The 71,863-nt window shown below is 38.8% G+C and overlaps 4 protein-coding genes, 1 non-coding gene and 2 pseudogenes across 7 annotated transcripts; 4 read left to right on the forward strand and 3 right to left on the reverse strand.

Moving 5' to 3' along the window:
- Nucleotides 1–13,497: 13,497 nt before the first annotated feature.
- On the reverse strand, nucleotides 13,498–16,053 carry LOC122000919 (thioredoxin 1-like). The gene is made up of 2 exons (XM_042555422.1): nucleotides 15,668–16,053; nucleotides 13,498–14,150 (listed from the first exon to the last, which is right to left on the reverse strand). The coding sequence occupies exons 1-2, from the start codon at nucleotides 15,912–15,914 to the stop codon at nucleotides 13,831–13,833; spliced, it is 567 nt and encodes a 188-aa protein (XP_042411356.1). The 5' UTR covers nucleotides 15,915–16,053; the 3' UTR covers nucleotides 13,498–13,830.
- A 2,006-nt stretch (nucleotides 16,054–18,059) lies between these two features.
- On the forward strand, nucleotides 18,060–18,169 carry LOC122003338 (annotated as a pseudogene).
- A 799-nt stretch (nucleotides 18,170–18,968) lies between these two features.
- Nucleotides 18,969–24,537, reverse strand: LOC121999181 (annotated as a pseudogene).
- Nucleotides 24,538–38,133: 13,596 nt separating this feature from the next.
- On the forward strand, nucleotides 38,134–40,054 carry LOC122000920 (proline dehydrogenase 1, mitochondrial-like). The gene is made up of 4 exons (XM_042555423.1): nucleotides 38,134–38,634; nucleotides 38,819–39,461; nucleotides 39,528–39,768; nucleotides 39,865–40,054. Exons 1-4 carry the CDS (start codon nucleotides 38,143–38,145, stop codon nucleotides 39,911–39,913), a joined length of 1,425 nt encoding a protein of 474 aa, XP_042411357.1. The 5' UTR covers nucleotides 38,134–38,142; the 3' UTR covers nucleotides 39,914–40,054.
- A 1,603-nt stretch (nucleotides 40,055–41,657) lies between these two features.
- On the forward strand, nucleotides 41,658–43,397 carry LOC122000923 (5-amino-6-(5-phospho-D-ribitylamino)uracil phosphatase, chloroplastic-like). 2 transcript variants are annotated; one of them, XM_042555427.1, is made up of 2 exons: nucleotides 41,658–41,830; nucleotides 41,902–43,397. In XM_042555427.1, exon 2 carries the CDS (start codon nucleotides 41,951–41,953, stop codon nucleotides 43,013–43,015), a length of 1,065 nt encoding a protein of 354 aa, XP_042411361.1. In that variant the 5' UTR covers nucleotides 41,658–41,830; nucleotides 41,902–41,950; the 3' UTR covers nucleotides 43,016–43,397. The 2 variants fall into 2 exon arrangements, with proteins under 2 accessions (XP_042411361.1, XP_042411360.1); XM_042555426.1 differs by having other exon boundaries at nucleotides 41,670–41,799; nucleotides 41,882–43,397.
- Nucleotides 43,398–44,905: 1,508 nt separating this feature from the next.
- LOC122000922 (probable indole-3-pyruvate monooxygenase YUCCA5) lies at nucleotides 44,906–46,613 on the reverse strand. 2 transcript variants are annotated; one of them, XM_042555425.1, is made up of 3 exons: nucleotides 45,793–46,613; nucleotides 45,329–45,700; nucleotides 44,906–45,248 (listed from the first exon to the last, which is right to left on the reverse strand). In XM_042555425.1, the coding sequence occupies exons 1-3, from the start codon at nucleotides 46,459–46,461 to the stop codon at nucleotides 45,018–45,020; spliced, it is 1,272 nt and encodes a 423-aa protein (XP_042411359.1). In that variant the 5' UTR covers nucleotides 46,462–46,613; the 3' UTR covers nucleotides 44,906–45,017. The 2 variants fall into 2 exon arrangements, with proteins under 2 accessions (XP_042411359.1, XP_042411358.1); XM_042555424.1 differs by having other exon boundaries at nucleotides 45,329–45,721.
- An 11,177-nt stretch (nucleotides 46,614–57,790) lies between these two features.
- Nucleotides 57,791–57,908, forward strand: LOC122003210. The gene has a single exon (XR_006117866.1). It is a non-coding gene; the product is annotated as a 5S ribosomal RNA (ribosomal RNA).
- The last annotated feature ends 13,955 nt before the right edge of the window (nucleotides 57,909–71,863 follow it).

The following is a 71,863-nucleotide window of genomic DNA, read 5'->3' on the forward strand; positions in this document are numbered from 1 at the left end:
CCACCACAAGAGGAAGAGATGGAGAGGTTGGCCGGCCACACCAAGGAACAAAAGAGGGAGAGGAATAATAGATGTTGTGTCTTGTGAAGGCACCCTCACCCGTTCTTTTATATTCCTTGGCCCAGGTAAATTAGGAAATTTAATTACAATAAATTTTCCTTAATTTCCTTGACATGATTTAATTGAGAGAAATAAAATAAAATTTCCCCAATTAATTTGTGATGGCCGGCCACATCATTGGAATACAAAAGAGGACAAGTTTTAATCAACAATTAAAACTTCCTAATTTGTTTCCGAAAATTTTAAAAAATAAAATTTCTCTTTAAAATCTCTTCATGGTTAATAAAAGGAAATATCTATAATTTTAATTTTATTAACATGTGAATAATTTTAAAGATAAAATAAAACATCTCTTCCAATTTACAAATAAGGAAAGAGATCTAATCTCTTTCTTTAATCTTTTGTAGATCTTTTACAAGAGAGATATTTTAATTTTAATTCTCTTTAAAATATATCTTCCACATAATAATAAAAATTAAAATTAAATTTCTTTTTTAATTTTATTTGGCCGGCCCTAGCTTGATTCCCAAGCTAGCTTGGCCGGCCCCCTTTGGGTGGGTATAGAAGGTGGGTATAGGTGGGTATAGTACTCTATAAATAAGAGGCTACGATAGGGACCGAGAGGAGGAATTGGTTTTGGTCTCCCGATAAAATTAAGCATCCCGTGTTCGCCCCGAACACACAACTTAATTTTATCAACGATAATTCATTCCACTAGAGAACTATCATTGAACTACCGCACCAATCCCAAATTACATTTTTGGGCTCCTTCTTATTATGAGTGTGTTAGTCTCCTGTTTAAGATATCGAATGTCCACTAATTAAGTGAGTTACTGACAACTCATTTAATTAATGTCTAAGTCCAAGAGTAGTACCACTCAACTTTATCGTCATGTCGGACTAAGTCCACCTGCAGGGTTTAACATGACAATCCTTATGAGCTCCTCTTGGGGACATTATCAACCTAGTATCTCTAGGACACAGTTTCCTTCTATAATCAACAACACACACTATAAGTGATAGCATTTCCCAACTTATCGGGTTTATTGATTCATCGAACTAAATCTCACCCATTGATAAATTAAAGAAATAAATATCAAATATATGTGCTTGTTATTATATTAGGATTAAGAGCACACACTTCCATAATAATCGAGGTCTTTGTTCCTTTATAAAGTCAGTATAAAAGGAACGACCTCGAATGGTCCTACTCAATACACTCGAGTGTACTAGTGTAATTATATAGTCAAGATAAACTAATACCTAATTACACTACGACCTTCTAATGGTTTGTTCCTTTCCATTTTGGTCGTGAGCTATCGTTTATAATTTATAAGGTTGATAACATCATCTTCTGGATGTGACACCACATACTATGTTATCTACAATATAAATTAAATGAACAACTACAAACAAATGTAGATAATTAGATCAAATGTGATTCTTTATTCATAATGAATGTTTACAAAGCTTAGGCTTTCAAGATACACCCAACAATCTCCCACTTATACTAATGACTAAGTCGCCATATCTTCTACCATACATCCGATTCCCATTCCTCCACATGCCGATCGAAACGGAAGGACCTTAGTGAAAGGATCGCCAGGTTATCCGCCGATGCAATCTTGGCGATGACAACTTCTCCTCGCTTCACAATATCTCGTAGGTGGTACTTTGCGCTATATGTTTACTCGCCTTATGAGCTCGTGGTTCCTTCGAGTTTGCAATTAAGATCGCTATTATCACAATAAATTGTGATGATCTTGGGCAAACCAGAATCACATCTAAGTCCATTAGAAAGTTTCGAGCCATACCGCTTCTTTAGCCGCCTCAGAGGCTACATACTCCGCTTCCATGGTTGAGTCCGACATTCCGCTTAACACTCCTCCATGAAATGGCTCCACCTCCTAAAGTAAACACATAGCCCGATGTAGACTTACTGTTATCCCTATCTGATTGGAATCCGTGTAACCCACAGGGAGCAAATCATCCGCTTGGTATACTAGCATATAATCCCTAGTCCTTCTCGTGTACTTTAATATATGCTTTACCGCAGTCCAATGTCCTTGTCCGGGTTACTCGATATCTGCTGACCATGCCTACGGCAAAACAAATATCAGGTCTCGTACATAGCATTGCATACATTAGGCTTCCTACAGCCGAAGCATAAGGAACTGCTTTCATGTCCTCTATCTCTTTTGATGTCTTTGGAGACATCTCTTTAGATGAAGCTACTCCATGTCTAAAAGGTAAGAAACCTTTCTTGGAATCCTGCATGCTAAAACGAGCAAGGATTGTATCTATATATGAAGCTTGGGATAGATACAACATTCTTTTCTTACGATCCCTTATAACTTTGATCCCAAGAATGTGTGCACATTCTCCTAAGTCCTTCATATCAAATTGTTTGGACAACCATACCCTTACGTCTGATAATACTTTGACATTGTTGCCAATTAACAAAATATCATCTACGTATAGTACAAGAAATACCACCACGTTTCCGTTACACTTCTTATATACACAAGACTCATCCGGACTTTGAATAAATCCATATGACTGGATTACTTCATTAAACCGGATGTTCCAAGACCTTGAAGCTTGCTTCAGTCCATAAATGGACCGATTGAGCTTGCACACTAGATGCTCTTTGCCTTTTTCAATGAACCCTTCTGGTTGCTTCATATGGATGTTCTCTTCAAGACTTCCATTAAGGAAAGCTGTCTTGACATCCATTTGCCAAATCTCATAATCCATATGAGCAGCAATAGATAAGAGTATCCGGATAGACTTAAGCATGGCTACCGGTGAAAAGGTCTCCTCATAATCGATTCCCTCTTTCTGAGTGTACCCTTTCGCAACAAGCCTAGCTTTGAAGGTTTCTACCTTCCCGTCTGTCCCTCTTTTCCTTTTGTAGATCCACTTGCATCCAACGGCTTTTACACCATCAGGTGGTTCTACAAGCTCCCAGACTTTATTAGAGTACATAGACTCTATTTCAGAATTCATTGCCTTTTGCCAAGATGCTGCATCTATATCTTGGAGTGCTTCGTCGTATGTTCGTGGATCAGGTTCATGTTTACCCGGGACCAAGTCTGAAGACTCTCCCAAAAACATGAATCTTTCAGGCTGCCTTACAACCCTCCCACTACGACGAGGCACTGTCTGTGGTTGTGTATCATGTGTGACACGTGTTGCAGTCTCTTGTGGTACTTCATCTTGTACTGTTGGTACTGAAGTAGACATGTCCTCTCTAAGTTCTTCTAAAACAACTTTACTACTGGGTTTGTGATCCATTATATAGTCTTCTTCTAAAAACTGGGCATTGGTGCTAACAATGACCTTCTGGTCTTTAGGACTATAAAATAAACCACCTTTCGTTCCTTTGGGATATCCTACAAACACGTGAACTTCTGTACGAGATTCTAACTTATCAGCATCTGGTTTCAGCACATGTGCTGGACTATCCCATATCCGAATATGTCTTAGACTGGGTTTTCGCTCATTCCACAATTCTATGGGAGTAGAAGAAACTGATTTAGAAGGTACTAAGTTCGGAATGTCTGTTTCCAGAGCATATCCCCAAAACGAATTTGGTAATTCAATAACTCATCATTGATCTAACCATCTCCATAAGAGTCCTATTCCTTCGCTCGCTACACCATTCTTGGGGTGTTCCAGTGCGACAATTGGGATTGAATCAACCTCCGATAAGTAATTCCTAAACTCTCCTAAGAGGTATTCGCCACCACGATCGATCGTAGTGTCTTGATACTTTTACCTAATCGCTTCTCCACATCACCTTGTATTCTTTGAACTTATCAAAGCACTCGGACTTGCGGCGCATTAGGTAAATATATCCGTATCTTGAATAATCGTCTATGAAAGAGACAAAATATTCAAAACCTCCTCTTGCCTGGACAGACATAGGACCACACAAATCAGAGTGAACCAACTCTAACACTTCTTTGGCTCTATACCCCTTGGCCTTGAACGGCCTCTTGGTCATTTTACCTTCTAAGCAAGATTCATAAGTTGGAAAATTTTCCAACTCTAATGAACTCAAAAGTCCATCGGCTATAAGCCTCTGAATCCTACTTAAATTAATATGACCAAGTCTTAGATGCCAAAGATATGCTTGGTTCATTTTTGAAGGTTCTTTTCTCTTATTAGAATTAGAAGATGAGTTAGTTATAAATTTCCATGTTTTGCTTTGTGGAAGAAATTGGATTTAAAGTATACAAATTGCCAACTAATGCACCAGAACAGATAATCACTTTATTTCTTTTAATAACTACATCGTTACTGAAAGAAACTGAATATCCATCTAAAAATAATTTAGAAACTGAAATTAAATTCTTTCTAAAACTGGGTACATAAAGACAATTTCTTAAAACCAAATTTCTATTTCTACTAAAAGACAAGTAGACGTCTCCCACTGCAACAGCTGCCACCTTAGTAGCATTGCCCATGTAGACGGTAATCTCCCTTCAGATAGTCGTTTCCTGGAACCCCTGCAAGGAATTGCAGACATGATCATGGCTCCCGTATCTACACACCAGGTAGATAACACCGCTAAACATGTTTCAACAACTAGAGCATGAGATATACCTTTGTTTTGGTTCCTACGAGGACAGTCCGCCTTCCAATGTCCTGCCTGCTTGCAGATGAAGCATTTGCCCTTCTGCTTCCAGCTTTAAATCCTCTGAGATTTATTCACTTTCTTTCATCCACCTTGTTTCTTCTTCTTCTTTCCTTTCGGTTTAGAAGTAGAACCATTTTCAAGATAGTGAATTTGAGCATTGTGACGAAATAATCCTTCGCTGCTTGTCTGTCAGTAGTTCCGCTAATGAATAAACCTCTTATTCATATTATAGTTCAGCGAAACTGCTCAAAACTTCTAGGTAGCGTTTGGAGGATCATATCGATCCGGGTTTCCCATCAATTTCTCCTCCAAGGATCAGATCTCGCTCGGATAAGCCATCATCTTTAGGATATGATCCTCAGGAGTACCCTCTTGCATGGTGGTCGCCATTATCTTTCTCATGGCTTCTTGCCTAGAAGCCCTATCCCGATGACCAAAGAGTTCCTTGAGATTGTTCATAATATCATAGTCGTTGGTAAATCTTGATGTCGATGTTGCAATACATTTGACATTGAAGCCAAATGTAACACCGCGCCATCTCATCCGCTTACCCATTTCCTATGATATTCAATCTCCTCTTGGGTAGATTCACCAAGAGGGTGCATCGGGACACCGATCAAGACATATTTATAGCTTTCAAGAAGAACAATGTCCGTGTTTCTTTTCCAATCTATGTAGTTTGGTCCAGTAAGTCTATTGAAGTATGATGGACAATGGGTTGAAAGACATCCTAAGAATCACAAATAACTTTTGGTCGAACTCTAAATTTAGAATAATATTGATTCCTCAAACAATACTATTTTAAATTAACCAACACCTCATAACACCGTGAATTTTGTATGCCACGTTAGTGTGGACGTATACAAATTCAACATTTGTAAAAGGAGGGTTTTAACCCATTAATTTTATTATCTTGTCAACCTAACTTTTTGACAAATAAAAATAATAGTTGGTATCATTTGGTCACACATATAATAGACTCCGTTGGGAGGATACTATTAGATGTGTCTAAGTGTATACCATTACTTGACACTAAGTCCATTAATAAGATTATGCTCCTTCCGTTGGGGAAGATCACACGCTCTTAATTAATTTCCTATAGTCATCCAAAAATGGAAGTTTGTTCTAGTGATCCACAAACAAGCTCATCCGTTATGGAGGAAGGCACTCAGAGCCAACGCGCAAGCTTGTTTGCATCACTTACAAACCAGTAATGGAGACCATGAGATTTATTTAAAAATCCCTCTCCCACTTAGTTATTTATAAATGAGGAATTTTAACTATGCTAGCCTACTAAACTTGTAAACTAACATGCACACACAGCACAATATAAAAGCAATAAATAGAAAATTTAATTTTCAACTATTATGGCTTTTATCTCTAATTGTCCTCCGTGTGTTGTCATCCCAAGCTGCTGCCATATTTGGCCACCGGGTCTAGCTGTCGCATCCATCTTGCTCCTAGTTCCGCTGCGCCTCTGGTCCTTAGAAGGTTCCACACTTTGCAAGATTCGATCCGCGACATTAATAGAATTTTACATTTTTGATCCTATATTCCATAAAAGGAATGTACATGTATCTAGATCAAAAAAATAAAATCCTAATAAAAACTAAATACAGCTCCTGCTGTATTTTAATACAATCATGCACACACATTAAATGCCCTTGACATGTCCAAGGGTCTAATCACACACATAATAACTAAAAGCCATAATAGTTGGATCCTGCATCCACAAAGTTAGCACATCCTACTATTATCCTGCCTAAATTATGTATGACATGTGCATAATTAAACTAAATACCAAATACACAGAGGCAAAACCCTAGCTCTGATACCAATTGTTGGTTGCTACTCGGAAAGCCTATAGGTTCCACTGTACAAAAATTTTGTACAAAGGTCTGAACCTTTTCCTAGCTACCATGTGTTCTTTTAAATTAAATTTTGGATCTCCTGCGGAACTTAACACGTTTGATCCAAAACTTAATCTATTTGTTCTTTTAGGTTTTGACTTGGATCTCCTTAAGTTATTAATTCCATTAAATATTAATTTCCATAAAAGGTTCCCAGTACTGACGTGGCGAGGCACATGGCCTTCTTGGATATGGGAGCAACCACCACCGACTAGACAAAACCTTTAATAGAAAGCTAATATTTAATTTCCTAAAATAACTTTAGGTTAACCAAAGAGAACAATCAAATCACAAGGAAAAGAAAGAAACAAAAGAACACAACTTCGAAAAACATATTCGAAATACTAGAACGTAAGCCTCTTGTATTTGGTATTATTTCCATAAATAACTAGCATGATGCGGAAATAGAAATTACTAGTTATACCTTGTAGAAAAACCTCTTGATCTTCTACCGTATTCCTCTTCTAACCTCGGACGTTGTGTGGGCAACGATCTTCCAAGATGAGAAACCACCAACCACCTTCTTCTCCTCCAAGCAAGGTTCGGCCACAAAAGAAAAGCTTCACCAAGGAGAAAAACCAAAATACTAACCAAGCTCCAAGAGATGCTAGCTTTCTCTCCTTCTTCTTCTTCTTCTCCGAGTAGTATCCGGCCACCACAAGAGCTCCAATAGAAGGGTAGGGTTCAGCCACCACAAGAGGAAGAGATGGAGAGGTTGGCCGGCCACACCAAGGAACAAAAGAGGGAGAGGAATAATAGATGTTGTGTCTTGTGAAGGCACCCTCACCCCTTCTTTTATATTCCTTGGCCCAGGTAAATTAGGAAATTTAATTACAATAAATTTTCCTTAATTTCCTTGACATGATTTAATTGAGAGAAATAAAATAAAATTTCCCCAATTAATTTGTGATGGCCGGCCACATCATTGGAATACAAAAGAGGACAAGTTTTAATCAACAATTAAAACTTCCTAATTTGTTTCCGGAAATTTTAAAAAATAAAATTTCTCTTTAAAATCTCTTCATGGTTAATAAAAGGAAATATCTATAATTTTAATTTTATTAACATGTGAATAATTTTAAAGATAAAATAAAACATCTCTTCCAATTTACAAATAAGGAAAGAGATCTAATCTCTTTCTTTAATATTTTGTAGATCTTTTACAAGAGAGATATTTTAATTTTAATTCTCTTTAAAATATATCTTCCACATAATAATAAAAATTAAAATTAAATTTCTTTTTTAATTTTATTTGGCCGGCCCTACTAGCTTGGGTTCAAGCTAATATACCTAGGCCGGCCCTAGCTTGATTCCCAAGCTAGCTTGGCCGGCCCCTTGAGTGGGTATAGAAGGTGGGTATAGGTGGGTATAGTACTCTATAAATAAGAGGCTACGATAGGGACCGAGAGGAGGAATTGGTTTTGGTCTCCCGATAAAATTAAGCATCCCGTGTTCGCCCCGAACACACAACTTAATCTTATCAACGATAATTCATTCCACTAGAGAACTATCATTGAACTACCGCACCAATCCCAAATTACATTTTTTGGGCTCCTTCTTATTATGAGTGTGTTAGTCTCCCTGTGTTTAAGATATCGAATGTCCACTAATTAAGTGAGTTACTGACAACTCATTTAATTAATATCTTAGTCCAAGAGTAGTACCACTCAACCTTATCGTCATGTCGGACTAAGTCCACCTGCAGGGTTTAACATGACAATCCTTATGAGCTCCTCTTGGGGACATTATCAACCTAGTATCTCTAGGACACAGTTTCCTTCTATAATCAACAACACACACTATAAGTGATATCATTTCCCAACTTATCGGGTTTATTGATTCATCGAACTAAATCTCACCCATTGATAAATTAAAGAAATAAATATCAAATATATGTGCTTGTTATTATATTAGGATTAAGAGCACACACTTCCATAATAACTGAGGTCTTTGTTCCTTTATAAAGTCAGTATAAAAGGAACGACCTCGAATGGTCCTACTCAATACACTCTGAGTATACTAGTGTAATTATATAGTCAAGATAAACTAATACCTAATTACACTACGACCTTCTAATGGTTTGTTCCTTTCCATTCTGGTCGTGAGCTACTGTTTATAATTTATAAGGTACTGATAACATCATCTTCTGTATGTGACACCACATACTATGTTATCTACAATATAAATTAAATGAACAACTACAAACAAATGTAGATAATTAGATCAAATGTGATTCTTTATTCATAATGAATGTTTACAAAGCTTAGGCTTTCAGTATACACTCCAACACGAGGCGCCTCCATGGAGCTTGGAGGCGCCTCGGGTACAAAGCTAGAGCTAGCTGCGAAGCAGTGCTGGAGGCGCCTTGGATGAAGATGGAGGCGCCTTGGACCTGAGGTTGGAGGCGCCTTCAACCAGATAAGTTGTGACCAGTTCTGTGCAGATCCACGCGGGCGACTCGAGAGGCCTGGAGACGCCTTGGACAGGCTTGGAGGCGCCTCCAGCAGTGTATAAAAGAAGCTCTCGACTCTCGAGGCACCACTCAAGACATTCAATTCCAAGCGACCTTTCTACATCCTGCTGCATAAGAGACGCCCTGAAGTGCTGTTGCAAGTCCCCGGCGACCCGAAGCTCCGAGATTCTGATTATTGTCGTCGGTATAAATTTTTATTATTGCACTTATTGTAATACATATTTGTAAACATTTTGCGCCATATAGTTGTTGCCCACGGTAAGCGATCAACGATCGCGAGCCTTGGAGTAGGAGTTGCCCTAGGCTCCGAACCAAGTAACTCCTAGTGTCTTCTGTGTTTGTGCTTATTTCTTTTAATCTTTCCTCTACTTTATTCTGAACGAGTTCTACGAATCCGAAACGAGTGAAAGCCACAAGCGCTATTCACCCCCCCTCTAGCGCTTCTCGATCCAACAATTGGTATCAGAGCGGGGTTGCTCTGAATTGGTAATGTTGGAGTGTATACTAAAAGCCTAGCTTTTGTAAACATTTATTTTTGAAATAAAAGAATCACATTGGTCAATATCTACATTTATTTGTTAAATGTAACTGCTCAATTAATTTATATAGTAGACAACATGGTGTGTGGTGTCACACACAGAAAATCATGTTGTCGGTTCTTTATAAATTATAAACAGTTGCTCACAACTAAGATGGAAAGGAACAAACCATCGAAATAGTCGTAGTGTAATTAAATATTAGTTTATCTTGATTAATAAATTACACTGGTACACTCTAAGTGTATTGAGTAGGACATAGGTAAGTTTTTTTTGTACTGACTTAGTAAAAGAACTAGACCTTAGTTATTATGGAAGTGTGTGCTCTTAATTCTAATATAATAACAAGCACATATATTTAATATTTATTTCTTTGACTTATCAAAGGGTGAGGTTTAGCTCGATAAATCAATATGCCCGATAAGTTGGGAAATGATATTACTTATAGTGTGTGTTGCTAGTTATAGAAGGAATTTATGTCCTAGTTATCTAGGTTGAGAATGCCCCCAAGAGGAGCTCATAAGGATTGCCATGTTAAACCCTGCAGGTGGACTTAGTCCGACATGACAATGAAGTTGAGTGGTATTACTCTTGGAGCTAGATATTAATTAAGTGAGTTGTCAGTAACTTACTTAATTAGTGAACATTCGTTATCTTAAACACAGGGAGACTAACACACTCATGATAAGAAGGAGCCCATAATATAATTTGGGATTGGTGCGGTAGTGCGATAATAACTCTCTAGTGGAATGAGTTATTATCGATGAACTTGAGTTGTGTGTTCAGGGCGAACACGGGATACTCAAGCTCATCGGAAGGCTAAAACAAATTTCTCCTCTAGGTCCCTATCGTAGCCTCATTAAAGCCTCAAGTCCATCCAAATATAAGCTCATCTTGGTGTCCAAGAAGGGGGTCGGTTCATTGCTTGGTGACCAAGCAATGGCCGACCACATCCTCTTCTATAGGGGTCGACCCTATTGCTTGGTGACTAAGCTAGTAGGGGCCGACCACAATAATTCAAACAAGGAGGGGTGTTTTGAATTTTTAAAATCTTCTCTTTGTAGAAAACTACGAGTTTTAAAAGAGAGATTTTAAATTTTAAAAGTTAAAATTTTCCTTATTTGAATTAGGCAACATGTTTTAAAAGAAAGTTTAAAAGATTTTAAAACTTTCCTTTTTTAACCATTCTCATGGTTTAAGAAAAAAAAAGAAGATAAATTTTAAAATTTTTTGTAAAAATTCTTCCCTTATTTGCCTTGGGCAACTAATATAAAAGAAGGGGTGAGGAGGCTTCATGAGACACAACTCTTATTCTCTTGCTTGGAGGATCTCTTGGTGGCCGACCCTCTCTCTTCTCCCTCCCTTTGCTCTCTTTTCCTTGGTGGTAGTGGTGGTCGAATTTTAGAGGAAGAGGAAGGAAGCTTTTGGGTGGTGTTCATCTTGAAGGATCGTCGCTCACACGACGTCCAAGGCAAGGCGAGGAATACGGTAGAAGATCTCGAGATCATTAATTTACAAAGAGAAGGTATAATTAGTAATTATTTTCCGCATCATGCTAGTTATTTCTTTTTGTAAGAATTCCAAACACAAGAGGCATTAGATCTAGTATTTCGAATTAGTTTTTCGAGTTTGTGTTTTCTTTGTTTTCGAATTTGTGATTCGATTGTTCTTTTTGGTTAACCTAGAGTTATTTAAGGAAATTAAATATTAGCTTTCCTTAAAAGACTTTGTCTAGGCGGTGGTGGTTGCTCTCATATCCAAGAAGACCATGTGCCTCGCCATGCAGTCCTGAAAGCCAATTTAGGAAATTAATATTTAATGGAATTAATAACATAGGTGGATTTGAATCAATAGTGTTAAGTTTTGCTTGCGATTCAAATCTAAATAAACCATTAAGAACAGATAAGTTAAATTTGGAATCAATGATGTTAAGTTCCGTCTGCGATTCCTAATTTAACTTCTAAAGAACACAATAGGTTATTTAAGGAAAGGTTCGATACTTGTACACAAATTTTTTATACAGTGGAACCGGTACGTTTTCCTAGGACTAACCAATAGGTACAACTACCGTTCGAGCATTTTTTCTTTGTCGCTTTCTCGAGCTTCTTTTATACACTGCCTTGAATACCCATTGGTTTGTGGACTTGCAACCTCCTTAGTGCTCTTCATTTGAATGTTGAATGTCGCTGTTGGTTGGTGTAGAAGGTGTCATGTTGACTGTACATGAAGGAAATGGAGACCACAATGCTGTTGTTGCTATTTTTTGGAGCTCACTGTGCTCGCTGTCCGAAATTTGGAGCTCACTGTTTTTGATGTCCGTGTTTTTGAAGAAGCCTCATCTACTGTACGTGGTTTTGAAGCTTCATGGCTTGTGTGCATGCAAGTTATGATATGGATGGAGCAAAGTTTAAATCGGTGGCACAAGGGAGGATTGACCAGATTTCACATAGGTGGCACATGAAGATTGGTTTGCTATATTTTTGTTGTATATCTTTGTATTTATCTTTTGATTTTGCATATGAGGCATGGGAGAGGATGAAGGTGAATAGATCCATCATAATTGATCTATTTAGTCTGCAACAAACGGCTCGCGGTAAAGACAGTGTCAAATCCGTTGATGGCTGGAGCTTTGTCAAAAAGCCCAAGAGGGTGAATAGATCCACCACAATGATCTATCTAGTTCGCAGCAAACGGCTCGCGGTAAGGACAACGTCAAATCCGTTAATGGCTGGGGCTTTGCCAAAAAGCCCAAAGGATTCATAGATCTACCATAAGGATCTATCTAGTCCGCAGCAAACGGCTCACGGTAAAGACATGACAAATCCGTTGATAACTGACCACTTGCTAAAAGTGGGACGACGATCTATGACGGGATGCTTTGCTATTGCTATTTGGTTATGATAAGTATTGTCCGTGCTTTCCAAGATGTAATGTTGACTGAACATAAAAGAAACGGAGCCTCCAATGCTGTCCGAATTTCGGAGTCCACTGTGATTGCTATCCGATAGATCGAGATGCTTTGCTATTGCTATTTGGTTTTGATAAGTATTGTCCGTACTTTTCAAGGTGTAATGTTGACTGAACATAAAAGAAACGGAGACTCCGATGCTGTCCGAATTTTGGAGTTCACTGTGATTGCTATCCGAGGCTCACCATGCTTGCTGTTTGATGATTGCAATTGGAGTGGTTGCTTGTGGCTTTGGCTCGCATCCATGCAAGGCTCGGTATCCACACACGTATCGATTTTGTAGCTTTTCTTGATGTCATGTGTGGGTCGTGTTTGACGGCTTGCAAGTATGAATGCAAAGTCGAATTGTGGGGTTAAGAACGTGTAATGTCATGTGTGGGTTGTGTTTATTCACATGCAAGTGTGAATGCACCACACTTTTAAATAATTTAAAGTATCTTTTTTTAAAATATCAAATAAAAACCAAACGTCTCCTCTACAAAATAATTAAATTTTATTCTTCAATTGCGTCAAATTTTACTGAGAATTATTATTTTTTAATTTTAAATTTCATTTTCCCAAAAATGCTAATTTGAAAATAGAGAATTTTCCTGAACCTAAATCTAATTTCTTAGATATTTGAATGGTGAGATTTTACCATAATTTACTAAGAGCTCGCTGTTGAATTAAGCTCCTAAATCAACCCGAATGTTTAACACATGATAAACAGGATTACGATAGACTCAGGGGCGGATCCAGGGGTGAGGTGGGTGGCATCGGCCCCCCACCGACGATGAAACCTTTAGTATTATAGAATTCCACCGATGGAGAAAGAGAATACCATCCCTTATTTAAATGGCTGTTGGGGAATTTAAGTGGATGAACTGACCGCCCAGATTACATAAAAAAAAAAAAGAAAAAAAGAATGGGAGCAACTGCAAATCAATCCGGCTCATCAACTAAAAATGAATACGGATTGATTTGTGCTTCATAAATTGGACCATCCATAATCAACAAAGGACCAATTGTGGTAGCTCAAACATCAGATGAAGGGATGAAACAGAAGAAAACAATCAACATCGCATCATCCTACTGCATGAAAGATGCAAACTAGAAATCCAGAGTGAACATATACACACGAAGATAAATGCACAATACACTAGCACATCAGATCCAAACAACTTTTTACTTCCTCGACTACCAAAGGTTAAGGAACTACCCTCCAACGAACTCCAATTCCTTGAGACAAAACGTCTACCTTAACTATTTATAAACTTTTCCGTCAGTGAAACAAGTGTAGTTTCTGGTACAGCTCCAATTACAGCATTTTTCTTCTCACCATCTTTGAAGAGTAGCATGGTGGGAATGCTTCGAATACCATATTGTGTTGTTATGTCGGGGTTTTCATCAGTGTTCATCTTATAGCACTTGAGTTTTCCTTCATATTCCTTAGCCAATTTGACAATGAGTGGCTCAATCGTCTGACAAGGTTCGTACCATGGGGCCCAAAAATCTACAAGCACTGGGATATCTGACTCCAGGACAAGAGAGTGCCATGTTGAGTTGGTAACTACTGGAACTGCAGAACAATATACGAAAATTGTTAAGCATCAAAACAGTAAACCCTGAAATTACTAAAATTGTTGCTGAATTTAATTCTAATGATAATGGATAGTGTTAACTTCATAACCATTTGAGAACCAAACCGAATAAGAAACATACTAAACTAAAGCTATGTCAAAAATAAGATTGTAAAAAGCATGGTGACGCAACTTCAACTGGGGAACGTGCAGTGGCGATTGGTTAAATTTTGAAGATCCTGATGACATTTTTCTAAACTAAGTGGCTGCTCAAAGGGTCCCTTTCCTTCTGGTTTGTGTTTAAGCTTACATTTCATTTATGCTAATCTTGGTACATTTATGAAAAGGGGCAAAAGATAGTCAGGCTAGGAGAATATAGGGTTTATATGGTTGATGAACTCTTCTTAACAATAACTTGAACCATGAAACTCCTTCCATATTCTTTTTCTATCATTCTCTTTTGGAATTTCCTGATGCCTATTCCAGTCATGCTATATTATGCTCAACTTTATGAGTTAGTTTTGTGCGTGAGATGTTTTTCATTCTAAAATTTGCACATTCATAATTAGTTTTGATGACTTGGAATTTCCTCATGATACGTGCACCAGTTTCTAAGTGAAATTTTCTACTCCCAAGCAACAGATTTGAGGCCTAAAATAATGATGACTTGGACTCAAGTCACCAAGAAAGTTATACATACTAATTCATCCAAGTAAAGATACTAATCATACATACACCACAAGGACTTGTTAATTTGTCCATATGTTGTTTCAGGGAATTGTGCAAAGGAGAGGAGCAATTGTAAACAAAATGAAACAAGGCAACTAATAGATTCCTAATCAAGGAATTCAAAGTTTCATGATACACTGAATTTGACTCCTTACAAAGATGATAAGTAAACTTAAGATTAAATTCAAGGGTGAAAATTGTTGCTTATTGAATTCCACTTTGTACCTTGGTATTAGGTTAGCTGGATGAAGAATCTTCAGACGGATCAGAAGCAAACATCTGAGTACCCCGTTATTCAAATTTTGCAATTTACAAAATCCAATTTCATGAAATAAGATATTCAAGATTTGTAAATATCTGAAGAAACTCTATTACACCGAGCAAACAGCTTAAAATTTTGGAACACAGATGCTGCTACGTCTTACATACTGAATATCACTCCATCAGACCATGAAATAGGTTATCGTAGGAACTCAATAAAATTGATTCTCATTGACGCAGAAAAAAAAAGCATCGCATCTCCTACAACAGAATCAGAGGTTCTTTTGATCTTGGTCAATACTCAATAGTCTCACGGTTTCTAGACATTCACACGAACAATACGGTGAAGAATAATTCCATCTTTAAAAATAATCGCCAAGATCAATTGACCAACAAATTAAACACCAAACAATAAGAAAGTAAACGATCTACACATTTCGAGTAATCTAACGCAAACAAATAGCACAAACACAGCACAAAAAGGGATCTAACAAAAGTCAAATGAATCAAGAATATGAATCATTACGCTCGGCTGTCGCCTCCGAGGCCTCGCAAACCACTATTACGAGGCGAGAATCCCTCGATCTCTCCTTCCGAAACTTCGGGGGCAAGACCATTGCAAGTGGAGCCGACATCCTCAGGCCGCTGAAATGGGAAAGGGGCCTCGTCGATCGGGGCCCCATGAAAGAACTAGTCGGAGATATTACCACGGCCCTAGCCGTCGGAACCGGAAGGCGTGGCACCGCCGTGGAATCGACCACGGTGGAGAGCATATTGGACGAGCGATCGCGAGATCGATTGAGGCCGGCGAGTGGATGTGGCCAGTGGGGTGAGAGGGACAGATGCAGTGGACTGAAACGGGCGAAAATAATGTGAAAGGTACACCGCACGCAGGCCAATTGAGCACCGTAATGTTTCTATTTCTGTTGGTTTGGGAGCCATAGAAGACCAATTTAAATAAAGAAAAATGATATGTTCAAAAAAAAAAAAAATTAAGAAAAAATTTAAGCATAGACCCATAAAATGATGGGACCTAAAAAAAATGAAATGGTAGACCCTGACTTTATGTATCTATCCTTGAGCTTTTTCTTGAATTTTTTTCCTTGAACATATCATTGCTCTTAAATAAAATTGCCCAAAACGAACGAGTGAGATTTAAAGCATTTTGAAAATAAAGAAAATATATTTATACGTAAAAGAAGGGAAGCCAAAATCAAATACACACTTACCCTGTATATTTATTCCTGTACGCCCCTTGCAAGTTCGGTCCGAGCACCCGGAAGTACTCCCAGGCACCCGAACTTGTGAGAGGCGTCGAGGATTGTGCAGGGTAAAGATGTGCAGACTAATATTTTCATATATATAGAGAGAGAGAGACATGATACACTTGTAAGTACTCTCGTGCATTCCAATTCACTTTTTGAGAATCAAGGTGCCCCAATGGACTTCCGGGCACTCGGACCTGTGAGAGTTGCCTAGGAGTGTACATGGTAAAGATGTGTAGACTAACATTCACACACTCACATATTAATTAGTGTAAGTTAACTGCTATAACGTGTAGTAGCTAATGTAAGGTAGCTGCTATAACGTTGAGCAACTATATAGGGTAGCTGCTACATTATGTAGTAGTTACTGTCGGATAGCTGCTACAAGTTGTAACTGTTACAATGTGTATTAGCTATAATAGGGTAACTATTACATTGCCAATGTTTTTAAAAAATTATATAACAAAAAAAAAGTAAGAAAAGGTTGTTTGGAGTGTCGAACTAGTTGTTATAATGTTGTAGCAGCTACCCTCGAAGTAGCTGCTATAACGTTGTAGCAACTAACATTTCAAGTAGTTGGTACAACATTGTAGCAGCTATATTAATTAACATTTTAATACCTAGGACATCCAAAAAAAATAACATATTTTTTTCCTTATATTAATTAAATAGATCATTTAGAATCACGTATAAATAGTATATATTATGAATAGAGAAAATTACAATTTAAAATGAAACAACTTACCAAGTAGCTGCTACACGTTGTAGCAGCTACTTGGTGGACATTTAGCTGCTACAATGTGTAGTAGCTAACTGTACAAGTAGCTGCTACAACGTGTAACAGCTAACTGTCCAAGTGACTGCAGGCGTTGGTTTTGTAAGTTGTAACATAAATCCTTCTAATATATATTAGGATCATGGTTGGGAATTACAACTTAAAATGAAATAAATTATCATTGGTTATGAAATGTGAGAATTGATGTTTGACAAATTCCTTATAAATTATACAAGCAAAAACCGGTAAGAAAGCAGCTATGGCTTGTGTGTTGTAGGATATATCAGAGCTAAAAAATATTTTACAGAGTTGAAAAATAGACAATGCAGTGGAAAGACTTATGATAGAGAATGGAGAGAGGTGCTAAGCAAACCAACGTCGACTATGTGTTCAGTGGTAGTTTAGGGAGCTTCCAGTCAGCTCAAGAACAAGTATGCGAATATAAGTTGTGCTTAACTTGCAGCGTCTTTGCTTTGGTTGCCCGGTAGGAGCGAGCTGCGACGGAAGATGACGACGAAGGAAGAGGCAAGAGTGAGGGAAATTTACATTTGAGAAAATTCCTTCGCCGGTGTTTTGAATAGCAGGCGGAAGGGGAGAGAGAGTAGAAGGAATAAGTTTTTGCAAAGAAATCGAGCTGTCAATGCCACGTATGTGTGTTGCTCACGGTCGCTCATGAAGCGACAGACAACATATCATTTCTGTATATGAGGCACTTCCTATGATCGGAGGCACCCATGCTGGTCGCTTAGCGTGGGTGTGTAGGGTATCAAATCTATATATTCATTGTCACGGTTTTCTTTAGTCCAACATCTTAAGATAAACAATAACGTGAACGAAGAAGCGTCTATAAATACTTTAGATCGACGACGTTAAAAAGCATACCTTTCTCGACCATTTGATTAAGATCAAGTGTAGTATATGTTTTTATCAGTTTAATATCTATATAATATGAGGGAGAATTTGTTATAGTAACTTACGTCGTCCTTTTGTTGTACTATTACATGAACCTTGTGCACCTTTACCAAGTCCAATTTATGGACCTAGTGTACTAATTTACACATATTTATATATTATATTATATATACTAAGCGTACGTGCAATGACTAGTGTGTATATATATAATTCACAGATTCTATAGTAATTAATTTGTCATTATTAGAAGCTTTTTTTCCCATTTAATGTTGAGCTAAAATTAGAGGTGTAATCGAGCCGAGCCGAACTCTTAAATATTTGAGTTTAACTTATTTATAATCGAATCGAGCTCGAGCTTTATTTAACGAATATATTCATGGCTCAGAGCTTATTCGATCTTTTATCGAGACTAAATAAATTTAATAAATATAAATTATAAATTTAAATATTCAATAAAAACTAAAATATATATTTAGAGAAAATTATAATATTTTTATTAAAATTTATAATTTTATTCTAATAAATAAATTTAATATACTTGTCTATATCTTTCTAAATATAGTGCTAAATCTATAAATTCAATATCAAAAATATTATTTTTATTATTTAAAAATTAATTTATAAACTTAACGAACATGTTCACAAACTAACGAACCGAATATTGTGAAGCTTGAGCTTGATTTGTTTATCTTAACGAGTGTCATTAAATGAACTCAAATAAACTTTTATCGAATCGAGTTTCGAATAGTTCATAAGCGGCTTGGTTCATTTACATCCCTAGCTAAAATCATTGCACAGTAAATTCATTTTCCTACGGCGTCAAAGATTTATTTCAAGCGAGTCCTAAGTCAGAGAGACGAACAAATGCCAATAGCTACCAGAATTGAACCATTCATGATCCATTTGCTTCCCAAGTCGAGAATGAAGTCATCGGGGATATTAATTTAAGAAAGTTGCAAACAGTGATGAGGAGAACAAAAGACTACATTCATTTCAGAAGAGTTTTGACGATCGACATCACGTCGAGCTTCTTCAGGTCTGTGTAAGACTGGCCACAGCCAACGAACATCACTGGAGCTCCAGAAACATAAACCATGGAAAGAGCTGCTCCGACCTGCAGGTGAAATATTCACGTTACAAAAGCCAGGTAAACATAGGCGATAATATCTATGTAAACTTTTGCAGTTAACTTACCTTATCATCGATAGTATCAAACTTGGTGAGCAGGATACCATCAATCAGCCTGGCATTAGGAACTGTCGAGAGATCAGCTAATTTCTGCAAATATGAGGACCCAAGTGTTTAAAGATGGAATTTCTACATTTCCTTCGCTAAGCTTTTGCAACGGTCAGAAATTTATGAATAATATACAAAAAAAAACACCTGGTTGAATTTTGTTAATTGGTCAACAGCATCATTTCCAACCAGAGCCTCCCCAACAAAAAGAACTAGGTCAGGGCTGTTGAGATTGATGAGTTTGGAGAGGGCTCTCATCAGTGGTTCGTTATCCTGGTATATCAGAGAGTAAGGATAGATATCTCTCCAAATGTTTGGCCGACAGAAAAGTCTTTAAACGGTCAGGCCTAACCTGCACGCGACCAGCTGTATGGACATAGAACTGTTGCGTTTAGCCTCCTGTATAGCTTCCTTTGCTACGAGTGCAGGATCTTTCTCATAGCCTTTCTCAAATATAGGTATCTGTGATTAATGTTGGTTTACTTGAGTAAAGTGTTATTCAGTTAAGCTTTATTATCAAGTCAAATAAATGCCAGATTCTAACTAGCACTCATCGAAGTCTATAGAATCAATTCTAGTTTCAGCATTTGACCAATGTTAAGCAGAAATCAGGGCTTCTAGTGAATATAAATTTAAGGCTCAACAAACAATCAGAATAACAAAGGTCAAATACTGAAATAACATTAATGGAAACATAATAGGTCTATGATCTCAAGTATTATTGAGAGTGCCTGAGTAAATATTTGTAGCATTACATAATCTACTTCTACCAACTAATAAAATAAGTGAATTTGGAAATTGATACATAAAAAAATGGACAACATTATGAAAAATCAGCATAACTCTTGAGAGTTGCACACCTGGAGTCTGCGTGCATGTGTGCGAAGTTGTTCAACAGCACCTGACCAAAATGTATCACAGGCTGCTAGCATGACATTACTGTTATGTTGCAAAAGCCAGTACGCAACCTGTGAAGAAAAATATCCTCAGAAAAGAATCCCAATGCCAGTTAAATTAAGCAAACTAGGAGAAGATCACTTTAGCTAGATTGGTAGATTTCCCAACTCCATTGACACCAACAAAAACCACAACATAAGGCCTCCCTTGCTCCTTAGCGACATGGACATCTCGCAGTATATCAATGGATCTTTTTGGTGTTAGATGCGAAGCAGAGCTTCTTCCATAGATGCCTGTGATTCCATCATGCAATATTTTATTAGGTTGCAAAAGATGCCTCTGCAGTAAACTTAAACCTGCGGCAGAGGATATGGACAAGTTATAGCCCTAAACGTGGACTGTGGTTGAAACTCTTGTAAAGGAGCCCAGTTTTTTTCCTTCAAGACTAGCTGCTACTGATTCACATAGCTTTTCAGCAATTTCCTCAGCCAAGGATGGCATAAGAAAGGCAACAGTAAGCAGTTAGTGGACTGTAAACCAGTTGATTATGCTAGGTCATGCCATTTTTATGGAAAACCAAACATATAAGACAAGACACATACCACATTTTTAGCCATCAGCCTATCTTTGAGGGCTTTCAATGCTGTTTGCAAATCATATTTTTCTAAAACAGCATTGCCAGAAATGCTGAAAATAAAATAAATAAATAAATAAATGAAACAATTGACAGTTGCAATGGTGCCCTGATATTATCCAGTTTTGTAGTTAAGGTTATTTGGTTTCAAGGAACTGGTCAACCAGGACCTCTAAAACTTTCTTTTATCACCAAATATCAGTCTATATTGCAAAACATGATTGAGTTATTGTTTTTGAGTTCCATGGGGAATTACCAACTAATATTTTCACCATTAACAATATGCTACCTTTGAGACATTATCCAATTGATGAGGAGTTCAGTATAATTATAGACCACAAATACATCAATTGATGATGTGCAGCAGCAGAAATAGAAATATAAAATAAGAACCAGAAAAAACTAAATTGCCAGTGAATGACGTACTACTAATCTTTAGTCAATAATCAGACTGGAATCTTCAACTATAAGCTAACACAATATAGGATCTCATTTAAGTTAGCAACCCTGCATCCGGAAGGAATTCTTCTGTGAAGATTCAAAAACCATCAAAAGCATTATGAAATCTGTTTATAAGGTCTCAGAAAATAAAGGTTGTCATCCTGAGAAAAGCTAATTTATTGGATTCACTAAAAATGATATTTCAAGAAGCTAGGGAAGACTTCTCTGTAACAAGATATGCAGATCAAAATGGTTCATACGCCCAAACAGTTTGGTATGGAGAATTAAAATGTTGGTAGAAGAACAAGTTAAATAGTATAGAATTCAACTCAGAAATTTTATCATGCCCCAAGGAATCACATAAAAATTACTAGTAGTAGATCTTGGACAAGCCCAATAATTTTTTGAAAACGCTAAATACTTCTAAGTCAATGTTTAATCAAGGAAAGAGGTGAAGCTCATCAGAGAACTGACTACAGATAAGGTGAAATAGCCTAGCTCAAGATAAGGAAATCCACAACTTGAGAGAAAATGGTAATTAAGTAAACCCAAGAATCCCCCAGCTAAAATACAAAGAGATTGAGATCAAAGAATTTTACCTCTGAATCATGGATGAAAACCAGCCCTTTTTAAAGTGCCAGTTTTCTCATTCTCCACTTCCTCCTCATCCTCATCACTGCTTACAGTTTCCTCCTTATCCATCATGCTCTTTCCCTGATCTGCTGCTGCAGCATCAATATGTGAGCTAGGCTATTTGTGGGATCTGTGAAATCCAGCTTTGACTCGGAAGGTGAATCATCCCAAACCCTATTCTCCTTCACAGTCTTCTTTGGCTCAGCCTTTATGGCCGTACCACCACCGCTAGTGTCTGTCTTCTTTCCACCTTTGGCTCGTAATTTCTTTAACTTATTTACATCAAAAGCCCCAACTTCAGGGGGGCTCCTTTCTCTTCTCCCTTTACAAAAATGTTTAGGGCATGAGAATTCTCCGTGTTTTCATTCTCTTGCCCTTTCAAACTACCGTTAGCTAAAGAACGCCCCTTCCTGAATCGCCATGAGACTCGTCCTTCCCAGAACCACCACTGCTGGTATTCCGTTGTTTCCCAGATCCTCTGGCAGCACCGCTAAGGGTTTGCTTCTTTCCGGGGGCCCCACCAACCTGCTTGGACCTGCGCATGTCCTCGGCACGGGCCTCGGCCTCCTTCTGAAGCTGGCGGAAGGTATCGTCGAAATCATCATAAGTTGTTCGCTTGGGGTCGTAGATCTGAGAAAACTCGCGACGGACGTCAGCGAGAAGATATCGACATAAAGTAGGTGGAGAATGCGCTGATAGACGGTGACGAAAGCAAGACCAAGGTCGTTATCAAAGGCCCACTTGAGGGTATGGATGCGCCACCGGCAGGAGCATCGAAGTGGAAGGCAGCGTGCGCCGACGGCTCCTCGAGGAGGCAAGATCAGGTGAGATCGAATTATAGAAATTAAGTTATTGAATCTAAAATTAATTAATTGAAAAATAAAAAATATAAGGATTTTATATAATTAATTATTAAAAAAAAATTAAACCATAAATTAAAAAATAGGACCGTCACAAGATTCTCCGAGATCTTAGGTAAAAATAAATTAAAAAAATCTTTTAATATATTTTAATTTTTTTTTCTCAATTCTTTTTCATTTGAATTTGGGATCGAGAATGATCGGTTTTAAAAAAATTGATTTAGTTTTAAAAAAATAAAATATTATTTTTATATAAAATTTAATTTTCTCGTTAATATTTAGATTTTTTTTAACACGATTAAATTATTTAATCTTTTTGAGACATTGAACATAAATAAGACTTTATTAATTTTAATTTTAATTTTTTCGATAAAGCATTTTACTTTACGTTGTATGGATAAAAAAAATCTCCGATTCATGTTATTATTGAGAAAGAAAAAGAAAGAGTGAGAAAGAAATATTATCAGCTAAGGAGAAGAAGGGTGTTCTCTGAGAGTATCAACGAGAGAACATAAACGTATGAGAAAAGAAAAAAGACACCGGCGAGAGAATATAAACATACAAAATTAATGAGGAGAAAAGAAATAGGCATGCAGCAATTGGTGAAAGAATAATTAGGATTTTTTTTTAGAGATATTAAGAAAGAAAGGGTTTATTAGTTTTATAAGATATATAATTAAATAGAATAAAATCTTGGCTAAATACGAGGAAATAAGATTAAATAAAATAAAATCTTGGCTAATTGTAATTATGAGGAATTAAGGACACGTGTAATGTGTAAATGAGAATAATGAATTAATTAATAAGATGTCATTAATGGATTGACATGATGTTTATTAGTGTATGCTATCATTAATTAATATTAATGACTCAATTTAATTTTTGTAATATCTTTACTTAATTATTTAATCAATGGGCCCCAATAATATTGGGGTCTTAGCCATAGATTTTAATGACCTATGCCTTGAGTCGGGCTTGCTGAAAAGGTAAAAGACTAAATCTAAATCCTAAACTGAAAAGATAAAAGATTAAATTGTTCTCAAGGCTATAAACAAATAATTCTAATAGATTATATAATATAAATTATATAATTTAACATCCCATTCAAACTCATGATGTTACAGCCAGAAGCATTGAGAGTTTGTAAGATAAAAATTGAAAGCGCGAAGCGAAATGAGTTTTAGTAAACATATCAACAATCTGTAGTTTTGAAGAAACAAAAGACAATGTGATGGTGTTAATTTGAAGATAGTGACGAGTAATGTAACAATCAATTTCAATATGTTTCGTCCGTTCATGAAAAACTGAATTGCGCATAATTTGAATAGCACTTTGATTATCACAATATAACGGAGTAGGTTGATGAAGAGAGATACCCATATCTGCAAGCAACCAACGCAACCAAACTATCTCACAAGTAGTTGAGGTCATGACACGATACTAAGCTTCCGTGGAAGATGTAGAAATAACATTTTATTTTTTACTCTTCCAAGAAATGAGGGAATCACCAAGAAAAATGCAGAAGCCAGTGGTAGATTTGCGATCCATAGGATCATCAGCCCAATCCGCATCAGAGTATACACACAGCTCAAGAGATGAAGTAGAAGGAAATAAAAGGCTTTGAAATTGAGTGCCCCGAAGATACCTGAGAATACAAAGAACAACAGCCCAATGAACTGTAGTTGGTGTAGCGACAAATTGACTAACCACGTGAACAACATACGCAATATCTAGACGAGTCATGGTGAGATAAACTAAACTTTCAACAATAGTTCTGTACAAATTAGGATCCTGCAAAGGTGAGTCATTAGATGGAAAATATCAAGTATTAGTCTCAATAGAAGTATCAACAACCCTATTATCAGTAAGACGAGCACGCTCAAACAGATCAGATATATACTTTAACTGAGATAAAAGATAATCTTTCGAGGAATAAGCTGTTGGTGCGGGTAGCACTAACGGTCTAACCCAGGTTTTGATGAATGACAAATAGGTTAAGTTAGTTGTGTTGTTGTCTGACACTTTGATCAAGTGTGCAGGAAAAGTCCAGCTAGGTCGACGGGCTGACCGGATAGCTAGCGAGAAGTCCAAGCGGGTCGACGGGCTGACCGGACGCTTGGCGAGAAGTCCAGCTAGGTCGACGGGCTGACCGGATAACTGGCGAGAAGTCCAAGCGGGTCGACGGGCTGACCGGACGCTTGGCGAGAAGTCCAGACGGGTCGACGGGCTGACCGGACGTCTGGCAGGTAAGTGAGGTAAGTCACTGGAGGGGAGTGACTGTGAGGACGCGTTCCCGGGAAGGGGACATTAGGCGTCGATCCGGCTTAGATCCATTTCGGATATCTAAGTCGAGATCGTGACTAGATTCCGGTCTCGGAAAGACGGAATCTAAGTCATACTCTTGATGCTAATTTTTATTACTTAGCGTATCTGTAAAAATGTGCTAACAAACTGTGCTGCAGGGTTTATTTGCCTCGGACTAACACTGTTTTGCAGGTAGGGAACAGTGAGGGTCCGGGCGCCCGGAAGTCCGGGCGCCTGGAAGGGATCCAGGCGCCCGGAGGCAAATTTTATCCCCAGGACGACGTTGACACTTGGAGCATGCTGGTTGGGAGTGTTACGTCACACTCCAGGCGCCCGGAAGGGATCCAGGCGCCCGGAGCAGCATATAAAAGAAGCCCCAGCAGGAGCTTCAACATATCAGTCTTCTGAGATATCTGAGTCCAATCACTCTGCTGCTCTGCGCTCCAACAACGTTCACAAAGCTCCGACGACTCACTCCGGCTCTCTTTTTAATTCATTGTTTGTCGGTTAGCTTTGTTTTCTTTCTTTTCATTAGCAATATTTGTACGTAAATTGTAATTATCTGAATTGCTAGTGAATTGCCCAACGAAAGTACTCAAGGAGTACGGGCCTTCGAGTAGGAGTCGTCACAGGCTCCGAACGAAGTAAAAATCAACAGTGTTCATCTCTTTACTTCTTTACTTTTCCGCTGCGTCTTAACTCGAGATTTTCGAATCGATATTCACCCCCCCTCTATCGAATCTAACGGTCTTACAAGTGGTATCAGAGCCGGTACCGCTCTGATTTGGTGCAACCACCAATCAGACAGGGGGTGAAATCATTTTTTTTAACAATTCAAAACTGATATTATTATCTTTTTGGAAGATTTTTTTTCGTTGCATTTAAAATCTAAATTGGTACAACACCAACTTAGAGTTTCTATTTCTCCCGCACTGCTAATCCAAGACGAAGTCTTGGGATTTTTTTCCAGTTAATTTAGTGTGTGCAGGATAAGATGTCTCAACAAGAAGGCTTCAGCACAGTACGTCCTCCCCTATTCAACGGGGATGACTTTTCGTACTGGAAGAGGAGAATGGAGGTCTACATGAAGACAGACTACGACCAATGGATGAGCGTCACAAGGGCTTACAAAATTCCAGTAGACAACTCCGGGAACATAGTAGACCCTGAAGACTGGACAAATGATATAAAGAAAAAGGCATCAATTGAAAACAAAGCCATCAATACTCTACACTGCGGACTAACACGAGAAGAACTGAACCGGGTCGGACCGCATCAAAACGCTAAGGAGCTTTGGGATAAACTAATCGAGCTGCACGAAGGAACAAGCGACGCGAAGGTAACAAAAAGAGATTTGCTGTTAAATAAAATTTTTAATATAAAAATGCAGGAAGGAGAAACGGCAAGTCAGCTCCACGCGAGGGTCAAAGATATCCTCAACGGTCTCCACGCGATAGGCCACCAAATGGAGAACCGAGACTTAATCAGGTACGCGTTAAATGCCTTTCCGCGAAACAATTTGTGGGCATCAATCGTAGATGCCTACAAAATTTCAAAAAATTTATCTAAATTAAAATTGGATGAACTCTTTTGTGAATTAGAACTTCATGAGCAAACTAACGCCGGGGTCGAGAAAGGTGTAGCTTTATTTGCAGGTTCCTCTAAAGAAAAGAAGAACAAGCCCGAATCTGAAGAAGATTCCGATCAAGACTCTGAAGACGAAGAACACCTGTATGGAAAATGTTCACCAGGAAAAAGAGAAGCTTCAGCAAACAGGATCTTCAGAAGATCAGTTCGCCAGCCGACTCAAGAAATGTCACATGTTTCGGATGTAACAAAAAGGGGCACTACAAGAACGAATGCCCAAGATTGAAACTTGACAAACCAAAGTCAACAAAGAAGAAAGCCCTCAAAGCAACATGGGACGATTCCTCCTCGGACGAATCGGAAGGAGAAAGGCAAAAGCACCAAAGTCACCTCGCGCTGATGGCTCGCGAAGCTGAAACGGAAGACGAATCAGAGGAATCGGAAGATGGGTCCGAACCCGAATCGAGCCACGAGTCCGCACTCGTTTCCGAAGGTTCCGAAGAGGTATACCTAAACTTAAATCGTAAATTCTTTAGAATTATCTCGTGTTTAAATAAAAAAGTAGTTAAATTAGAAAATGAAAATAAATCGCTTCTTGAGGAAAATCAAAACCTCAAGGAACAATTAAAAAATTCGAATCCAACTCAAGATCGAACACTTGAGGAGGAGAATTTATCATTAAAAAATGAAATTAATAAGTTAAAAGAATTGTTGGAAAAATTCACAACAAGATCTAAAAATTTAGATTTAATTCTAAATAACCAAAAGGCATGCTATAATAAAACCGGACTTGGATATAAGTCAAACTCAAACAAAACCTTTAAATCATTATTAACCCAACACAAAGCAACTAAACAAGCTTGGGTCCCGAAAGCGTGTTTAACCACGCAAGTAGGACTTAATCAATTCTATATACCTAAAGATAAAATACATTATATAAACTTGAATAAATCAGATCAAAAACTAAAATATAAATCTAAATTAAAATCAAAATTCAAAACTCAACAAAATTTAGATTATCACCAAGTTGATTATAACTACAAAAAGAATCGACACAAACCCAAAATCTAAATTAATGGCCAATAATTCAGGGGGAGACTCCAGAATAGCTGGCACCTCCAAAACTAACCTACCCGACAGGGTAACCCAAAACAAACTAACCCGGCAGGGTAATTAGGATTAGTTAAAGAGAGACCAAGTTTAACTTAACTCATGGTACTGGTGAAGTTTTTGGATGATAGTACGTTAGGGAAGCTTGGGCATCGCATGTCTAGAAAGATATGGCTTCGATCTGGTGCATTTGGCCAAGTGGAACTGACCGAAGCTACCCTTAAACGAATCCTAACCAGTTAGACAAAGATTTAGTACTAAGTTCCGTGGATAGGACTATTCGGAAAACCTCGAAAGGTTGGTTACTTCTAATGATGTCCTTGTGACTCACCAAGCTTAGAAGTTTATCCGAAGAATGCCTATTTATGGAAACCAAAGCTAAGTCTGAATCTAACACAAGTTAAAACAAAACTCTGTAATCAAACTAATTTCATCTCACAAAATCATAGGATTCCTTGATTGATAATATAGATCGGGTGAGATGAATAAAACTTAAAAATTAATTTCAAAATGTTAATTTTAAAACTTAAATTAATTTCAAAATTTCAATTTTAAAACTTAAATTAATTTCAAAATTTCAATTTTAAAACTTAAATTAATTTCAAAATTTTAATTTTAAAACTTAAATTAATTTCAAAATTTCAATTTTAAAACTTAAATTAATTTCAAAATTTTAATTTTAAAACTTAAATTAATTTCAAAATTTTTAATTTTAAAACTTAAATTAATTTCAAATTTTTAATTTTAAAACTTAAATTAATTTCAAAATTTTAATTTTAAAACTTAAATTAATTTCAAAATTTTTAATTTTAAAACTTAAATTAATTTCAAAATTTTAATTTTAAAACTTAAATTAATTTCAAAATTTCAATTTTAAACTTAAATTAATTTCAAAATTTTAATTTTAAAACTTAAATTAATTTTAAAACTTAAATTAATTTTAAAACTTAAATTAATTTCAAATTTTCAATTTTAAAACTTAAATTAATTTCAAAATTTTAATTTTAAAACTTAAATTAATTTCAAAATTTCAATTTTAAACTTAAATTAATTTCAAAATTTTAATTTTAAAACTTAAATTAATTTCAAAATGTTAATTTTAAAACTTAAATTAATTTCAAAATTTTAATTTTAAAACTTAAATTAATTTCAAAATTTTAATTTTAAAACTTAAATTAATTTCAAAATTTCAATTTTAAAACTTAAATTAATTTCAAAATGTTAATTTTAAAACTTAAATTAATTTCAAAATTTCAATTTTAAACTTAAAAATTAATTTCAAAATTTCAATTTTAAACTTAAATTAATTTCAAAATTTTAATTTTAAAACTTAAATTAATTTCAAAATTTTAAAACTTAAATTAATTTCAAAATTTCAATTTTAAAACTTAAATTAATTTCAAAATTTTAAAAACTTAAATTAATTTCAATATTTTAATTTTAAAACTTAAATTAATTTCAAAATTTTAATTTTAAAACTCCAAAACCTAAAACCCAAAAAAAAAAAAAATGTCAGTCCAAAACCAGGGGCGGGCGCCCTTGGTATTCCCCTCCGGGGCGCCCGGAGGGGATCCGGGCGCCCCGCCCTAAATCAACCCCGGGCGCCCGGAAGGAATCCGGGCGCCCGGAGTCCCCTATAAATAAGGGGCAGCAGGTGCCCCCAATTCTTGCACCACTTACTCTCAATTTTGCCAAGGTTCACTTCGAACCTCAGCGCGAAAGTATTTTTAACTAAAATTTTCTTACGGTGAAGACGCTGTCGCGATTCAACCGAGGTCGTCAGATCTACATTTATCGATGGCTCCTCGGTAAAACTTCTTCCCCTATCTGAAATTTTATTTGAAATTATCTTTGCAAACTCTCTTAGAATATTTTTTTTAAAACAGTAAGAAACGAACAAATACTGGTGCTGGACCCTCCAATGCTAGTACAGACCCTAGGTTTCCCACAGACGAACTTAGGATTAAGTTTGAGTCCACCATTTATAAGGCCATAAGGACTACCTGCATAGATAGATCGTTCTTTCTAAGGTCATGTCCCTCTGCTTTAGAAGTTATAGGCTACTATAACTTAACGAACCTTGTCGAATGTATCAGTCCAATAAACATAAGCCTGTGTGCCGAATTTTGCAATAACCTAGTAAAAGTAGACGATTTCACCTATACCACTAGGGCAGCAGGCACTGATATCGTATTTTCCCCTACGACTATCCGAGAGTTTTTAGAGTTGCGTCCATCTACTTGCTCCTTTTTGTGCTATCCTCCGAGGGATCTACCGTTCGAAGATCCCTACTCACATATTACTCTCGATACGATCTATTCGTATTTTTTCGGGGGAGAGAGAGATCCCACGGTGACACAGTTTAGGTCAGTAGAACTTCGAGTCCAGGACTACGCTCTTTATAGGGTTGTAGTCCTTTGCATTTTACCACTGACTACTCGGGACATCGCTGTGATGCGCCCATTCCATTCGTTCTTACTTTATGCCCTGATTCATAGGTTAGACATTGACATTAGCCTACACATCTTCTCCACCATTATCTATTCAGCTGGATTTGTGACTGACAGTCGAGTCCATATACCATTTGGTCACGTTCTGACAGCCTATATGTCCTCGCTGCACATTGATGTCACTAGGGGAGACGTTTCTCATATGACCGAGTTCGATGTTATAGCCGCTCGAAACTTTTCTCTAGCCGGCATCCACATAGATAGAGATGACGGGACTATGTCTTGGCGGAGGGGGGCACAGCACCAGCCCGATCCAGACGCACAGGTGGACGAGTTCATGCTCGCACTATTTCCAGAGGAAGCCGCACCGGCTCCACCACCACCCCCAGCTCGAGCACCACGACACGCTCCCCGCACTCTAGCCGACCGTATGACCGGACTAGAGAGAGCTATGGCGAGTCTCCAGCAGGAGAACTCTGACTTTCATCGGGACATGCGGCGAGAGGTTGCCGAGTTACGAGCTGCCGGAGTCACCCGACACACTGAGCTGATGACACTTCTTCGATCCTTGGGATCTGGACCACCCCCTTCATCATCTCAGTAGCCTTAGTGATGACCTACGTCTGTAGCTACACTACTTGTAAAATATTTTGGATTTATCTAGTAGCGTTTCAAACTTACATTGAATATGTTCTATCTTAATAGGCTAGAATCTTTCAAAAATACTTTCAAAAATGATTTTACCAACTTATAGGCTAAAATTGTTTGTTTTTCAAAACTTTCCATTCTTAGACTTTCAAAAATAGTTTTGGCCTTAGACTAGTTTTGAATCCTTAGAAAGCATGTGCCCATAGGTCTAGTTCTTGAGCATCTCACCAACACCTTAGGTTTACCTTGCTTGTGTTTGATAAACATAGAAAGGGGTGAGATGCATAGGCCAACTGTCTGGACTTAAGATGCTAATTTCAGTGCATCAACATAAGTCTGGACGTTAAATACAATTCAGATATTAATCAGATTAAAGTCCATCAGTCAAGTCAAACACTGACTGGTTGTAATTAACTTAATCTGACTAACCAAGTGAAAGCTACTATCTTCTGATAGTTAGTTAGTACCTAATTGGTTAGACAGCTGGTTAAAGTTATGTCAGGTTCAGGAGGAGGAATTAATTAAAAATTTTCCTTTATATAAAATATTTTAAATTTTGTTTGAAAAATGTTCTCTTAAAAATTTCTTAAACCTACTTCTGAAAACTAACTCTTATAAAACTAAGTTGTTTTTAAGAATTGGGTTTTACTTTTTATTGAAAATTGATTTTGAAAATTAGATTTAACTTAGTTTTGAAAATTGTGGAAATTAGATTTTTCAAAACTTAAGTTTACAAACTAAGCTTCTCAAAATCATTTCCCTTAATTTTGATTATCAAAGTTTAAAAATCAATTTTCAAAATCAACTTGCTTAAAATTGTGAAAAATTTTTAAATCAACTCAAAATTGTTTCTTTTAAATCACAAACTTTTTATCCATTTTTCCTAGTTTTTGAAAACTCAACTTTTCAAGTATTTTAAACAATGGTTTTGAAACTAGTACTTTTGAACTTTAAAATTTTGATTTTTGAAAATTAGATTTAATTATTTTACTTTATCAAAATTAGTTCTACCAAACTCATTTGAAAACTAAAAGTAAAGTTCAAAATCAATATTTACAAACTGAAATTTGATTTGCAAAAACTCAAGTGTTAAAAATTATGAAAGTTAGATTTTTTCAAACTTAAATCACTGTCAAAACTTAAGTTTTAAATTAAATCGTTTACAAACTTAGTGTTGAAAAATAAATTTTTCAAACTTAGTTTTGGAATTCTGGTTTTTGAAAACTTGTGTTTGAAAATGAAAACTTAGCTAGCTTTCTAAAAGCTAAAAGCTAATGCTTTAAACAAATTTTCAAAAGCTTAAACTCCCCCAAGTCAACTTGACTATTTTTTTAACTTGATGTTAAAAATTGTACTTTTATCAGTATCTTTGAATTTTTGAACTAAACCTTTTATTACTCTACACTATGCTTGTTTACCCCTGCTTACTTTTTGATGAATGCCAAAGGGGGAGAAGGGTTAGGTGGTTAAGTTAGCTAAACCAATTTGAAAACACAAACTGACTTTAAAACCACACAAATGCATGTTGTTTCGTACATATGCTTTCACTAACTTAACCAGGTTGTCATTCCATCAAAAAGGGGGAGATTGTTGGTGCGGGTAGCACTAACGGTTTAACCCAGGTTTTGATGAATGACAAATAGGTTAAGTTAGTTGTGTTGTTGTCTGACACTTTGATCAAGTGTGCAGGAAAAGTCCAGCTAGGTCGACGGGCTGACCGGATAGCTGGCGAGAAGTCCAAGCGGGTCGACGGGCTGACCGGACGCTTGGCGAGAAGTCCAGCTAGGTCGACGGGCTGACCGGATAGCTGGCGAGAAGTCCAAGCGGGTTGACGGGTTGACGGGCTGACCGGACGCTTGGCAAGAAGTCCAGACGGGTCGACGGGCTGACCGGACGTTTGGCAGGTAAGTAAGGTAAGTCACAGGAGGGGAGTGACTGCGAGGACGCGTTCCCGGGAAGGGAACATTAGGCGTCGATCCGGCTTAGATCCATTTCGGATATCTAAGTCGAGATCGTGACTAGATTCCGGTCTCGGAAAGACGGAATCTAAGTCATACTCTTGATGCTAATTTTTATTACTTAGCGTATCTGTAAAAATGTGCTAACAAACTGTGCTGCAGGGTTTATTTGCCTCGGACTAACACTGTTTTGCAGGTAGGGAACAGTGAGGGTCCGGGCGCCCGGAAGTCCGGGCGCCTGGAAGGGATCCAGGCGCCCGGAGGCAAATTTTATCCCCAGGACGACGTTGACACTTGGAGCATGCTGGTTGGGAGTGTTACGTCACATTCCAGGCGCCCGGAGCAGCATATAAAAGAAGCCCCAGGCAGGAGCTTCAACATATCAGTCTTCTGAGAACTCTGAGTCCAATCACTCTGCTGCTCTGCGCTCCAACGACGTTCACAAAGCTCCGACGACTCACTCCGGCTCTCTTTTTAATTCATTGTTTGTCGGTTAGCTTTGTTTTCTTTCTTTTCATTAGCAATATTTGTACGTAAATTGTAATTATCCGAATTGCTAGTGAATTGTCCAACGAAAGTACTCAAGGAGTACGGGCCTTCGAGTAGGAGTCGTCACAGGCTCCGAACGAAGTAAAAATCAACAGTGTTCATCTCTTTACTTCTTTACTTTTTCGCTGCGTCTTAACTCGAGATTTTCGAATCGATATTCACCCCCCCCCTCTATCGAATCTAACGGTCTTACATAAGCAACCTTAATGCCTAAAAAGTAACGTACTATACCCAAGTCTTTCATAGCAAAACAATGAGCCAACTCAGACTTCAAGGCAATTCCATCAGAATCATTACCAGAAATAATCATGTCATCAACATGTAATGATAAAAGAGCACGACCTGCACTTGTACATCTGACAAACAATGCTGAATCATAATTACTAGGATGAAAAACAAACGAAGTAATCACTGTAGAGAATTTCTCAAACCAAGCATGAGGTGCTTATTTAAGACCATAAAGTGCTTTACGAAGCCTGCAAACTTCACTAAGTTGGCTTGAAATACCAGGAGAAGGTGTCATATAAATTTCTTCATGAAGATCACCATTAGAAATGCATTCTTGACATTCATATAAGATACTCTACATCGACAAACAGAAGCAACAACAATCAGAGTACGAACAGTCGTCATTTTTACAACAGGAGTAAATGTTTCCTCATAATTCATGTCATACTCCTAAGAATAATAACCTTTAGCAACAAGACGAGCTTTGTATCGTTCGATAGATCCATCAGATTTAGTTTTGATCTTATATACCCAACAAGAATCAATGGTATATTTTCCTGGTGGCAATGGGACCAAATCTCATGTATGACTCTGATACAAAGCAGTTAGTTCTTCAGCCATAACACTCTGCCAAAGTGGGTTACAAACAGCTTCTCTATAGGATACAAACTCAGAAAGACAATGAATAGATGCAACAAATTAAGCAAAAGAATGAGAATAATAAGAGTAAACAAAATATGGTAGTTTAGTAGACTTACGAACACGAGTGGATTAACGATAGTGGAGAGAAGGATCATCCGCAATCTCAAGATATGATTGGGTGGTGGCAGAAGGAGGAGCATGTGGAGCGGATATCTCGGGAACCAAAGTCCAGATTCAGTTGACCTACCAGTAGGAGCTGTGGGTGAAGGTTCCTCAGTGTCGGTATTGAAAGGATCAATGTAAAGTAGATCTGACTTTGTCATATTATGTGAACTAGCGAGAATAGAAAAAAATGAAATATGTTCAAGAAACACAACATGACGAGAGATATACAATTTTTGACTAATAGGATCAAAGCAACGATATTCTTTTTGACTAACACCATAATTCAAAAAGACACAAAGAGCAGACCGAGAGACTAACTTATTCGTACTCTGCATGTGGACGAAAGACAAAGCAAGTACAACAAAAAACACACAAAGAGGAATAGACAGGAGCATACCCATACAAATTTTCAAAAGGTGACAAACCTGAATTGTGTGAGGTTGGAATTCTATTAATGACATGAGCAGCAATAAGGTTTGCTTCCCCCCAAAAGGCACTAGGAACACTAGCAGACAATAAAAATAAATGGTTGTTTCAACAAGATATCTATATTTCCGTTCAGCCATGTCATTTTGTTCAGGAGTATCTGTACACGAGGTTTGATGAATAGTATCATCAGAAGCAAGTAAATATAAAAATTGATTCGAAGTATATTCACCCCCCAAATCACAACGAAAACACTTTATGACACTAGAATGTTGAGTTTTCACAAGAGCTCTAAAGTTATTGAAAATTGTAAGATAATCAGACCTGTATTTCATAAGATAGAACCAAGAGTAATGAGTGCAATCATCAATAAAAGAAATATAATACCTTGAACCTCCTTTTATAGGAATAGGAGAGGGTCCCCACACATCAAAATGGATAAGATCAAATGAAACAGAAGAAAAAGAAATACTTTAGAAAATGGTAAGGTAAAAAATTTGGCCAGTTTACAACCACTACAATCAGAAATATTAGAACTTTTTAAAGGTCCTAATACTCCTGTAGAAGCTAAAAACTGCAAACGAGATGCTGAAACATGATCTAAACGGGAGTGCTACAAATAAAAATCAAAAGATGAACAACTCAAATGAAAAGATGATAAATCCACACTTAAAGCTACAACTTCTGGTACTTTGAGTTGATCTAAAACTTACATTCCTCCTTGCCTATCACCGGTCCCAATCAGCCTCTGAGATCGCGGGGTCCTAAACACAATTGGATGAAGAAAAAGAGACTAGGTATCCAGACTCACATAACTAACTAACAAAAATAAGATTTATAGTAAGACTTGGAATATAATAAACATTAGTTAGAGATAAATAAGATGTAATAATTGAACCAACACCTGCTAATGACATAGGAGTACCATCAGCAATCACAATAGATAGAGATGAACTGGAAGAAAAAGAAATAAAAGATGACAAATTGGATGACATATGATGGGAGACACTAGAGTCCAAAATCCGTAAGGATAAAGATATATCTGAAATACCAGATGATGACAAATCTATATGAGAGGAAGCTGACATGGCAAAAGACTGTGAAACAAGGAACTGTTGAAACTGATCAAACATATATGAATTAGATTTCCATGAAACATCTGCACGACCAGACATGATAACAGAATGAATAATTCTCAAAATAACCAAACTGTAAGGATACATATTTGTATGATTAGCAAAAAAACTGACGTCAATGTCGAAATTAGTAAAAAAGACGTCAGTGTCGAAATTGGCAACATAGGGTGTCGACACCGAAATCGACAGAAAATAACGTCGGCACCGAAATTGGCAGCACAGGACGTCGGTGCTGAAATCGACAGAACAAGGTGTTTGCGCCGAAATCGACAAAAGCAGGACAGAAAAGAGATGACGACATCGAAATCAACAACAGTAGTAGGAGATGGTAGCAGCAATAGGAAATAATAACAGTGGACGGTAGAAAAAATTAGGTTAGAGAAGAAGAACCTTGCTCTGATACCATATAGAAATTAAGAGAAGGAAAAACTAACCATATTATTGAATTCAAAATTGATTGAGAAATAAAGAGTACAAGACCTTTATATAGTTAATTATAAGAAAAAAAATCTAAACCCTAAACATGAAAAAGGTAAAAGACTAAATCTAAACCGTAAACTAAAAAGGTAAAAGACTAAATTGCCCTCAAAGCTATAAATAAATAATTCTAATAGATTATATAATATAAATTATATAATCTAACACAAATGAGGGTGTCGATGGGGGCGCCCCTCAGCGCCTTGTCGAGCTCCCATAAGATCAACCCGCCTCGCGTAAAGACCAGTAGCTATTCCAACATCTTCAAATATGTTCTAAACAATTCCCTAAAAGTAAGACAAAGAAAAAAAATTCAACATGATCAAAACAAAACACAAAGGGAAAAGATCACAATTTGACTGAGAGTATGATTGGTTCGCAACCATGATTTTCGTGGACTAAGTAATTAGAGCATCGACATCAGCTACACTATCTAAAGATTTTATCCTAAATTTTGGATAGGGTAGCTAAAAACCCTTTGCATCAGTTACCCTATCAATTCTTTAAATTTAGATTTGATGAATAGTGATTCTCTAAATTTAGGGAATAAAAATTTTACCGTAAAAATAAAATAATATTTTTTTTATCTCTCTCCTTCCACTCAATCTTTTCAATCTCTCTCATTTTACTCATTTCATAAATATAATAATAAAAAATAAAAGAAAGAGAAGAAAATAATAAAAAAATTAAGGATGATAAATTTTTTTAAAGTGTTTGATGTAGTATATAGTGAAAAGTGATTATCTAAATTTAATAAAGTGAATTATTTATCCTAAATTTTAGATATAGTAATAAAAAAATTAATATGAATGCTCTAAGAATCTAAATTTGAGATAAGCCGATATATTTGAAATCTTTACTGATGTGATTATAAGAATAATTACAAGAAAACAAATGGGAAAAAAAACCTCAACCAAATTCCGAAAGATAAAGAAAATAAAAAAAACAAAAAGCGAAGAAAAATAACAGGAGATGGATTTGAATCCCTAATTTGCATGAAATTGACAATCCTCAGAACAGATGCCTATCCTACAAGAATCACCAAAAGATTCAAATGAAGTCCAAACACTTAATTTGCGTGTTGGTCTGGAAAGCCGACGAGATCTGGATTAAAAATGAGGATGAATGAGAAAAGGATGAGAAGTGGAGAACGCGTACTCAAATGGAAAAACAAGCCAAAAATGGAACAATTTTTTTTTTTTAATGCTGTCTCATAATTGATTTATTTAATTTTACTTCTCATAATTTAAAATATTATATTTTATTCTTAATAATTTGTAAAATAAAAATACAACATCTCACACCTATTAAGCACGTGTGTAACGCGCATGACAAAGTTAAGCAAAAGTTTAAAAAGGTAAAAGTATAATTTAAAATAAGGATAGTTTTAAAAAGTTAACGTTAAAACATTAATAAATATAAATAAATAATGTGTTAATCACAACTATAAGTGAGCTGTTGAGTACGATCGGCAGCCGTTGGCCTTATCTCAACTTAAGCCACGATTGGCATGAGTCAGCACATTTTGGTCAAAGTTCTCTATCTATTTTGACCAAATTGGAATTGCCCCGCAAACAACGCCTCGCCCGCATTTTAAGTCACGAAAGATTCCCTCTCTATATATAACGAAAGGGGGGATTCCCCCGATTCCCAAATTACACGCCTTGAATGGCAAGCGCCACTAAATTCTCCGCAATTGCCTCCCGCGCGCTCTCCTCCCGACGCCTCTCTTCCTCCGCCTCCTCCCTCTCCGCCGAGGTCCCGTCCGCTCCGCTCGACCTCGCCGACACCCGCCGGCTCTTCGCCTCGGTCCCCACCTCCGCCCTCGTCCGCTCCCTCGCTACCCTCTCCGCCTTGGCCGCCGCCCCGCTCGTTGACCTCGGCACCGCGGCGCTCCGGGCCTCGACGGCGGCGAAGGAGCGGAACCTCCTCCGGGCCGCCGTATTCGCCACAGCCCGCGCGACGGTGCACCGCCACTTCTGCGCCGGCGAGGGGGTCGAGGAGGCGGCCCGCACGGTGCGGGAGATGTGGGCGGGGGCGAGGCTGCGGTCGATCCTGGACTATGGGATGGAAGACGCCGACGACGGCACAGCCTGCGACCGAAACCTCGCCGGGTTCCTCCGCGCCGTCGAAATGGCGGCGTCTCTTCCGATCGCTTCCGTAAGCGTTTTTTGTTTTCCTTCCCGGGCAAGTAATTCATTTCAGCGCACGTCGCTAGCGAAGAGGCGTGCCGTCTTGCTTTTGTATTGTGTCTCATGGAATCCTCGTTTTGAATAAGTTGTTACTTTACATCCCTATTCCTAAACCATCACGTAATCTAAAAGTTCGTCTTTCTTCTCATCAGGCAAGTGTATGTGTAAAGATCACAGCTATTTGCCCCATTTCATTGCTAGAAAGAGTTAGTGATCAATTGAGATGGGAGCAAAGAGATCCATCGTTTCCACTTCCATGGAGGACTAATTCATTCCCGGTTCTTTGCCGTTCCAGTCCCCTCTATCTCACACCTCGTGAGCCAGAGCCCCTCTCAGAGGTCGAAGAGGACGGCCTCCAACTCGCCCTCCAAAGATTATCAACGATTTGCCAAAGATGCGTAGAAGCCAATACCCCTCTCCTAATTGATGCAGAGTACACGTCAGTCCAACCTGCAATCGATTACTTCACATATAAGGCAATGCAAGAGTTCAACCGCAGCGAGCAACCTATAGTGTACGGCACAATCCAGACTTACTTGAGGGATGCCAAGGAGAGGATGGTGAGCGTCGTTGAAGCTGCAGAGGAAGAGGGGTTCTCTCTAGGGGTTAAGCTTGTGAGAGGTGCCTATTTGACCAGAGAGACCAAATCGTCGTCCTCCATGGGCGCGCCATCTCCTCTACATGCGAGCATTCAAGAAACACACGAGTGCTTTGATAGTTGCGCTTCCTTCATGATGGAAAGAGTCAGCAGAAGACCCGGTGCAGTTGTTCTCGCCACCCACAATGTTCAATCTGGTAAATATACAGATTGGTTAGTTTGTTGACAATTGAACTCGCAGTGATCTGGATGAGCATTTACAGGGCAAGCGGCTGCGACGAAGGCAGAGGAGCTGAGGATCGGAAAAGATGATCAGAAACTGCAATTCGCACAGCTGATGGGGATGGCAGATGGGCTTTCGTTGGGACTCAAGAATGCAGGTTTCCAAGTGAGCAAGTACGTGCCCTTTGGGCCGGTGGAGCAGGTCATACCTTATCTCCTTAGGAGAGCGGAGGAGAACAGAGGATTCCTTTCCACCTCTTCAGCAGACAGAAAATTCATAAGGTTTGTGATGTTTGTTAGTCTCTTAAATGTATTTAGTTCATCTTTTGACAAAAAATGTTTACGTATTTGATATCGGATTGCCAATTTGTTCTACAGGAAGGAGCTGCTGAGAAGGCTTGTGGCAGCAGTGGCTCGAAGAACTTGAATTACATATCTAAAGAATGTATTTTATATACGCAAGCAATCGATGCTCTAGGCAAAGTAGCTTGTACATTTGTACATAGTTTAGTGCCAAAGATAATGAGCAGATTTATTGAAGATATTTTAATTATATGTTTCCTACCATTTTTGTCATTTGGACATCTTTTTAATGACACAACAATTGTAGCAGTGGACGCAAATCGATTGATCCCCTTTGGAAAGGAGGGTGAAAATCCTTTTGATACGAGTGATGAAGAGGAGCCCATGGAAGATGAGGTAAATTAGGGAAGAATGACTGACGTTAAAGTCAAGATAGTCAAAATCTAGGTCTACTGACTAGGTGTAGTAGGTTGAACAGGCCATAGAGCATGTCGGATGTCGCTATTCGCACAGTCGTCCGTGGAGGACTTGCGATTGCGGTTGAGAAAGCAATCGTAAATCCTAGACTATCATTCCATCCGACCGGGTTATATGGTCGGTCGGATGAAATGTAACCCTCTGACAACAGAAAAACTGAGTGAAGGAAGCTAGGTCTATTCAGCATAACGGAGCGGGGATGTCCCTATCGAACGACCACCGGTCGTCCTACAATAGGACTCACCTACGTATTTCATCGTATCCTTTTGGAGATTTGTGCCACTGACAACAGAGCATGTTTAGCAAGCAAATCATACTTTAGAAGCTTCTAACTTGTCACATTGGGGATTTGCTTCTCGCTTAAGGAAAAGTGTCAGTGACACTTTTCGACTTTTCTTTTCTAAGGACATTTTGAAAAATGAGATATGTGCACAAACGCTACAGTTGCAAAAGATGAAATCGTTCACCCCTACGCTCTTGCCTTATCAAACTCAAAACTATCACGAGAGAGGTAAATTATGATTGCCGAGAGGGTAAGTGGTGGGTGGGATGAGGTACATAAGGTCTGAAGATTTACGTCCCGATATCCTTATGATTCGATCCCGCATTCTCAACTATAAGCATAACCACTACTTATCATCTCGATAATCCCGTAAGATTTATCATTTATATAAATGCTACATGAATATTATAAAAGAGGATTTCTCTTCATTAAAAATTGACTTTAAAAGAACAACACCGAAACTCTTTTAAGCCCAGTATTAACACCTCCTGGATTACAGGACTGTACAGAACCTTAAAGCGACGTCTCGGGTCTACCCTCTGCTCCACTTTCCAACATGATCAGAGTCCAGGAAAATATTTTGTTATTCTGATGAGATCCGAGTCAAACAAAATAATTCCACGCGGCGTCCATGGCTGATTGATTGGATAATAACAACATCACACCTAGGGGTGCAAACAAACCGAATCGAACCAAATATACAGAAAAATTTAAGGCTCGAATTCGGCTCGAAATAAGTATATTCGAGTTCGAGCTCGATTCGAAGCTCAAAAAATTCAAAATGTTTGACTCGAGTTCGGTTCGAATTAGGGCTCGGGTTCGAGTTCGGCTCGAAATATTCGAACATGTTCGCGAATTATTCGAATTATTGCTCGAAAATATGTTCGAAAGGCTCGAAATTTATTTATTTAATATATATTTAACTTATATTAATAAATATTAAGGCTCGCGAGCGGCTCGAACAATATCATTTGGGCTCGAGTTCGGTTCGAAAAAAAATTCGAACATGTTCGAGTTCGGCTCGAATTCGATAAATTCGAATACGAATCGAATATTTTTCAAACCGGCTCGAAAAGCTCGCGAGCCGGCTCGATTCGTTTGCAGTCCTATTCACACCACAGTTTTGTAAGCCTGGCACCCGCAATCATTGATGGAGTTGAGGATCTGTGAATCACTGCTCCTGGCGCTTTCGCCGTAACCAGCATCGTCAGGAGATTCAAACTCCTTCTCCAGGATTTGCCCTCTTTTAGGTTATTCTTCCTGCTGTTTGCCATATGATCGGTAAACCTTCATCGGACAGCAACTAATTTGTGTTGTGACTTCTGATTGAAGCTTGGCTATAATTATTTTAGCAACGATTTTGAAGAATTTCGCGTGATTTCGTCTTCCTGTTCGTCAACAATGGCTGGTTGTACAGCTGCGACGAGCAACTTCAATCTCGCCCACAACCTGCTCGATGAAATTCGTAGCCATAAAAACTGCAAGAAGATGGGGAAGAAGAAGAAGAATGGGATGTATGGCTTTGGGTTGAGGCCATGCCTGCTGACGTCGTTGCTCGTTATGGACTCAAGAAGAAACCTTGCGAGCAGCCCGAGAGATGTTCGAGCAAATGCTTCAGAGTTTGATGTCGAGGTGGATGATAATTTTTCGGGAGTGGATGATGATCTAGCATTAGAGTTGGGGCCTGCACTCCCAGCTAGCCTCAATTGGCTGTGGTCGCTCTCGAGCTCGATCGATGATCCATCACCTAGAGGCTGTAGGAGTATGGGATTTGGAGTGATATTTGAACTGAATGGAGTTCTTGTGGAGGGCGATGATCCTGAATTGGAACGATGCGCTTGGTGTTTGATGTGCAAGGAAGAAGGCAAACAATTTCCGTCAGATAATGAATTAAGGTCGATGGAGGGAATGTTGACTGAAGAGGCCATCTCAGAGGTCCTCGGCTGGTCTGAAGATCCATTGGAGCTTCAAAGCTTAGCTGCACGGAAGGAAGAAATATACTGTTGTTTGCGTGGTTGTGATTATCAGTTACGACAAGGCACAATGGTGTTCTTGAGCAGACTTTTGGATTACGGGATACCTATGGCAGTGGTATCTGCACGCCCTAGAAATGGCCTTGAACAAGCCATTAAAACTGTTGGGTTGGAAGAATTCTTTACTTGTGTGGTGGCGGCAGAAGATTTAGATAGGGGGAAGCCAGATCCTGAGATGTTCAAACGTGCAGCAGATCTACTTGAGCTTGCCCCGGAACAGTGCATTGTAATTGGCAACTCAGATTTGTCGGTGGCAGCTGCCACCAGTGCCGGGATGAGTTCTGTGGTGGTGGCAAGCAATAAACCTGTCTATGAGTTCCGAGCTGCCTCGCGGGTGGTAAGGTGGCTTAATGAGCTCTCTGTTGCAGACTTGGAGAGAAGTACCAATCCAATTCAGCGAAGAGCCAGGGAAACACATATGGAGATGGATTAGTTAAGCAACCTTCAAGTACATCTTTCATTGACATGAATTATATAATTAACATATCCATGTAAGAACCTTGTTGACCTTATTGTGTATGGGCTCAACAAGTGATTGTTGAGCAGTGGATTTGATTGGTAACCAGTGATTGTTGTCACAAGTTGAAGATCGCAACACGGAGAGGCTGCAAGAAGTAACTGAAATTTAGCTGATGTTCAGTAGGGCTTCTGAGCATGTTGATTTTGGAGGGAGCAAAGTCATCATCCCTGGATAAGACCCAGTGGAGCTCAGTAGTTTGTGTTGTCCATGTTACATGCTTTCTTTTAGTTCACTAAAGGTTCTCTTCTTTTGTGATCTCTTTGTCGGAATATCCCAAATGCTTAAACTTCTGTGAGTGTCGGAAAACCATCTATCGTTCTGTGTTAATTGATTGAACCAGCTCATCCGCCCCTCTATCCTCCGGAATGTCACTCCGGCCATCACTTTCTTTCCTCCCCCACCATAAATATAAAGGCAAATAAAAGGACACTGATGGACACACACACACCTTCTACTCCGAAATTTGCTGGCCCCAAACCCTCTACCACTCCAAATTCTTATCCCCTTCCGATCAATGCTCCTTCCATAAATCGGTCTGTCTCAAACTCTTCTTACGAGTGAATTCGTGCAACTGTTGTTGTGATTCAGCGACTGGCTAGTCTATCCAGTACCTTGTCATTGACCATCATTTTATGCATGGATAATGTGGAGATGAACCATACGCAGCAGGAGCAACAATTACATGGCCTGTTCTCGTGTTGGGGCAAGCTTAGACTGCCCTCTCTTTGGCAGAGCCTGCGGCGCCGCTGCCGTATCCGCTGCCGCTGCGACCGGTTGGGCGTCCGACGAGGTAGCTTCGAGTATGATCCACTGAGTTATGCCCGGAACTTTGATGAAGGCTGCCGGGAGGACGATGAGGAGGAGAATGACCGCTGCGCTGTCTCATCGAGGTTTGCTGCCCTTCACCCGCCGCAGGCGCTGCCTATGAGCGGAACTTCAGCTCGAAGTTAATCGTAGATACAACAACTTGTGCTTGATGCTTTTATATCGACTGACTATCATCAATGGAGCATCATCCTGCTATTTCTCATTCCCGATGACCGTCAACGGAACAATTTCCAGCGTTTGATTGCAACATGGAGATGAATGCTATCAATCTCAAAATGCTTATTGTCATATGTTGAAACTGTGCTATCATAAATCAAACTAGAACATATTTATACCTTTTGTTCTTGTTGTAATTGTCCTCCTCAAGTATTCTCTAAGAATAATTATGTTCATTTCCACTAATTTATAGTAACTAAGAGATAAAACTTGCAAGACGCTTAATTAAAATGATGATTAATATTTATGGATTTGAGATGTATTTGTCAAGTAATGGATTAAGACAAGACGTGGAACGATTAACTCGCTTAAGCTATGCAATGGTTTCAGAGAGTCTAAGCAATTGTTCCTATGCAATTGATCAAAGTAAAGCAAGCTAGACAGGTAAATGTTTGCAGAAAATCTGACTGAAACCTACAAGATGAGGGATCTCTGGACAGGCCAGAACATGATGGAGCAGATGATGATTTGTGACCTGTTGAGATGAGTAGTTCATGAATCATGATCCCCACTATCAGTTCGTATAGAACTGGCCTTTCAGATCGATGATCTAAAACTTCACTGAATTCCTACATCCTTCTAGTGATCAAAAAAAAAAAAAAAGTGGCAGAAATGTATAGTTTTTTGATGCCCAAGACAGAGTAAGTAACAAGGGGAATATGCTGCTATTTTCACTATAGTAAATGCTGTAAATGGTGCACAAGTTGTGGAGAAAAACCACATCGTCTCCAATGTACAATAAGCCCATTCCTGTTCAAAACTCGGACTCCATCTGAGAGAGGGTTTCATGCACTTCTGCTACTCTTACTTTATCCCACACTATCCTACTACAACCACATTAGCAAACAAGAACTGAGAAAATGGTTTCATTTCAAAACTGGGAGATGCATCTGCGATGGCAAGCGGCGGCCGGCCGCGAGCGGCACGGCTTCATCTCTTCCTTCCACAACCTCGCAATGTCCGACGCCGCACGGACCGCGTCTGAGGACGCTCCGGCGAGGCCTCTCCTTGTGAAGCCCACCGCGTAGAGCCCGTTCTCCCCTTTCCACCCGTCCGGAAACGAAGTCTTTGGAAACCCATCCTTGGAGAAGAAATCACATCCCTGCAACCATCCATTAATCACTGTTTAGTTATATTAATCACCAATAGAGAAAAAGAGTTCGAGCCGTTCGTTTTCTGTACCTGAAGCCATTGGGGGACATTGCTGCGGTATCCTGTGGCCAAGACGACGGAGTCGATGTCGAGTACATTGCCGTCAACGAGCTCCACTCGTCCCAGCGAGAACCGCTTGATGCCGGGTACAACCTTGACGTTACCGGATTTTATCTTGCCGAGGGCGCCAGTGTCCAGAACAGGGGTCTGCCCCTCCCTGTTTTTGAGCTCCATGGGACCCGTCAATGGCCGCCTCAGGCCATATTTTCCGATGCCGCCCAGCACCAGCCACGCCAACAGCAGCAGGATCTTGTCCACCAGCCACAGAGGAAGCCACTTCATCAGCAGCACCGCCAGCTCGAACGTTGATTTCCCCATCACCTCCCTCGGCAGCACATGAACCTTGAACCAATCGAGAGCAATCTTTCATCAGAGACATGCTATAAAATTGGTAAAGACGTCGTTTTTTAGTGATAAAGATAAAGGTTACTCACAGAGTCGCGCACCACCATGGCCGGGAACGCGTTGTGGTCGCAGAGGTCGAGGGCGAGTTCCATGCCGGAGTTACCGCATCCGACGACGAGCACGCGCTTCCCGCGGTAGGACTCGCCGGACTTGTAGTTGCAGGCGTGCGTCACTTCGCCGCCAAACTCCCCCAGCCCCTCCAGCTCGGGTACCACCATCTCAGCGTTCTCGCCGGTGGCCACCACCAGCCAGCGGCAAATGTACTCGACCTCGAGGTTCCGATTGCCAGCCTCGGCGCCAGCGCCAGTCGTCCTCACCCGCCACAGGCCGCTGGTCTCGTCGAACCGGGCCGACTGAACGGCCTGGTTGAACCGGGGGTTGATCTCGAAGTTCCTTGCGTATTCTTCCAGGTATTCGACGAATTGTCTCTTCGAAGGGTACTCTGGGTAGTCCTCCGGGAACGGCATCCTCGGAAGCTGGCAGAATTTCTTGGGAAGATGGAGCTTCAGTCGGTCGTACGTGCGTCTCTGCCACAGCGAGGCGATGCAGTCGGCACGCTCGAGGACCGCGTACGGCACGCCGTGCTCCTTGAGGCACGCCGCCAGCGCCAACCCGGACGGCCCGGCTCCGACGATCACCGGCCCGGTCACCAACACGCACCTCCGAGAGAAGTCAATTCGATCCATCATACTCGCCATTAGTTGCTAGCTTGCACTCTGAGATTGCAATGGGGATTGCAAGAACAGAAATGCAGCAGTGGATATTTATAGTGCAGTGGGGAAGACTGAGAGGAGTGGAGGTGTTTAAGTAGGTGGTGGGCAGGGCGTCTGGGAGCTGCATGTGAGTTGAACTGCGGCCGCCTCGATTTGTTTAAATCTTCGGGAGCAGTTAATGTTTCTAAAATATTGATCAGGCAAGGATAAAATTTCAAACACCATCATGCTGGAAGATAACAACCTCCCGCAGTAACTGTTGAGTCCCCTGTTTTTTGTTCTTAAAACACTTCTGTTGGGGCATTTTACGATGCCACAATAAACAAAGCTAAAGCTATATTTTAGCTGTGGTTGGATAGTGTCAAAGAGCAGTGAACAGAAGAAAATTGACGAAATATCGAGTGCTAATCAGTCAGATTCCTAACATGTAAAACTGTTGATTGAATCTCAACAGAGGACTTGATTCTCTGTGCATGCAAATTGTTAGATCACAGATCGCTGGAAAATTGGACCGAGTTTGTTTTAGGACTGGTTATAATCTTGATACGGACCCAGATGTTTGCTCCACATTCTCAAATTTTTATCTAGAAGCAATTACAAAAAAGAAACGTTGTGGCACGGATGAATGGAGGAACATGGATGAATGATTAGTCAGCTCTTCTCTAGCAAGCAAGTGATATGCTAAAATTAGCGATCAAGGATCACTAGCAAGCAAGTGAGAGCTTCTTGCTGATTTCCAAGAAGTGCAATGCCTACTTTTGTTGGTGTATATGCTGTATTTTTAATCAGATCAAAGAAAGACAGATCAAAAGGGGGAAGGAGAGTCAAAGATTAATCAAAAGAGTGCTTTCATACCTACTGACTTATATTCCGAAATACTCTATTCTAGTTGATGATTAGAGATATATATGCTCCATGAGATTTCTCTGAGATGGTAGTTCACATTTAATATTTGCATTTTCGTCAATAATTAAAGGCACCGAGCTGGCACAGTTTCTTTAGGTGCGATTCAACAACCGAATCGCCGAATCCTAATAGAAGGGACTAGTTTAACGAAAGAAGATGTGAAAGGAAAGAATGAATAAAGGCAATGAACAAAGTGCCAAATCTGAATCTGAACTTAATAAATTCGGCATTTTACTGAACTGCTTTGGCAGATTTCAAAATTTCTCATTTTGATTACTTAATTTTAATAATATCAAAATCACCTCGCACATTTCTGTTATACCCCCTCCTCTTTGTTCTCAAAAGTTTCTCTCTTTTTTTAATTTTTGTTCTACTTATTCAAAAAAAATTTACTAATGTTAATTTATTTTGTCAAATTCAGATATGAGGGCATAAATACATTAAGAAGATTTTCAAGAATATATTAATTTTGATTTGAATTGATTCAGAATTATCCATCATTCAATTTTAGATAAAATTAAATGACGAACCTATATTATTCCAAAATTTAAAAATTTGATATATTTTGAGCTAAGAGAGTCTTAGGAATCCAATGGTAGTGTTAGTTAATAAGTATCATTGTCCTAGGTCTTATAATGAACATGTGATAAATTTTATCAAATTTTTATAAATTTAAAAATTCAATGCTCTTAATTTACTATATTGAATTTAGATCTGAAGACATAAATATACTAAGGAGGTTTTTAGGAGCCCAATGATTTTGATTTAAAATAATTTAGAGTTTTCTAGGTCTATCAATTATTTTCACATAAAATTGGATGATGAATCTACACTATTCAAAAATTCAAAAATTCAAATTTTGTTTTTTTTTAATAAGAGGAGTCCTATGAATCCATTGATGATGTTGGTTAGTGATTATCATTATCTTAGGCCTTATAATGATTTTACAATAAATTTTATCAAACTTTTATAATTTTAAAAATTTATTGTTCTTCATTTATGTTTCAGTCAGATATGAGAGCATGAATATATTAAGGAGGATTTTAAGAGTATATTGATTTTGAAGTGATTCGGGGTTCTTAAAGTCTATCTGTTAGTTTTGTCCATTATATTTATAAATCGAGAGTTATGTATTTTTAAATAAATAGAGTAAAAATTTAAAGAAAAAAAATAGACTTTTGAGAGCAATGAAAGGGGTATAACAGAATGCATTGTGTGATTTTAGGGCATATTTGGTTCAATTTATCATGTATAATCTTAGTTATGTGATTACCAGGTAATCACATAACTAAGGTTATGGGGAATAAAACATAACCAAATGTTGTTTGGTTCAATATAGATAATGTAACAAAAATTTATTTGTTTGAAGATTTTAATGAATAACCTAGTTTAATATTTTACTATATTACCTTCAGTTACAAAACCAACTATATATATATATTATTTAAATTCTACTATATTTTCATGTTTTCTTTATTTTTATATATTTTTTATTTTGTTTGTTTTTTTTATGTTTTTTTTATTTTTTTCATTTTTTTCCCATTTTTTATTTTTTTAGGTTTTTTTTAAAATTTTTTATTTTTTTTACATTTTTTATATATTTTTTATTTTTTAAACATTTTTTATTATATTTTACTTTTTTTAAAAAAAAATACGTTTTTTCTATTTTTTCTCATTTTTTAAATTTTTTCTATTTTTTTATGTTTTTTTATTTTTTTTAAAGTTTTTTTACAATTTTTTTATTATTTTTTATTATTTTTTATTATTTTTTATATTTTTTAATTTTTTTCTTTACATTTTTTTTCACATTTTTCTCTTATCGAAGGTATTTTAGGTAAAGAAATTCGTTAATCTCGGAATAAAAAAAACTTCAATTTTCCGAGGTTTTCCGATTCTTAGTTGTAAGCCCTTTTTGTTGATATATCAGACATGAAACATTACTTGAGAATCATCGATTACCTAAATCAAACAAGATTTTAATTAATAACCTTGAATGGATAATCAAAATTATCAAATATAATATATCTCTAACTAAACGTACCCTTAATATTATGAAAATTGAATAGATAAATCCCGAAATTTGTATGCACAGTTCAGCAAAATGCCGTAATAAATTAATTAGCGGCTCGGAACCAATTCTTTGTAAATAACGAGAGCCAACTGATCCATATTATTGTATTAATCTAACCCTTTATTCGTTCATGGCATTGACCAAGTTCAAATATGCTTTTGTGCTTGCATGTGGATCGGCATATGCATGAAAACTTGTAATATAATTAGTTATCTCACCTTCAAAATCATGTTATTTGTCACATGGCATGAGCCCATTGGAGAATCAAGATGCCTTAATAATTAGCATAGATTCATTGGCTCATCCTAAATTACAAATTTTCAACTACTAACGGTCAGGTTCCTCTTCTGTGTGGTAGGTATTCAACTGTCTAATTTAATTACATGTGGAACAATCATTATTGTTACTATTAGCCTCACTGATTCTGATTTATTAACTGAGAAATCTGACTTTATCTGACTTTGAGATCATGTGAAATGATCAGACAAGAACACTTTGATCGTTTCAGTAACAGAACATGAGTTAGACTGATCAATTAGGACTGATTAATCACTTAATTAATGAACAAGAGGTGCCCTTCCAAGATGAACCACATGGTGAGTGGACATATAAATAATTGACATTGGGCAGAGGAGAGCACATTGCAACAATTTTGATGTGTTTCCTTTACTTTGCACGCTTGTTTGCATCGTGTTCCATACAGATACAAAGATGGCATGGACAAATGAATATTTAGGGCAGAGTTCCTTTTATATTATGTAGGGCTTGTAGTTCTTCAAGAAATAGGTTCATGCTCCTCTTGCCACAAGTGATATGAAGATATTATACTACTTTTGATCTTCTAGTGAATGCGAACTTTAGCTAAGGGTTGAGTTTCATTCATTGAACACAACTAAGTGCTAGTTATTTGTGGTGTCATTTTTTTTTTCTATTTTATTAATATTTTTCTTAACATTGTCTCTTGAAGTATATTGGGCTCCTAAGTGGCCCGAATCAAGTTTTAGAGGTTTCAAATAGGGGTGTAAATGAACCAAGCCGTTCGCGAGCTATTCGAAGCTCGATTTGATAAAAGCTGTTTGAGCTCGTTTAATGAGGCTCGTTAAGATAAACAAACCAAACTCAAGCTTCGTAATATTCGGCTCGTTAGCTCGTGAACACGTTCGTTAAGCTCATAAACAACTTTTAAATAAAAAAATAATAGTTTTGATATTGAATTTATAGATTTTACACTCTACTTATGAAAAATATAGACAAATATATTAAATTTATTTATTAGAATAAAATTATAAATTTTAATAATAATATTATATTTTTTTAAAATATATAATTTAGTTTTTAATGAATATTTAAATTTATAATTTATATTTATTAAGCTCGTTTAGGCTCGATAAAAGTTCAAATAAGCTCGTGAGCCATGAATATATTCGTTAAATAAAGCTCGAGCTCGGCTCGATTATAAACGAGACAAGCTCAAACATTCAAGAGTTCGGCTCGGCTCGACTCGATTACACCCCTAATTTCAAACACACTTCTAATCATCCAAAATCTCATGCACTCAAACTAAATTTAAATGCTAAGGCAAATTTATATCAATTAAGTCATAATATATTATATAATTTTTAAAATTATAGATTATTTGAAAAAATAGAAATAATTTTCAATCCTTTATTTCACAAAACAACATATTGCACAAAGAGGATTTTATTCAAGGAAATATAATGGATTATTACACTTGTTTTGTTTAACACTAAATACTTTCCACGCATGAAAGAAAAAGAAAAGAAAATGTAGGATATAAAATTTTATTTAACTTTTCCAATATGATTTTGGAGAAAAAATTATGAATCCACAGTTTAAAAAAAAAAAATAATTAATGAATATTCCTTTTGGAATATTCATCTTCTGAAATTTGGTCATCAAAACTTAGTAAATGCATTGAAATTGGTTTCATTTCTCATCATTAACATATACCAATGGTGATTATTGATGAATATGACAATGCTTCTCTCAAGATAAGTAGCCAAAGAGGACGTAATAAACATAAGTTGAGTGAGTAATCATAACATCTATTTCTTCTTTTGGAATTTGGTCATCAAAACTTAGTAAATGAATGAAACTCACCCCAATATCATCTTTTGATACCCAATACCATCTTTTGGAATTTAGTCATTAAAACTTAGTAAAATTGGTTCCGTTTCTCATTATTAACATGGGCCAATGGTGGTTATTGATGTTACTTGAAATGCATATTCACAAAATTATAAACATTTATGGTGGGTGTTCGTAAATCCTTTCCAATTTGATCTTCTTCCTTGTTGCGAAAGGACAATCAAGATACAAAATCGAAAATCTCTCTTTGGTTTACATACCAAATTCCACTTTCACCTTGAATGTTCTTCACCACCGATTCTTATAGATCCGGTCTCATCTTCATTTATAGCTTGGACGTTGATCCTATTCGGAATCTAAGTCAGACGGACCGCCGGGTGAGGTGGATGGAATGTTGATGGAGTCGCGATGTCCCGGAGGGAGGGTATGATGAGATAACTTCTGTGTGGACCAAGTCGTCAAAAATCCTTTGGTCAACGCTACCTGCAGCCAGCGACCGGGTCACCCTGGTCTCTGGTACCATGAGGCTTGGGGCAGATCCGACGAATATATGAATAACAGGCTAATAACATAATAATGAGATAAATGAGGGGCGAGTACGAAAAACGTACCCTGGTCCAGGAGAGCGCCCTCGGATGGGATGCTGCTCGAGTTGTCGTGTCCCGGAAGGGTAGATGAATGTGCCAAACGAGGAGCTGGATCTGAGGACACAGAGCCGAACGCGGTGGAATGAAACTGGATACGACCTCGGCACGCAGACCGAGATAAGACATCGACACGCAGGCCAGGATACAAAGATCGGCACGCAGGACGGGATACGAATATCGGCACGCACGTCGGGACATAAAACATCACATAAGTTTGGTCAAAACATAATGACAACGAGGGCTCGGGGGCCTGATCGACATCCTAGGCATACGACACTACGGATCGAGCGTCGGAGAACCGGATCAACGGATTTGACGTGCCGGCAGCAGCTCCAACAACTACGATGGCAACATGAAGAGAGGAAGAGGAGGGCGATGGACTACTGGCACATGGCAACGTGAGTGAGGGAGAAAATGAGGGCTCTGGTGGCGTGCGTCTAAGCCAGTGATGGCGGGAGGCGGCTGTGCCAGCGAGAGAGAAGAGGAAGGGCAGAGGTGGCGCAAGAAGGACCCGACAACGGCGAGACCCTCTGGCAAGGCAGTGCCGAATGGGGGCGGCGGCGGTGTCCCTCACTGCTGTGGTGGCAGCGAGGAAGGAAAACGCGAGCTCCTCCCTTGGTTCCTCTTAGCTGCGGAAGAAGAAGGCCTCGCTAGTGTTAGCGTCGGTCTAACCAGCGACGGTAGAGGCATGGAGAGGAAGAAGGAAAAGGAGATGTTGTGGTCGACGTCGTGAGGAGAAGGAAATGGAAGGAGGAGGTTGTTGCCGGCGGCCGTCGCTCGAGGGTGGCAGTGAAAGAGGGAGTAGAGGGGAGCGGCCGGCGTCAGCTAGGAGCGTGAGAGGGTTGGCGGTGGAACAAAAACGAAGGAGCAGACACGAAGCCCCCTTAAACCCTAAACAGTGGAGGACAAAACTACTCCTCCCTCCTCTCTTAATTACCCTTCTACCCCTAAACCATATCCACATCAAACGTAATAACGGTAGTGCGTGCAGTAACGACACATAACAGTAATTACTTTACATTACTAGACATAACAGTAACTTCAAGTTTCATGCACATAGTAATGTTAACATCTCCCACTCACCCAAATTAAACCACAAAGGTAAATGATAACAAAGATCATGAAGAATAAAGATCGATAGTCATAAAGATCAAATTAGAACATTCAATTCATACTTAAAGAAAAATAGTTCGTGTAACAATAAACACACTGAGCAATTACTGCTAAGAAAGTTGTTATACTTAACTTAGTTACTCTATCAAATGAATTAGAGACATTAATAACTTGCCTTTATCCTACATTAAATCATTTATATTGATATGAACATCTCTAATCCTTCATAATGACTATTATGTCGAGAGTATGTTTAACATTTCAATCAATACAATTATTCACAATTATATTTTAAGTACTCAACAAAAAATATAATTGGTCAACCAATGAATAAATGTCAAAAATGTAAATTAATTTTAATATTTATTTTTAGCTAGAATCTATTCATTCTAATCAATTGATTTCCTAATTATGCTCCATAGACCAAATCATCTATAGTCAATAAGATACATACTAAAGTAGCAGACACTGAGTAGAACTTCATTTAAATAGTTAAATAGTCACTTAGGGTAAAACTAAGATTAACTTATAATCTCAAGGGTCTCATATAATAGAAAAGTAGAGATCCATTCTCCTACTACCCTTATTGTCGCCATAGTACATGTGGTGTGACTTACATGCTATAATATTTTCCTACTACCAAAAAGAGTGCATGTTTCTTTTCTCAAAAATTTAACATTGCATAGATTTATCCTATATTCAACTTATGAATTCCAATATGACCTTTAGCAGATTTAGTAAATGATGGTTTCATTTACTCCGATCATTATTAATACATAAATAATCTAATCTTGACACAATTATTAAGACGATCAGAACTTATAGGTATGTCTCTATTCACAACTACATAAATTGTCCCATAAGTAATAATCTTATCTCTATTTATACTTAACAAATAGAGATGATTGTCTATGTGAGTGGACCAATCTCAACTTGCCAATATGTTTACCAAGACTTTTATTCAAAATGTAATAACCGTTGGACTGCATTGGCCGGCTAGAAGGGGGGTTGAATAGCCCTGTAAAAATAAAAAAGCAACCCTTCTCGATCTTTCAAATAAACACTTGCATAAATAAAGTAAACAAATAAAACAGGAAAGAAGAGGCAAAGGGGTTTTACTTGGTTACAACCGGGGAGGTTATTAATCCAAGGAAGTTGAAGCACACTAATTGTCTCCTTCAAGCGGAGAAGCCTCTTACAACATTTAAGCGCAGAAAATAAAGAAGCTAAACTACAAATGAAGCGCACAAGTGTTAGAAATACTAATTGCTTGTCTGTTCTCTAGCTTCTGGACCAAGGCTGTATTTATAGCATTGGTCGGGGCACCTGAAAGAGTTCCAGGCATCTAGGAGGGGATAAAACTTTATCCCCGATGCAACGGTCAGCGCCCACGTCATTCTGGATAGAATAAGCATTCCAGGCACCCGGAATGGTTCCGGGCGCCCCGAACTATTTCGGGAGCCCTGTACTATTCCGGGAGCCCCAGGCTGTTCCAGGTACCCCGGGTGGGGAAAGTAAAAGTCAACCTCGTTGACTTTTTCAGCCCGGGTCTTCTGCTTCGGCTCCGTTCGCCTCGGTCCGGGTCTTCCGCTCTCTTGGGTAATCTCGGCCATCCGGAATAGGGCTCACTCTATAACGACCCGACCCTTTGGCCTATTGGGTGGCCCTTGCGGCGACCCACTGTCGTCGGCCCATTTGGCGACCTCTATGTCGTCGACCGACGACCCTTGGCCGTGTCGTTACTCACTAGGACTTTCCACCCCTGGCCAGTGGATTTTTGCCTCCCCCGGGATTCGAACTCTAAACCTCCAGGCTTAAGTATTAGAGTTTATGAATCCTGGTAACCAAGTGAGATGATCTCACTTGGTTACCAGGATTCATAAACTCTAATACTTAAGCCTGGAGGTTTAGAGTTCGAATCCTCGGGGATGGGCCGACGACATAAGGGCCGCCAGTTGGGCCGCCACAAGGGCCGCCCAAGAGGCCAAAGGGTCGGGTCGTTACAATAAAAAGGCGCCTTTTTATTGTAACGACCCGGCCCTTTTGGCCTCTTGGGCGGCCCTTGTGGCGGCCCAACTGGCGGCCCTTATGTCGTCGGCCCATTTGGCGACCTCTCATGTCGTCGACCGACGACCCTTTGGCCGTGTCGTTACTCTCTAGGACTTTCCACCCCTGGCAGTGGATTTTTGCCTCCCCCAGGATTCGAACTCTAAACCTCCAGGCTTAAGTATTAGAGTTTATGAATCTTGGTAACCAAGTGAGATGATAGCACGTTATAATAGGTGCTCTGATACCACTCTGTAACGACCCGCCTTCTACTACTAGGCTGTAAGGCGAATCGTTACGATTTTTGCTAAACTATATTGTGCGGAAAGCTGATCTAATTAAATTTTGCTACTAAACCGATCAAAACTTAATGCTCTGGGTGTACCTAGGAGTTGTACACTTGCTAGGGGAGACAACCTATGCCTCCCGGATGACCTGCTAGCTGTAATCAGGCATTTCAATCGATCCATAGATCGATTGGGCTGTCGGATCGATCACGGGATCGATCCAGCTTGATACTGGCACGATAGAAGTCTCTGGATCGGTCGGCGGACCGATCCAAGAGCTTTCTCTTCTTATTTCGCTTCTGTACGCACCTGGATTGGTCTGCCGACCGATCCAGGACCTTACTGATCGGTCGGACTGACCGATCAGCGAGCCTCCGTGCGTCTGCTGCGTTGGGCGCAGCTGGATCGGTTTACCGACCGATCCAGGAGCACCCTGATCGGTCGGTAGACCGATCAGTTCACCTCCCATGTCTCTGTTCGCCTCTGGATCGGTCGGCTGACCGATCCATGAGGATACAGTAGCATACTGTATCTGTCTGGATCGGTCGGCTGACCGATCCAGTGACACAGCCAGGCCCTGATCGGTCTGGAGACCGATCAGAGTTCTGATTTCGAATCTGAACTCTGATTTCAGCCCCTGGGTTGTGCCAAGACTCCACCTATCAACTATCCCATGCATGATAACTATTCTAACAACATGTAATAACAATTTTAGACTTAAGCTAGAGTAAGGTTCACTGGTTCATGGCATTTTAAGTCACTAAACACATTTAACAATTGAAAGTGTATGAAAGTAAAAATTGCTAGAGTTCTAATTGGTTAAACTTGCTAAGTCCCCTAAGGACCTTTGATTCTGGTTTCTGCCACACACACCCTCTTTGCATTGCCCTCCAGCTTCCTCTGTTAGTCCATCTTTCCTTTACCTTTATCTGCAGTATAAGGAAAAGTAGAATCTGTAAGCTTAAAGCTTAGTAAGAAACCATCTACCTCACAAAATCATGCATTCGATGCAGTATGCTTTTAAATCATGCTATTTGAAAATATGCACTGAACTTACTAAGACATGGTATACTGAAATCGTAAGGCATAACATATAAGCATGGCATAAGCACTGAATCATGGCAAAGCAACCAAATAAACACTGAACTGAATATAAGCTAAACTAACTGAAACTAAATCTGTAACTGGAAACAAACTCAACTAGCATCACTGATTTTGAGTTTTGAAATCTAATACATAAGTGAAAATATTAAACATGCTTGTTGGGCCCTAAGAATCAGATTTCTTGTGCGCATCCCTACTAGACTCGGGTTTGCAAGTTCCGAATTTAGCGAGGTTGTCTAGGCTATCTGAACCTAGGGACGATCGGAGTCCAACCCAATGGATATCTAATCCAAGATACAGTGCCACTGAAAATAAAATACTGATATCTATAGCTAACTGATATAACATGTTGTTTCTAGGTTATCTGAACCTAGAGCTAGGTTGTCTGAACCTAGAGGCGACTGTGGGAGCCCACCCATTGGACCGTAGTCCCATACAGCTAAAATAAACTGATTTACTGTTTTAAACGCTTCTAATGCATTTAACTGTAGTATTAAAATGCCTAAGTTGCATTTTTACGGATCTAGTTATTTTATCGAACACTTAGTGTGCCCCAACTCTCCTCTTTATTAGGGAGACCACCTTTAGGCAGCCGACAACGTCTACAACCCCAACTGAAGAGGGTAGGCGTGTCCGGCCCATCTAAAGGTGCTCAACTAAATCCCTAAATCTGAGAGGAGGGTTAAAACACCCTACATGTCAACAAAATCTGCATATTACTAATCTAATGCATAGAAAATCCCAAACGGAGCTATTATACTGCAGGTGAGGGGTTTCTTACCTCTTGATCGTAATTTCTTACGATTCTATTCGCTAGAGTTCCGGTGGAGATGATCCTCTCGACGATCCGATCACGTCTTCGCGTTCCTCTCGCGGAGAAGAACCTCTTTCGTGTTGGAGTCGTCGCCGGAAGATGAACCTATGGACCCTTGCCTTGGTGTACCGTGCGTGAGGAAAAAGGAATCAATTATATTTATATTAGAATTAGGCCTAGTTACCCACTTAATATAAATATGAATCCTAGTTGTAGAAGTGGTGATCATTCCAGCACTAATGCACCGGATCCCATCAGAACTCCGAAGTTAAGCGTGCTTGGGCGATAGCAGTACTTGGATGGGTGACCCCTGGGAAGTCCTCGTGTTGCACCTATTTTATTATAACGACCCGACCCTTTGGCCTATTGGGCGGCCCTTGCGGCGACCCACTGGCGGCCCTTATGTCGTCGGCCCATTTGGCGACCTCTATGTCGTCGACCGTCTCACTAGGACTTTCCACCCCTGGTTAGTGGCAGGATTCGAACTCTAAACCTCCAAGTGAAGAAATCTACTTCATCAAATGCAAGTCCGTCTTTATACTCTTCTAACAACTAAGTATGTAAATATTAATAGGAATAATCATCGCGTGTGCGGAATACCACGTTGGTAACCTTAACCTCCTTGTGTGCACTGTTATTGTTGGACAAAGCCTCCCGTGATTTACCGCAATTCCAGACAGTCGGCGGCCAGCCTAAAGGGCCTTTTATTGTAACGACCGGCCCTTTGGCCTCTTGGGCGCCCAACTGGCGGCCCTTATGTCATCGGCCCATTTGGCGACCTCTCGTGTCGTCGTTACTCCTAGGACTTTCCACCGGCGGTGGATTTTTACCTTCCCGGGATTCGAACTCTAAACCTCCGGTTTAAGTATTAGAGTTTATGAATCTCACCAAGAGATCATCTCACTTGGTTACCGTGATTCATAAACTCTAGTACTTAAGCCCGGAGGTCTAGAGTTCGAATCCCGGGAGGCAAAAAACTAGCCGGTGGAAAGTCCTAGTGAGTAACGACGGCCAAGGGTCGTCGATCGACTCGAATGGGCGACAGGGTCGCCGGTCGCGCGCAAAGGGGTCGCTATAATCAAAAGGCGCCTTTATTGTAACGACCGCCCTTTGGCCTCTTGGGCGGCCCTTGCGGCGCCCACCGGCGGCCTTTATGTCATCGGCCCATTTGGCGACCTCTCGTCATCGACGACCCTTTTTGTCGTTACTCTGGGACTTTCCACCCACGGCTGGATTTTGCCTCGATTCGACTCTAAACCTCCGTGTTTAAGTATTAGAGTTTATGAATCTCGCAACCAAGTGAGATCATCTCACTTGGTTACCGTGATTCATAAACTCTAGTACTTAAGCCCGGAGGTCTAGAGTTCGAATCCGGGAGGCAACCAAGCGTGGAAAGTCCTAGTGAGTAACGACACGACCAAGGGTCGTCAGTCGACGACGGCCAGGTCGTTACAATAAAAAGGCGCCTTTTATTATAACGACCCGACCCTTTGGCCTATTGGGCGGCCCTTGCGGCGGCCCAACTGGCGGCCCTTATGTCGTCGGCCCATTTGGCGATCTCACTTGGTTACCAGGATTCATGAACTCTAATACTTAAGCCTGGAGGTTTAGAGTTCGAATCCTGGGGGAGGCAAAAATCCACTGGCCAGGGGTGGAAAGTCCTAGTGAGTAACGACACGGCCAAAGAGTCGTCGGTCGACGACATTAGAGGTCGCCAAATGGACCGACGACATAAGGGCCACCAGTGGACCGCCGCAAGGGCCGCCCAAGAGGTCAAAGGGTCGGGTCGTTACACACTCGAACCCAACTTTCGGCCTTCTCGAGTAGCTTTCCGCTCTGACTTCTTGTCCCTCGAAAACGCCACGTGCTTACTTCTCGTCTGCCAGCGTACTCATTCGTAGCTTTTCGTCCCTCGGACGCACCGAGCCCATCAGCTCTCTCCCGTGTCGACCTTCTCGCTAGCTGCGTCTCTTACTCCCCGAGCAATCTTTCGCTTTGACTTCTCGTCCCTCGGAACCAATGCACGCTTTCTTCTCGTCTGCCGGGGTACTCTTCCGCGGCACCTCGTCCTTTGGATGCATCGAGTCAGTCGGCTCTCTCCCCGTGCCGTCCTTCTCGCTAGCCACGTCTTCCGCTCGACTTCCTGCGCTCCTAAGTTCTTACACACTTAGACACAAGGTTAAAATACGACAGGACTAACTTAACTTGTTGATTACATCAAAATAACCTTGGGATTCCAACAATCTCCCCCTTTTTGATGTGAGCAATCCAAGTTAAGCTAGGGTAGCTAGCATAAATTAAAAGTAATTAAATTTTGCAATGAAAGTGCAAAAAGATAAAAAATTTAATTTTGATGCTACTTCCCCCTAAACTTAATATTACCTTCTCCCCCTTTGATCACATAAAAAATGGAGTTCCAAGAAAAAAAATGTAAGGGTTAATCCTTTGAAATAAGCAAAGTATATTTATATGAAATACTTTGAAAGATAGAAACAAAAAGAATTTTCTGATAGTTTTTTTTAATTCAATTTTTGAGATTAAAAAAAATAGAGCATGCATTTTCCAGATTTATCACAAATTACATTTTAGATAAGCAAAAAAAAAAAAAAAATCCTTCGCAGGGATAACTCAAACGAAAATTTTCATGGTTTAACTTGTAAAAAGAATAATACTGACTTATTTTTTATTTAGACAAAATTCGTTCTTAAGTTATTGTCATTTCTTTAATATTATATATGATATCTAAATTTCCATTTTAGTCTATCATAATTTTTCAAATCATAATTTTTCAAATTTGAAGCAGAAAATATTGAGCATGCAGAAAATTATATTCTTTCCTTTATCATGTTATTTTCTATTGTTAGTTTGTCGAGATTCTTTAATTGACAAGTTGTTGCTTGAGTTTCTTTTAACTCACTATTCTTAGTAAATAATTTTTTAGATTTTAATTCGCAAAATTCTTTCGACAAGATAATTTCTAATTTACAAAAATCATTCGACAATGTTTCTAATTCGCAAAAATCTTCCGACAACGTTTTGATTGACTTAATTAATTGGTCAGGAGATGAAGACCATACCTGACTTACCTTGTCGACTTTTGATTCTCCCCCTGTTGAGTTGTTTTCTTCAAAAGACTCTCCCCCTTCATTGATGCTCATTTGGGATAAGCTTTATGTGTCCTTGGGATGGAATTCGGCTGTTAGGGTTGTCCCGGCAGTTTCCTCGATCTCGGACTCTTTTGACGGTGACTTGGTGTCCATTAAGGAGTTGGATTTGACCTCAACTGGTTCTTCATAGAGCTTCAAAAACTTTTTCCAAAGTTATTTTGCGCTTTTGTATCTTCCGACTCTGTCGAGATCCTTGGCAGGTAGTACGCTCAAAAGACTGGACTTAGCCTTACCATTTGCCATAACCTCGTTATGTTGCTCGTCAGTCCACTGATGCTTCTTAAGTTCTTCTCCTTCTTTGCTTTTGGGCATTTCAAAACCATATTTCATTGTTAATAACATATTAAAATCGGTTTTAAAATAAACCTACATTCGTCGCTTCCAAAAAGCGAACTCCCCCTCGAACGTTGGTGGGTAGATGTTAGCTCCGACCATCTCATTGCTTCAGTCGGCGGTTATTCCTTCTGAAGTATCCTTACTCTGATACCACTTGTTGGACTGCGTTGGCTAGTTAGAAGTGGGGTTGAATAGCCCTGTAAAAATAAAAAGCAACCATTCTCAATCTTTCAAATAAACACTTGCATAAATAAAGTAAACAAATAAAACAGGAAAGAAGAGGCAAAGGGGTTTTACTTGGTTACAACCGGGGAGGTTATTAATCCAAGGAAGTTGAAGCACACTAACTGTCTCCTTCAGGCGGAGAAGCCTCTTACAACATTTAAGCGCAGAAAATAAAGAAGCTAAACTACAAATGAAGCGCACAAGTGTTAGAAATACTAATTACTTGTCTGTTCTCTAGCTTCTGGACCAAGGCTATATTTATAGCCTTGGTCGGGGCGCCTGAAAGGGTTCCAAGCGCCTGAGAGGGGATAAAACTTTATCCCCGATGCAACGGTCAGCGCCCACGTCATTCTGGATAGAATAAGCATTCCGAGCGCTCGGAATGGTTCCGGGCGCCTCGGACTCTTCTGGGTGCCCTGGACTGTTCCGGGCGCCCCGGGTGGGGAAAGTCAACCTCGTTGACTTTTTCAGCCCGAGTTTTTTGCTCCGACTCCGTTCACCTTGGTTCGGGTCTTTCGCTCCTTGGGTGATCTCGGCCATCCGGAATAGGGCACACCCGAACTTAACTTCAGGACTTCTCGAGCAGCCTTCCGCTCCGGCTTCTCGTCCCTCGAAAATGCCGCGTGCTTCCTTCTCGTCCGCCAGCGTACTCATCCGCAGCTCTTTGTCCCTCGGATCCACCGAGCCCATCATCTCTCTGTAACGCCCTGACCCTCCTGCTCAAGGAACGGGGGTTACTTTATCTTACTTACTTATTATTAATCTTTTCTACTTTAAACAGCGGAAGTCTTATTTATAGTATTTTTTTTCTTTTTAAAACATTTCTTTTACTTTTCAAATCATCATCACTAACTACCTATCGTATAAAGTCACATAGCATGCTTAACATAAATTTAAGCCATAATACTAATAAGCATGATGAAATGTCATGGAGTCATGAAAGAACGACATAAGCATAATTCTTATTAGATAAAAGCAGGTCTTTCTCTTTTAGCCGAGCCACTACTACACACGTCCTTCTTGCCCCTCCTGCTCCTCCCTTAGTACATCCATTCCTTGCCTTTATCTGTGGTACAAGGAAAGTAAGCTATGAACACACAAGGCTCAGTAAGATCCTTCCTACTCATAAAAACCGTAAAGCATAGCATATTCATAAGGCATAAAGCATAAAGACAACTCATCATATCATGTATAAAAGCTTATCGTAACATAATCGTAAGGTATCATGACATATCATAAAGTGCATCCTATCATAACATAACATAATCATAGTATCATGGCATATCATAATATAATCATAAAGTGCATCCTAGCATAACATAACATAATCATAGTATCATGACATATCATAACATAATCATAAAGTGCATCCCGGCAGATCATAACATAGTCATAGGTATTATGCAAGATGACTTTCAAAAACATGTATCATGAAAAATATATGCAACATGTCTTTTGAAAACTTATTACATACATACTTAAACATAATCTCAACATGATTAGGGCCCCCGGCTTGTACCACATACATAAATGCGCGCGTCCTATGTAGGTCCAAGGTAGCAAGTCTTGAACCCTACAAGGCATACATACTAGGCCCGTTTCTTAGTCCATCGACCTAGGGGCACTTAGGAGTCCATCCCTAACGAGGCCCGTTTCTTAGTCCATCGACCCCGGGGCGCTTATGAAGCCCACCCTTGGTACAAGCCATATAAAGTAAAGTAGCATGTCATACATATCATGGTTCTTATTATTTCATGCATATCATATTTCTTAACATATCATAAACATGCATAATTTGGGCACACAGCTCCTCATAATAGCATGCATAAGTTTGGGCACACAACACTTCATAAAAACATGCATAACTTGGGCACACAACTCATCATAATAGCATGCATAATTTGGGCACACAGCACATCATATAAACATGCATAATTTTGGGCACACAACACATCATAAGGGTTATCCACATGCATGGGTCATGAGCATACATAAACATAAAAGCATAGCAAGTTCTTATCATAACATGGAGCATTGCATGTGAGACACATAGGAATCATAATTAGGTCTCTAACCCTAATATCATATAGTGGCCGAACATATAATGATAGCTTAGGTTAACCATCAACATACAAGCATGTGAACCCTAAATCAATATCATATCATACATCATAAGGAACATCATAAACATGTTTAGTTTAGGTTCCAGGTTTCCTAAGCTTATAAACTTATCATGGCCGAATCTTATCAAGCATTTCATTTGGTTAAAATCAACATACAAGCATGTGAACTCTAAACCAATATCATATCATATATCATGAGGAACATCATAAGCATGTATAATTTAGGTTCTAGGTTTCCTAAGCTTATGAACTTATCATGGCCGAATCTTATCAAGCATTTCATTTGGTTAAAATCAACATACAAGCATGTGAACTCTAAACCAATATCATATCATATATCATGAGGAATATCATAAGCATGTATAGTTTAGGTTCTAGATTTCCTAAGCTTATAAGCTTGTCATGGCCGAAACTTGTGAACCATGTAACTAGGTTTCATGTGGCATAAAAGCATGGAAACCCTAACCTATTTTCATAGTATTTATTACCAAGAACATCATGAGCATGTATAGTTCAAATTCTAGGTTTTCCTAGGCTTATAAACTTGTTGTGGCCGAAAGTTCATGGAGCATGAAATAAGGTTCTAACTAACTTACAAGCATGAGTATATCATATTAATTTCATATCTTGTCTTAGGGAGAATCATGGCATGCTTAGTTTAGGTTTAAAGATTTCCTAGGCCCTTAGTCCTACCATAGCCGAATGTTATAAGCATGAAATAAAGTTCATTTCAACATACAAGCATGAGCATATCATGGTAACTTCATATCTTATCTTAAGAAAGATCATGGCATGCTTAGATTAGGTTTAAAGATTTCCTAAGCCCTTAATCCTACCATGACCGAATGTTATAAGCATGAAATAAAGTTCATTTCAACATATAAGCATGAGCATATCATGATAACTTCATATCTTATCTTAAGAAAGATCATGGCATGCTTAGATTAGGTTTAAAGATTTCCTAAGCCCTTAATCCTACCATGGTCGAATGTTATAAGCATGAAATAAAGTTCATTTCAACATACAAGCATGAGCATATCATGGTAACTTCATATCTTATCTTAAGAAAGATCATGACATGCTTAGATTAGGTTTAAAGATTTCCTAAGCCCTTAATCCTACCATGGCCGAATGTTATAAGCATGAAATAAAGTTCATTTCAACATACAAGCATGAGCATATCATAGTAACTTCATATCTTATCTTAAGAAAGATCATGGCATGCTTAGATTAGGTTTAAAGATTTCCTAAGCCCTTAATCTTATCATGGCCGAAAGTTGAAAGGGAGACATCTTATTTCCAAGCAACATACAAGTATGAGAAATGTTAACAACTCTCTTATCATAAGGTATATATATCGTAAAAAAAACCAAGGAAGCATGTTTAGTTTAAGTCTTAAGCTTACCTAGCTCTTTTATGCATGCTTGGCCGAGAGTCTAGGGACATGAATCTAAATTCTAACCCAACATTCTAGCATAGAAATATTAGATTAATCCTTTACCATAAGATACATGTTACAAAAAATATATTGAGCATACTTAGTTGGGTCTTAACGTTTCCTAGGTCCTTCTTTTTCTTATTTTTCTTTTTCTTTGTCTTGGCCGAAAATCCCATGAAGAGATCCTAGGTTTTCAAGCAACCTAATCTCATGGAAAAGCACATAAACTATTGTACCACAGGTGAGGGAAAACTTACATCCTTTCGCTTGTGGTTTTTCTTAAGGAAAAAGGTACCCTAGGTGCAAAGGAAGGAGAGAGTTTCTTCTTCTAGCACTCCTTTTGATTTCTTTTGCTTGTAAGAGGTAGTCCTTGAAGGCTCCTTCTTGTAATATCATTTTCTTGGAGAGGGACCTTAGCTTAGCTTTTGGAATGAGGAGAGGGAGAGCTCTTGGTTTCGGTGGAGAATGAAGAAGGAGAAGGAAGGAGGAAGAAGAAGAATTAAATCCCTTGCTTTTCTTCTCCCAATCCTATTTATTCCTATGTAAATGAAGCATGTCTTCATTCATTCCCTCAACTCCTCTTTTCCCTCATTCCTTTAATCCCACAAAAATAGAGAGAGGGAGGGAAGTAGACAATTTATCTTTTGCTTGCTTCTTCTCTTAACCAAGAGGAAGAGAAAGTAAACAACTTGGTTTTCTCTTGCTCTTTTACTTAACCATCTTCTCTCCTTTAACTACCATTTCCATTCTCTTTTATTCACTTATCATTCATTACTCTAGTGGTTACAATCCACTAATTTAATTCTATTACTTGTGGGAGATTCAAGGTTCAATCCTTGACCTCACCTCTTCTTATTCTATTTTGGTTTCTATTTTTTTTCCTTTTCTCTTATTCTTTTTATTTTTATGCTCTAAGAAAATAACACCCATATACTTATCTTATAATTTCGTGGGTGTTACACTCTCTCCCGTGCCGACCTTCTTGCTAGCTGTGTCTCTTGCTCTCTGAGCAATTTTTCGCTCATGCTTCTCGTCACTCTGAACCAGCGCACGCTTTCTTCTCATCCGCCGGGGTACTCTTCAGCGGCACCTCGTCCTTTGGACGCACCGAGCCTGTCGGCTCTCTCCCCGTGCAGTCCTTCTCGATAGCCACATCTTCCGCTCGACTTCCTGTGCACCTAAGTTCCTACACACTTAGACACATGATTAAAATACGACAGGACCTAACTTAACTTATTGATCACATCAAAACAACCTTGGGGTTCCAACAACAACAACATATACACTGAATAGATTATGACATTTTACAATGTGCTATATTTTACAAAGATCCAAAGATTTTACATATCCTTGAAATGATTCTTTAGTCAATGGCTTAGTAAAAGGATATGCAAGTATAGTATGTGTAGAGATATATTCAAAAATTATCTTTTTCTTATCCATAATATCTCTTACAAAATTATACTTGATTTCTATGTGTTTGACCTTGCTGTGATATTTAGGCTCCTTAGAAAAAACTATAGCAGCTTGACTGTCACAATATATTATAACAAAAATCTCATTATTCTTAATAATCTTCAGATACTTTAGGAATTTTTCTCAACCAACAACTTCATACATAACCACTGTGCAAGCCATATACTCAGCTTCCATTGTTGATAATACTACACAAACATGTTTCTTGCTATTCCATGAGATTACCCCACTACTAAGCAAAAAGGTATAGTCAGATGTGGATTTTCTATCATCAAGGTCTCCCTCCCAATCTATATTTGTATAGCCCTTTAGGCTCAAATTTGATCCTTAGAAACATAGACAATAATTTGTCGTTCCTTTGAGATATCTGAATATCCTTTTCACCACTTTTCAGTGTCTCGGTCCTGGATTTTATTAGAAACAGCTAACTAAGCCAACAACATAGCTTATATTAGGACGTGTACACAACATAGTGTACATTAAACTACCAATGACATTGCATATATTTTTTTCTTCATTTCAGCTATTTTTTCAAGAGTCTTGGGATGCATTTTGCTCAAAACAATACCACTTACTGTAAGTATTTATTCAATGTTACAATCTGACATATTGAAGTATTATAGCATCTTAGTGATATAAGCCTCTTGAGATAAATCGAAAAGCCTTTTTGATCAATCTCTAATAATCTTTACTCCTAAGATGTATTCATCTTCTTCTATATCTATTATGTCAAATTATGATGAAATTCATGATTTGACTTCTATCACAAATTTTATATTGCTTCTAGCTATTAGCATATCATCAACATAGAATGATAAGATGATAAATTTTTCTTTTTACCTTTCTTAGGTAAACACAATGATCCTTATTGATCATTTCAAAACCATAAGATAAAATAATATCATTAAATCTTATATTCCATTGTGTTGACGCTTGTTTTAACCCATATATAGACTTTTTAAGCCTACATACTCTATTTTTTTTGCCTTCAGCAATATAACCTTTTGATTGTGCCATATAGATTTCCTCGTCAAAATTACCATTAAAAAAACTATTTTTACATCTATTTGATGTAATTTCATATCAAAATGTGATACTGTAGCTAGGATGATATATATTGACACAAACTTCACAACTAGGGAGAATGTCTCTTCAAAATTAATACTCTCCATTTGAGTATATCCTTTTGCAACTAGTCGAGCTTTGTATCAATTAATCGATCTATCTGCTTTCTTCTTGATTTTGATATTCCACTTATTCCCAATAGCCCTTCAGCCCGGAGGAAGAGCGATTAAATCTCAAACCTGATTCTTTCTCACAGACTCCATTTCCTTATCCATTATAACTTTTCATTCTTCTCTAACTGAGCATCTCAAAGTTTCCTCAACCATTCAAGGTTCCTCATCGTCAATTGGGAGAATCATTAATACTTCATTCTCAACATCAAATCTTCTATGAGAAATAATCTGATGACTACTTCTTCGAAGGTTAGATTGTTGAGAAACTAAATCATTTATCGACAAATCACTCCCACTATATGACTAGATTTAGATATCTCTCATGATTCCTCGTTGATTGATAAAGGAATATTATCTTCCTCCTCCATTGCAAATACAAGAATGATCTTATCAACTTCACCTTTTATTGGGAACTCAGTTTCGAGGAAAATAGTATCTCTTGACTCTATTTCAGAGATGGTTCATCTTGTTGTTCACAAATAAAGACATAACCCTTATAAGTATCAGAATACCTTATCAAGATACACTTCTTACCACTGGATCCTAATTTTTCATATTTATGAGTCTTATCATTAAAGTGTTGGAGCAATCCCAATGGTCCGTGCGACCATGTGTTTTGGTGTTTGGGCAAAGGGTTTAAGTTATGTTCACCCTTGTATTTGATATGTGTATATGAGTGTGCAGGTTTGCAGGATACACATATGACTCAGCTTGATGACTTCAGGTCCGGTGAAGGATGGAGCATCCGAGGGATCGTGGATAAGGCAGCAAGGACAATGGCTGAGGGAAGTGACTTCGAGGCATACGCGAATGATGACATTGGGGAGGAGCCATGGGCTTGGATGCATCCGAGGGACGAGAGGCAAAGGAAGTAGGCTTGAAGGCTAGAGGTCAAGGCTGCAATGAAGGGTCAAGTGAGTCGTGAGGGTACGAGTGCATGAGAGATTGTACTCAGGGCAAAATTCTAGGTTTAGGGTTTTACTATAGTAGTTACTGTCAGTGCAGCGGAGACTGAAAAGAGGGGGGTGAATTACTGAAAACAAAAACAAACTATACCCTCCTCGAATTTCAACTCAGAATTTAAATCAACAATAAAATAACAACTAAATTAAGGAAACAGAAAAAGAAACAGAAACAGAATTTAACCTGGTTACAACCAAGGAGGTTGTTAATCCAGGGCGATGAAAAAGCTCTACTAGCAGAATCTCCTTTACTGTAGGCGGAGAAACCTTTTTACACTTAGAATGCTCACTTAGTTGCTAGGAATTGCTTACAGATTGATTGCTTGAGTTGTCATTGAATTCCTAGCTCCAGGGGCCTTTTTATAGCTCCTGGAAAGTCTATCCCGAGGGTCCAAGGCGCCTCCAACAAGGTTTAAGGCGCCTCCAGCTCGGTCAGCGGATAAAACTTTATCTGCACGTAGAACGGTCACTTTGACTGGTTGAAGGCGCCTCCAATCAGGCTGAAGGCGCCTCCAGCCTGGCTGAAGGTGCCTTCAACCTGGTTGAAGACGCCTTCAACCTGGAGGCGCCTCCAACCTGACCAACCGAAATAGGTTGGAGGCGCCTCCAAGCTGGCAGCTCAGCTCCTTTGACTTCGTTTCCAGCTTGTTGCGACTTCCGATGCTCCAATCTTTTGGGTGATTATGGCCAACTGAAATAGGGCTCACCCGAACCCAATTCCCGGCCTTCCGTCCCGGCTTAACGTCCCTCGAACGCCGCGCACGCTCTTCACGCCCACCGGAGTACTCTTCCGCAGCTCTCTCGTCCTTCGGACGCACCGAGCCCGTCGGCTCCCTTCCCGTGCCGTCCTTCTCGCTAGCTGCGTCTTCCGCTCGACTTCTTGTGCTCCTAAGCTCCTGCACACTCAGACACAGGGATCAAACACAGCAGGACCTAACTAACTTGGTTGATCACATCAAAACTACCACGGGATCTAACAATCTCCCCCTTTTTGATGTGCATCAACCGAAGTTCAAGTTAGGGTTTAAAATAGACATAAAGAGTAATTTTAAAGAAAAAATTACTAAACTAACAAGTTAAGCATAATTTTTTGCAATTAGTAAAATTGCAACACTTTTTATAAAAATAATAACAGAAATTTTAAATTTTTCTAACTCCCCCTAAACTTGTACTTTTCTCTCCCCCTTTGATCACAGCAAAAATGGGGTCTTAAGAATTCTCAAGTAAGATTGAAGTTTTTGAAAATTTTCTAAGTAAAAAAATGAATTTTTTTTGTTTTTTTTTAAAAAAAATTGCTAAGTTAAAACCAATTTTCCAAAAAAAAATTAAGTTAGAATTTTAAAAAATTTCTAAGGAATTTTTGTTTATTTTAACAAATATTTGATAAACTTTCAAAGCATTATTTAATTTTTTTTTAAATGCTTTTTCAGAAAGTTAATTAAACATTTTCTTTCAATATTTTAGCTTCCAGGTCATGGCGAGGCACTAGACCTTCTTGGTTATTGGAGCAACAACCACTTCCTTAGACAAAGCTTCCATAAAGAATTTCAATGTTTAATTTTCTCACTGTAAGCTTTTAATTTTTTGAAAAATTAATTAAGCACAGATTTTGGAACCCAATAGAGGTTCCTACCTACAGGATTATTCAGATACTTAGGGGGTACATAATTTTTGAGTATTCTTCTAAGTTGACCCTGATGGTTTCTAATGTACCAGTTCAATTTTCCATAAAGTCTTAATTTTGAATTCGGAAATTGATTTAAGCATGCAGCAGATTTCAGTTTTTCAATTTCTAATTTTAATTTATCATTTTCTGATTTTACACTATCATACATTTCAAGTGGACATGCTTTTGCTAATTTCATTTTTAATTCTTTATTTTCTTTTTTACTTCGAATAAGTCTTTAGAAAGCGATTTAATAAATCGAAAAGACTGAGAAGGGGTTAGATTGCGTACCTTACTTACCTGATCTGGTGACGCTCCCCCTTCACTGCTGCTTTCTTCTTCTGATGTTCCTCCCCCTTCATCGATGCTCATCTTTGAGCTTGAGTCTTCTTCCGGTTGATGGTTCGCCAATAGCGCTAACCCCGAGAATTCTTCGATGTCCGATTCAGAGGTTGACGAATCTGACCAAGTAGCCTTCAGATTCTTGTGCTTGGAGGGTTCTGGTTCCTTGTATTTTGGCTTTTCCTTTTCTTTCTCCTTTCTTTTCAACTTTGGGCAGTCATCCTTGATGTGCCCTTCTTCATTACAGTTGTAGCAACGAACCATCCTCTTCTTTCGATGATGCTTCTGCGATTTAAATTTATTAGTGCTGAAAAACTTATTGAAGCGTCTTACCAGTAGTGCCGCTTCGGATTCGTCGACTGAGGCTTCGGAGTCAGAACCGTTTACTTTTGCCTTTAGAGCTATGTTCTGACCGGTCTTCTCTACTCCATTTGGCTCTGAAACTCGAGATTCATGAAGTTCAAAAGTCGAAAATAACTGTTCTAACGTACTTACCTTGAGGTCCTTAGAGATGTAGTATGCATCTACTAAGGAGGCCCACTCTGAAGTTCTCGGGAAGGCATTGAGCGCGTATCGAATGGAATCCCGGTTGGTTACTGTTGATACAGTCTGACCTGGATGTTGTTTTGCTGTTGACACTGATTTAAGTTTGTATCAGATATTTAACTCAGATTAATTACTAATCTAGGTTGACTAGGTTGACCTGATTGAGAAAGTCTTAACTGGGATGTTAGGCAGTTGGAAAGTCCTGGTGAGTGAAGCCAGGCAGATTGGAAATCCTGGTGAGTGAAGCCAGGTGAAAACCCTAGTGAGTGAAGCTAGGTGCAAGTCCTGGTGAGTGAAGCCAGGCAAGGGAAAATCCAGATGGATCAAGGGTGATCGGACATCTGGTGTTGAAAAGTCCAAGAAGGAAGCTTGGCATGCGAAGTCAGAGAGGGCTCGGTAGCTCGTTCTCTAGGACCAGATGAAGTCGGAGAGAGCTAGGGAGCTCGTTTCTCCGGACTAGGTCAGAGAGGGCTCGACCCGGACTGAGTCAAGAAGCTGGATCGGTCGGCAGACCGATCCAGTGAAACCTTGGACACCTGATCGGTCTGCCGACCGATCCAGTGAAACCTTGGACACCTGATCGGTCTGCCGACCGATCAGGAATCGATCAGTAGCCTACTGTGATTTTACTGATCGGTCTGGAGACCGATCAAGAGGCTGTAAGCGTTTGGGAAGAACGCTATCTGATCGGTCTCGGGACCGATCAGATTAGTGCCTGATCGGTCCGCAGACCGATCAGGAGCTGCGCGTATTTTCAAACAGCGCTATCTG

Source organism: Zingiber officinale, chromosome 7A (genome assembly GCF_018446385.1).
Source record: "Zingiber officinale cultivar Zhangliang chromosome 7A, Zo_v1.1, whole genome shotgun sequence".
Classification (NCBI taxonomy): Eukaryota; Viridiplantae; Streptophyta; class Magnoliopsida; order Zingiberales; family Zingiberaceae; genus Zingiber; species Zingiber officinale.

Excerpts from the sequence above, each read along its gene's own strand:
- LOC122000919 (XM_042555422.1), bottom strand. The coding sequence starts at position 15,914 with ATGCTCTCCACCGTGGTCGATTCCACGGCGGTGCCACGCCTTCCGGTT. Across the intron at positions 14,151-15,667 it reads CTCGGAGGCGACAGCCGAGC|TTCCAGTAGTTACCAACTCA; the intron begins GTAATGATTCAT and ends ATTGTTCTGCAG.
- LOC122000920 (XM_042555423.1), top strand. The coding sequence starts at position 38,143 with ATGGCAAGCGCCACTAAATTCTCCGCAATTGCCTCCCGCGCGCTCTCC. Across the intron at positions 38,635-38,818 it reads CGTCTCTTCCGATCGCTTCC|GCAAGTGTATGTGTAAAGAT; the intron begins GTAAGCGTTTTT and ends TCTTCTCATCAG. Across the intron at positions 39,769-39,864 it reads GCAGACAGAAAATTCATAAG|GAAGGAGCTGCTGAGAAGGC; the intron begins GTTTGTGATGTT and ends TTTGTTCTACAG.
- LOC122000923 (XM_042555427.1), top strand. The coding sequence starts at position 41,951 with ATGGCTGGTTGTACAGCTGCGACGAGCAACTTCAATCTCGCCCACAAC.
- LOC122000922 (XM_042555424.1), bottom strand. The coding sequence starts at position 46,461 with ATGGCGAGTATGATGGATCGAATTGACTTCTCTCGGAGGTGCGTGTTG. Across the intron at positions 45,722-45,792 it reads CCATGGTGGTGCGCGACTCT|ATTGCTCTCGATTGGTTCAA; the intron begins GTGAGTAACCTT and ends CTCTGATGAAAG. Across the intron at positions 45,249-45,328 it reads ATGTCCCCCAATGGCTTCAG|GGATGTGATTTCTTCTCCAA; the intron begins GTACAGAAAACG and ends GGATGGTTGCAG.